Below are 71,864 nucleotides of genomic sequence, written 5' to 3'. Positions count from 1 at the left end.
TTTCAAAGATAGTTTCATTAGGATAAAGAGCATTCATAACTTCTTCATTTAATTGTTGACCCGGTGCAACATCATGGCAAAATTGACTATCGGAGGACGGGTAACAGGTCTGGGTCGGGGAGCCGGGGGAAGAGTAGTAGCTTGGCTACTAGATTCACCAATTTTAGATTTTCCCTTACCCTTACCACCAAAAATATTTTTCAAAGAAAATGCCATATTAATTATAATTGTACTAAATAAAACTAACAAAACTATAATATTAAAACTTAAGAGTTGGAACGAGTTTACCGAATTGACGAACAACTTCTTGAAAATTGAATATCGTTGAAGACTTGAAGACTTGAATACTTCAATTCACCAACTTCACAATTTTTCACGAAATTGCAATAATAAAGTAAGCAATTATAGAAGAAAATTAGAGAGAGATTGATGAATTTGTGAGTAAAAAATGAAAGAATGGGGGGGGGGGGTATTTATAGTTGAGAATTGGGAAAAAGTATAATTATAAAAAGTTTGTGGTTAAAGCAAAGTTTGGGGGCCAAATGGCTATTTTTAAAGTGGCCAACGGATAAATTTTGAAGGCCAACGGCTAGATTTTAAAAATCTGACCGTTGGTCTTTTTTTTTAAAAAAAAATAAAATTTAAAAATTAGCCGTTAAAGCCCGTTAGGCCCGTTGGGCCACCTAGGCCGGTCCCGGGATCACAGGCTAATTGTCTTGAACCGGCCCACCACGGGCTTTTGCACCACTAGAGCCCAGGCCCGGTTGAACCGGCCCGTTTGGCCCGCGGTCCTGGGCCGGTCCCGGGCCAGGCCCGGGCCACAATATAGCCTTATACCAAATAGAACGAGGCTGGGCAAGCGACAAGGCCGGGTAGACTTCAGTGCTCCCGGTACGTCGCCCCCTCTTCGACCCCAGTTGTCCGCTCGGGTACCCCAAGTCTAGACCAAAACCCCAGGATTTAAACCTTGAAAAACATAGCTTCATGCCGGATCCCTAGTAGGAGCGTTTGTTTGCATCATGTGCATTTGACTTAGGGGACTCAACACAGGGGTTGGGTCCGTCTAGGACAGGTGTGCCCAAAATAATAGACCATCCTGATGCATTCTATGTGCTATGTGAACATTTATTTGTTTCGGCTTACATGTTGACCGGCTAAGGAAAGAAAAACAAAAAAAAAATCAAGAGTAAGGTAGGATAGAGAATTCACCTGGTTCTGAAAATCCCGGTATTCGAAAATGCCTCGAAAATCTGCCCAAATTGTTTCAAAAAAAAAGAAAAGGAAAATGTATTTCAAAAAAAATAAAGGGAGTCAATATCATGTTTTTCCAATTATGTCAAAGCGGGCGAACTACGCGGGTCTGATTCTCACCGGATGTGAGATACGTAGACAAACCTCATCGGTTCCGGCCCACCATTTTCAAAAAAATCCAAAAATATTTTTCTTTACTTCCTTCTTTAGAAAAGTCTTTCTTTAAGACCGCAATTTTTTTTTAAAAAAATCCAAAAATATTTTCTTTTAATTTCTTCTCAAAATCCAAAAATATTTTCATTCTTTTTTCAAAAATTGAAAAGAAAATTCAAGATTCAAAAATATTTTCTTTAGAAGTCTTTCTTTCACAATTTTAAAATAAAAGTCCAAATATTCAAAATATTTTCTTCTTTCTTTAGAATTTTTCTTCGAAATTCCAAAGAGGTCAATATTCAAAAAAAAATATCTCTTTTCTTTAGAAGTCTTTCTTTGCAAAAATTTTGAAGAAGAATCATAATCCCAAAAATATTCTCTTTCTTCTTTATAAGTCTTTCTTTCGAAAAAATAAAATGAAAAATTCAAAATCCAAAAAAAAAAGTTAGTTTATTTTCTTTATTCATGATCTTCCCGAACTATGCAAGATCTGATTCATGTTCCCACATGATACGTAGGCAACCCACATCAGGTTCGATCAATCGAAAAAAAAGAAAAAAAGTGAAAAAATGAAAAAAATGATGATAATAATAAGGACCGACTGAGTCCATTCTAACATGTTTTGTTTTGAATTGTGAAGAAAGTTGAGGTGGTCAGTTTGTGGTAAGCCATAAACACAAGATCCAAGGAAAAATGATAACTGACATCGAAGCTGTTACAAGTGCTCAAGAGACTCAGGGTTAGAGGGTTCAACAAGAGTCTACTGTGTTTGAGAAAAATAGAATACTGAAACAGCAAATGACCGAAATGTGTCAAACATGGGCCAGTAGTCAAGGACAGCCTCGTCATGAGTCACAATTTGCTACACAACAAGAGCAGTACCACTCTCTTGAGTACCACTTGTACTCGTTTGATCTTCCTGCAAACATTGAGAAGCCTGCCCGAAAGATGGTACAGAAAGAAATGACCCAAAGAGTGAAAAGCTTAGAACAACGGTTGAAAAACATGCAAGGGTTGGCAGGTCAAAAGAATGTTGTCTTCAAAGATCTATGCATGTTCCCCGATGTCCACTTACCGCCTAGTTTCAAGACTCCCAAATTTGAAAAGTATGATGGATATGGAGACCTCATAGCCCACCTGAAAAGGTATTGCAATCAACTGAGAGGTACGGGAAGAAACGAAAAATTGTTGATGGCTTATTTTGGGGAAAGCCTTACGGGAGTAGAATCCGAATGGTTTTTGGATCAAGACACATCTCGCTGGTATGTCTGGAATGACATGGCACAAGCCTTTGTCAATCAGTTCTAATACAACATCGACATTGCCCCAGACCGCATTTCCCTTTCAAACCTGAAGAAGAAACCAAGTGAAAGTTTCAGGGAATATGCCATTAAATGGAGAGAGCAAGCAGCTCGAGTTAAGCCACCCATGGATGACCACGACCTAATTACTATCTTCCTTCAAGCGCAAGAGCCAGATTACTTTCAAAACATGATGTCCGCAGTTGGCAAATCCTTATCGGAAGCAATCAAAATGGGAGAAATGGTAGAGAATGGTCTTAAGACAGACAAACTTATAAGTCAAGCAGTTTTTAAAGCTGCAACTCAGGCTGTCCAGGTTGAATCTGATAATTTTAGCAACACAATTGAGAGGGTTGAAGAAATCATGATGACATCAGGGTCGAGAAGAGGTCCCAGGAGAACATCTCAAAGGTATGAGCAACCTTCTCAAGTTTTCCATGACTCCCCTGAGCAGTATTATCCACCTCAGAACCCTCAATACTCTGTTGCTCCACCTCAGTATGTTGTCCAGCCACCAAAACACCCCAGAAGGCGAGCACGAGCATCATAAAATCTCCAACAGCCTCCACAAAATTTTCAGGTGCCCTATAACCCATATCCAAGCCAGAGGTATAAAGGGGAACAAAGGTTGAAAGATAATTTTACACCAATAGGAGAGTCCTATGCAAGCTTATTTGAGAAGTTAAAGCATTATGACATGATTGCACCCATTCCTCCGAATCATGTGGACCCACGTGCGAGAAGCTTTGACCCTTCTAAAAGGTGTGAATACCATTCCAATGCCCAGGGGCATAATGTTAAAAGTTGTCGGGATTTGAAAAGATAAATTGAAAGGATGATCCAGGAGAATCTGATTTTGATCCAAGACAGTGACACCCAGAATATCGCGCAGAATCCTTTACCTGCACATGATGATGCACACTTTGTGGGAATAATGCGTGGTGACAGGGAATATGAGAATCCTCTCGGGAATTTGCTAACCGAAGTTAATGATTTTGAAATTGGAGAAGGCTCTACTGATTCTGATGAGCAAATTTGTGGCTAAATGTCAAGCTTAGCAATTGAAAAGTCATTCCCTCCTCACTAGGAAGGAATCTTGGTAGCTTGTTTTGATGTTTTTTCTATTATCTGGGTTATTTCAGGATTGTGATCCAGATTTTATTTGTTTTATTGAGTCAAACCCTTCTATCCCTCCATTCTGTTTGTGTGAGTCTTGTCTTTTTGTTTTGTTGCTATTTTCATTAGTTGGGTTATTTAGGGTTGTAACTCGGATTTTAGGTTGTTTGTCTTGTTGTTTACTCAATGAAATATAGTTTGTCCTTTTGTGTCATTCCATGCTTAGTTCTTTTCCCGCTAGTTTTAATGACATGACAACATGCGGAATTTTGGCTAGATCTTAGGAACTGATTTAATCTGGAATTCGATAACTAAAAAAAATACTTTTGAGAATGAATAAAGAGTTGGAATACTTTGGAACTAAGGTCGAGTAAAATTCACCTTCAAATCATTGTGAAGATCGGGCTTGAGGATGTTTAATCAATTGATGTTTGTTGGAAAGTTTGTCACTAAGGGATGAAAAAATGTCTTGTGACCACGGCACACCAAGAAGACAGACATGTTCGCCAATGCTATGATCGCGAAAAGATGCCATGTTTGACGTTCTTGAGGTTGGGAGACCCTTTTTCTGCTACCGAAACACTTTATATCCTTTGCTATCCCTTTTGAGCCTGTGTTATTTTTCTTTGACTACCCTCTTTTGGAATCAAGTTTAGAGTCAAAAAAAGAGAAAAAAATCCATGTCCCAAGAGTACAAACTGGGGCAATTCTTAGAGAGTTCAAAAAATAAAAGAATTGTCAAAGGTCCATGCCCTCAAAAATAGAAGCTGGGGCAAACAAAAAAAAGAAAAGGAAAAAAAGAGAAGAAAAAAAGAAAAAAGGAAAAGAGAAACAGAAAGAAAGATGAAAAATAATTTAGGTCAGATGTTTGAACTACGTTCAACCTGATTCCTTTAAAAAAAGGGATACATAGGCAGCCTCACGGTTCGGTCCAACCAAATAAGAATTTAGAAAAAAAAAAGAATAAAAAAATCCAGAATAGCTGAAATTGGGGCAAAGATTTTATTTCATTTTTAAAAGAATCGATTCCAAATGTTGTAAGTAAACAACCCCGTCATCTTTAGTCTGTTTTGAGCCTCATGTCGGCCTTTCGTCCAACCCTATCCAAAAATCTTCCAAATAAAGACCTCCCGATATGCCTTCAAGAAAGCCAAGAGAAGCATGCAATGAGCAACGGTTGTCACACGACATATAACGCTGTCAAGTTACTCATAAAAGTAAGAAAAGAAAAAGAAAAAGGAAAAAAAAATGAGAGAGTCTTACTAGTGAAAATCATCACGGGCACAGTAAGGCGACGGTAAGTAGAGATGAATAAATGAGAGAGGCTTGTTGGTGAAAGTTCCTCGGGGCACCATTAGTCGAAAGTGAGTCGTGAAGCTGATGCAAAGGATTGGCACAGATAGGTCCGACTTCAAAGATCATAAGAATGGTAAAAGGGAAGATTGGATTAGTTTGATAGATCAGGCTGTTGAGTCCAAAATGCATGTCATGATCATTAAGGCTAGTTATTGAAAAAAAAAGAAAAAAAGTTCTTCCTTCTGTCCTTCCGACAGGGGCATTTCTTGTTAATATTTGTTTCTTTGCGTCATTGTGTCCTTCACCCTGAGTCAGTCCTTCTCAAAACAAGCAAGAAAAGATTTTAAAATCTACTACCAGCTTTTCAGTTGTACAAAGTAAATTTGGCCAGCACACTCAGTTCTTAATGTCAACATGCCTTGAGGATTCATGCAAAGGCTTCCCCAAAGGACTCTTGTCAGCCTGCTTGGCTTGTGATTCTCTCTTACAGACAAATTGCTCAAAAGCTGGAAGTTATTCAAGATATCAGAAAAGGTCATCTAAGAAAGGATCTTCAGTTGGGATAAGGCTGATTGAGCCAGAAATACAAATGGTACCGGGTGTAAAACAATCAGGGTTAATGCAGAGCAAAAGTCTCTTGAGACTAACTTGAGCTGATTGAGCAAAAGCCAAGCCGCCCAAGACTCAAGGCCACAAACCAACCACCATTTTCAAAACTGATAAATTTTTCTTTGTATGAAACAGGAAAAAAGCAGTGCAAGGAATGTGGTTCAAAAAAAAGAGAAGAAAAAAGAAAAAGAGAAAAAAAAAGAAAAAAAATGAAAATGAAAAGAAGAGAAGAGACGACAAAGGGAAGTTTCTCAAATTTTTGCCTTTTTCTATCTTGCTCATGCGCATAAAATTTTGTCATTTGGTTGTCACATTTTGCCTCCAGGGATAAAAAGTCCTAGTCTGATGGATTTTCCTCCCAATAGAATCTTAATCTGATGAACTTTTTTCCTAGGATAAACGTCTTAGTCTGATGAATTTTTCTCCTAAGATAACAAAAGAGGACCTAGTGTGATGAACTTTCTCCTAGGATCAAAATCTTAGTCTGATGAATCTTTCTCCTAAGATACCAAAAGAAGACCTAGTCTGAGGAACTTTTTCCTAGGATCAAAATCTTAGTCTGATGAATCTTTCTCCTAATATAACAAAAAGAGGACCTAGTCTGATGAACTTTCTCCTAGGATCAAAATCGTAGTCTGATGAATTTTTCTCCTAAGATAGAAAACCTAGTCTGATGAATTCTCTCCTAGGATTAACGTCTTAGTCTGATGAATCTTTCTCCTAAGATAGAAAACCTAGTCTGACGGATTTTCTCCTAGGATATTTTGAAAAAAAAAAGGAAGTCTGGATTTGAAAACGAGGGTCAATTTTTAGTTTTTTTAAGTTATCAACGTTTAGTTTTCTTGAAATCAGGGGCCCCGCCTGGAGAATAGGGTCAGTCTTTACTTTAGTCAAGCTTAGTTTATTATTTTTCGCAAACTCAATCACATTTAAGAGACGTACATCCCAGTCTAGTCTTTAGTTTACTCATCATTGCATCAATAATATAAGTGGTTTACAATATTACTAACAACTCACAAATCTTCCTAGTGCAAACTGGGGCAGAAAATTTCGTTTGTTTTGTTGGTTTTGATTGCAGGTACCCACATGGAAAACAAGGGAACACAAAAAGTTTCAGCAATCAGGCGCTCACTTGGAGAACAAGGAAAAACGGGTCAAGTTTCGAAAGAAGACAGGTCAAGTTCAGCAATCAGGCGCCCACCTATAGAACAAGGGAAGACAACTCAAGTTTCAAGGGAAAGCAGTTTCGAAGGATGACAACTCAAGTTTCAAGGGAAAACAGTTTCGAAGGAAGACAGTTCAAGTTTCAAGGGAAAATGGTTCAAGGTGCAAGGGAAAACAGTGTCAAGTAATAAGAGAAGACGGTTCAAGTTCAGCAATCAGGTGCCCGCCTGAAAAATAAGAGAATTCAATTCAGAATGCAATTCAGGTCAACAACAAAAGAAGCTCGCGTCAAGAATGCGAGTCAGCAGTCCGAGATGATCAACAGAAGTGAGTCACAATCCAAAATAAAAGAAGAAAAAAACAAAAGAAAGACAAGAAGTGAATCCAAATGCAGAAGTTAATGAAAGATGTGAGCTGCTCAAGACATGGCTGAGGTCACAAGCTCTGCATGTCCTGTATTGATTTGAAAAGCTGAATAAGATTGAACCAACACCTGCAGCTAACAAGCATCAAGATTCAGATCTGAGTCCGCATGAAGAACCAACCAAGACTCAAGATCAAGCTTCAGAAGACTCACAGATAGGAATTTTGTAACTCATAGGTGATATGCTTAATTAGTCTTTTTCATTTTTGATTTTGATGTAATAACGTGACTGCGGACCGGAACCTCGATGGCACCTCAATCGGCTCTCCACCTCGGCATACTCCATCACCTCATTCACATCTGAACTACACGTGACCTGATTCTTTTATAGCCAAGGATATGTAGGCAGCTCAGATATCAGGGCTCGGTCACATTCCTTTTTTTTCCTAAGTTTTGATCTCCCTAAATAAGGGACCCTCCTCGAAATTTTACCCATTTTAGCATGTAAATATTTAGTTTAGGCCTAATATCGCTATTTCAGCTAATTTTGACTTTTTTACTTTATTTCGTTACAAAAAAAATGAAATGAAAATTACAAAAAAATTTAGTTTACGTATCTTTCATAAATTTAAATAAAAAAATATACAAAAATAATACTTTATCTTTATTTTTATATAATCTTGAAAACACAAAAATAGTTTTATGTTTTATAGTTTAGTTCAATTAATTAAAATTAGTTTTATATTTTTATATTATAATTTTACATAATTTTAGAAGGATGAATTAGTTTTAGGTTGGTTTTCCCGTCTTTATAAATCTTATAGTCTATTTTTCTAGTCTTTGGCCCAATTCCCTAGCCCATAATTCTTAGGCTCATACCCCTAACTTAATCCCTACCCCTGTATAATAGTACCTACACCTAAAATACACCTACACGGAACACGCCTAAAACACACAATCAGCCGCTAGAGCTCTTTCTTCTTCCCAAAAAACTTGGAAAAATTATAGAACCAAAATACACCCTACCAATTGTCAGAACCTAGAAAGGTGAACACCTAAGAAAAACGCATAGAAACAGCGGAATTTGGCCATTCTCTGGCTGGCTTTTCTTTCTCATAACAGCAGCTCAAGACCTTTCTTCCCCATGTAAAAAGCAGCTCTAAAAGCTTCAGAACCCACATGAAATCCAACCCTTAAGCACCATGAAAACAAGTTAGAAGACAACTTCATTTTTAGCCAAAAACGACCTCAAGAAGCTGTCAAAAACCAGCTGAAAAATTCACCCCGAAATACCTCAAAATCAGTCGGCAACCAAGCCTAAAATCCATCCAAACTCAGCTGAAAAACAGCCTTGCAAGACCAACAAAACCAGCCCGAAAACGTTGCCCTCAAACACCCCAAAACCAGTCCCCTTATCCTTCATCTAAAGCCACCCAAACCAGCTCTCAAACGAGCCCCAAACCAGCTGAAAATCAGCTCCAAACACCTAAAATTTCAGCGCTCAACCACCATCCAAACCCGGTCGAAATAGTAAAGCTTTCAGTCGAGGTCGCGGCGAGTGTTTGATGCTCCGTTCGCGGTCTTCGAGTGAACGGGTCTGTTTGATTCAACTTCATCGCTTTGTTCCTATTGTAAGCCAGTTGGAAGGTCTTTGATAATTTGAAAAGTTAGTTCTTCTTCTCCTTTATTGATCTACTTTTCTTACGCTTTTTTTTCTTACGCTTTTTTTTCTTCTTATTTCTAGGTGTTGTTTTTCTTTTCCATCATATTTTTGTTTGGTTTGTTTGAGAATATGTTAGTTAGACTAATTTTTTATTCTATTCTATGTGTTGCCTTTATTCTATATAATTTTAATGTTTAAAAACTTTCCATGTGTTTAGATCCATCTTAATTCTTAAAGAATAATTTGATAGTTAAGAATAGAGAGGCAGAAGTATTTGGGAACTACGTAGAGTTTCAGAGTCAATATTAGTGAATAAACAAATTGGTCCATTAAGCTGAAATGTTGTTAAGCCCATTTCTATTGAATAAATATTCGTACGTTGGCCCAATTATATTTAATTAAATAAACATTATCACCCTTAACCAAACACCATCACACTCATTGTTCCCTTATAGCCATAGTACGAAATTAGCATAGATATTTTTAATAATAATAATAAACAAAGCGTTATTAATTATGGACACGTTCGCGTGGCATGATTTTGACGTGCCAAAAAAAGAGAGTATACGTACACGTAACTCAATTCTTTAATTACGAATAATTCAAGTGATTTAAAAGCGCTAAAAAGATAAATGCACATAGGTCCTAAAATAAGTAATTAGACAATTAAGCTAAGTATAAATTGCTAAGCGACCGTGCTATAACCACGAAACTCGGGAATGCCTAACACCTTCTCCCGGGTTAACAGAATTCCTTATCTAGAATTTCTGGTTCGCAGACTTCAAAAGGAAAAGTTGAAATTTCCTCGATTTGGGATTTAAAATAAACCAGTGTCTTGGGACACCATAATTTATTCCAAATGGCGACTCTGATACAAATAAATAAATAATCTCATTTCGAATAATGTCACTTAAATTGGAAAAACACCCTTGTACTACCCTCGGGGTGTAAAAAGGAGGTGTGACAGCTCTGGCGACTCCGCTGGGGATAAGAACCCAGAACTTCTGGTTTAGGGTTCAAGAATTCGAGCTTATTAATGTCATTTTTATTTGGCTTTATTGTTGATATTACTGTATTTTGTGGACTTAATGTGCTAATTGTCATTTACCGCTTTGATATTGTTTGAATTGTATATAACTATCTTCTTACGCCACCCCTCTGAGTCTTCTGAAAATGGTGCACACGTTCACGTGGCCTGCTTTTTCTGTTGAAATTATACCAAATAGAACGAGGCTGGGCAAGCGACAAGGCCGGGTAGACTTTAGTGCTCCCGGTACGTCGCCCCCTCTTCGGCCCCAATTGTCCGTTCGGGTACCCCAAGTCTAGACCAAAACCCCAGGATTTAAACCTAGAAAAACAGAGCTTCATGCCGGATCCCTAGTAGGAGCGTTTGTTTGCATCATGTGCATTTGACTCAGGGGACTCAACACAGGGGTTGGGTCCGTCTAGGACAGGTGTGCCCAAAATAACAGACCATCCTGATGCATTCTATGTGCTATGTAAACATTTATTTGTTTCGTCTTGCATGCTGACCGACTAAGGAAAGAAAAACAACATAAAAAACCAAGAGTGAGGTAGGATAGAGAATTCACCTAGTTCTGAAAATCCCGGTATTCGAAAATGCCTCGAAACTCTGCCCAAATTGTTTGAAAAAAAAAAGAAAAGGAAAATGTATTTCAAAAAAATGAAAGGGAGTCAATATCATGTTTTTCCAATTATGTCAAAACGGGCGAACTATGCGGGTCTGATTCTCATCGGATGTGAGATACGTAGGCAAACCTCATCGGTTCCGGCCCACCATTTTCAAAAAAAATCCAAAAATATTTTCCTTTACTTCCTTCTTTAGAAAAGTCTTTCTTTAAAACCCCAATTTTTTTATAAAAAAAATCCAAAAATATTTTCTTTTAATCTCATCTCAAAATCCAAAAATATTTTCATTCTTTTTTCAAAAATTGAAAAGAAAATTCAAGATTCAAAAATATTTTCTTTAGAAGTCTTTCTTTCACAATTTTAAAATAAAAGTCCAAAAATTCAAAAATATTTTCTTCTTTCTTTAGAAGTTTTTCTTCGAAATTCCAAAGAGGTCAATATTCAAAAAAAAAATATCTCTTTTCTTTAGAAGTCTTTCTTTGCAAAATTTTTGAAGAAGAATCAAAATCCCAAAAATATTCTCTTTCTTCTTTATAAGTCTTTCTTTCAAAAAAATAAAATGAAAAATTCAAAATCCAAAAAAAAAAATTAGTTTATTCCTTTATTCATGATCTTCCCGAACTACGCAAGATCTGATTCATGTTCCCACATGATATGTAGGCAACCCACATCAGGTTCGATCAATCGAAAAAAAAAAGAAAAAAAGTGAAAAAATGAAAAATGATGGTAATAATAAGGACCGACTGAGTCCATTCTAACATGTTTTGTTTTGAATTGTAAAGAAAGTTAAGGTGGTCGGTTTGTGGTAAGTCGGAAACACAAGATCCAAGGAAAAATGATAAGTGACATCGAAGCTGTTACAAGTGCTCAAGAGACTCAGGGTCAGAGGGTTCAATAAGAGTCTACTGTGTTTGAGAAAAATAGAATATTGAAACGGTAAATGACCGAAATGTGTCAAGCATGGGCCAGTGTTCAAAGACAGCCTCGTCATGAGTCACAAGTTGCTACACAACAAGAGCAGTACCACTCTCCTGAGTACCACTCGTACTCGTTTGATCTTCCTGCAAATATTGAGAAGCCTGCCCGAAAGATGGTACAAGAAGAAATGACCCAAAGAGTGAAAAACTTAGAACAACGGTTGAAAAACATGCAAGGGTTGGCAGGTCAAAAGTGTGTTGCCTTCAAATATCTATGCATGTTCCCCGATGTCCACTTGCCGCCTGGCTTCAAGACTCCCAAATTTGAAAAGTATGATGGACATGGAGACCTCATAGCCCACCTGAAAAGGTATTGCAATCAACTGAGAGGTGCGGAAAGAAACGAAAAATTGCTGATGTCTTATTTTGGGGAAAGCCTTACGGGAGTAGCATCCGAATGGTTTTTGGATCAAGACACATCTCGCTGGTACGTCTGGAATGACATGGCACAGGCCTTTGTCAATCAATTCCAATACAACATCTACATTGCCCCAGACCGCATTTTCCTTTCAAACCTAAAGAAGAAACCAAGTGAAAGTTTCAGGGAATATGCCATTAAATGGATAGAGCAAGCAGCTCGAATTAAGCCACCCATGGATGACCACGAGCTAATCATTGTCTTCCTTCAAGCGCAAGAGCCAGATTACTTTCAAAACATGATGTCCGCAGTTGGCAAATCCTTCTCGGAAGCAATCAAAATGGGAGAAATGGTAGAGAATGGTCTTAAGACAGGCAAAATTATAAGTCAAGCAGTTTTTAAAGCCGCAACTCAGGCTGTCCGGGTTGAATCTGATAATTTTAGCGACACAACTGAGAGGGTTGAAGAAATCATGATGACATCAGGGTCGAGAGAGGTCCCAGGAAAACATCTCGAAGGTATGAGCAGCCTTCTCAAGTTTTCCATGACTCCCCTGAGCAGTATTATCCACCTCAGAACCCTCAATACTCTGTCGCTCCACCTCAGTATGTTGTTGAGCCACCAAAACACCCCAGAAGGCGAGCACGAGCATCACGAAATCTCCAACAGCCTCCACAAAATTTTCAAGTGCCCTATAACCCACATCCCAGCCAGAGGTATAAAGGGGAACAAAGGTTGAAAGATAATTTTACACCAATAGGAGAGTCCTATGCAAGCTTATTTGAGAAGTTAAAGCATTATGACATGATTTCACCTATTCCTCCGAATCATGTGGACCTACGTGCGAGAAGCTTTGACCCTTCTAAAAGGTGTGAATACCATTCCAATGCCCAGGGGCACAATGTTGAAAGTTGTCGGGATTTCAAAAGAGAAATAGAAAGGTTGATCCAGGAGAATCTGATTGTGATCCAAGACAGTGACACCCAGAATATCGCGCAGAATCCTTTACCTGCACATGATGATGCACACTTTGTAGGAATGATGCCTGGTGATAGGGAATATGAGAATCCTTTCGGGAATTTGCTAACTGAATTTAATGATTTTGAAATTGGAGAAGGCTCTGCTGATTCTTATGAGAAAATTTGTGGCTAAATGTCATGCTTAGCAATTGAAAAGTCATTCCCCCCTCACTAGGAAGGAATTTTGGTAGCTTGTTTTGATGTTTTTTCTATTATCTGGGTTATATCAGGGTTGTGATCCAGATTTTATTTGTTTTATTGAGTCAAACCCTTCTATCCCTCCATTCTGTTTGTGTGAGTCTTGTCTTTTTGTTTTGTTGCTATTTTCATTAGTTGGGTTATTTAGGGTTGTAACTCGGATTTTAGGTTGTTTGTCTTGTTGTTTACTCAATGAAATATAGTTTGTCCTTTTGTGTCATTCCATGCTTAGTTCTTTTCCCGCTAGTTTTAATGACATGACAACATGCGGAATTTTGGCTAGATCTTAGGAACTGATTTAATCTGGAATTCGATAACTAAAAAAATACTTTTGAGGATGAATAAAGAGTTGGAATACTTTGGAACTAAGGTCGAGTAAAATTCACCTTCAAATCATTGTGAAGATCGGGCTTGAGGATGTTTAATCAATTGATGTTTGTTGGAAAGTTTGTCACTAAGGGGTGAAAAGATGTCTTGTGACCACGGCACACTAAGAAGACAGACATGTTTGTCAATGTTGTGATCGCGAAAAGATGTCATGCTTGACGTTCTTGAGGTTGGGAGGCCCTTTTTCTGCTACCCAAACACTTTATATCCTTTGCTACCCCTTTTGAGTCTGTGTTATTTTTCTTTGACTACCCTTTTTTGGAATCAAGTTTAGAGTCAAAAAAAAGAGAAAAAATCCATGTCCCAAGAGTACAAACTGGGGCAATTCTTAGAAAGTTCAAAAAAATAAAAGAATTGTCAAAGGTCCATGCCCTCAAAAATAGAAGCTGGGGCAAACAAAAAAAAATAAAAGGAAAAAAAAGAGAAGAAAAAAAGAAAAAAGGAAAAGATAAAAAGAAAGAAAGATGAAAAATAGTTTAGGTCAGATGTTTGAACTACGTTCGACCTGATTCCTTTAAAAAAAGGAATACGTAGGCAGCCTCACAGTTCGGTCAAACCAAATAAGAATTTAGAAAAAAAAATTAAAAAAAATCTCAAATAGCTGAAATTGGGGCAAAGATTTTATTTCATTTTTAAAAGAGTCGATTCCAAAAGTTGTAAGTATACAACCCCGTCATCTTTAGTCTGTTTTGAGCCTTATGTCGGCCTTTCGTCCAACCCTATCCAAAAACCTTGCAAATAAAGACCTCTGATATGCCTTCAAGAATACCAAGAGAAGCATTCAATGAGCAACGGTTGTCACACGACGTATAACACTGTCAAGTTTACTCACAAAAAGCAAAAGAAAAAGGAAAAGAAAAATAAGAGAGTCTTACTAGTGAAAACCCTCACGGGCACAGTAAGGCGACGGTAAGTAGAGATGAATAAATGAGAGAGGCTTGTTGGTGAAAGTTCCTCGGGGCACCATTAGTCAAAAGTGAGTCGTGAAGCTGATGCAAAGGATTGGCACGGATAGGTCCGACTTCAAAGATCATAAGAATGGTAAAAGGGAAGATTGGATTAGTTTGATAGATCAGGCTGTTGAGTCCAAAATGCATGTCATGATCATTAAGGCTAGTTATTGAAAAAAAAAAGAAAAAAAGTTCTTCCTTCTGTCCTTCCGACAAGGGCATTTCTTGTTAATATTTGTTTCTTTGCGTCATTGTGTCCTTCACCCTGAGTCAGTCCTTCTCAAAACAAGCAAGAAAAGATTTTAAAATCTACTACCAGCTTTTCAGTTGTACAAAGTAAATTTGGCCAGCACACTCAGTTCTTAATGTCAACATGCCTTGAGGATTCATGCAAAGGCTTCCCCAAAGGACTCTTGTCAGCCTGCTTGGCTTGTGATTCTCTCTTACAGACAAATTGCTCAAAAGCTGGAAGTTATTCAAGATATCAGAAAAGGTCATCTAAGAAAGGATCTTCAGTTGGGATAAGGCTGATTGAGCCAGAAATACAAATGGTACCGGGTGTAAAACAATCAGGGTTAATGCAGAGCAAAAGTTTCTTGAGACTAACTTGAGCTGATTGAGCAAAAGCCAAGCCGCCCAAGACTCAAGGCCACAAACCAACCACCATTTTCAAAACTGATAAATTTTTCTTTGTATGAAACAGGAAAAAAGCAGTGCAAGGAATGTGGTTCAAAAAAAAAGAGAAGAAAAAAGAAGGGAAAAGAAAAGAGAAAAAGAAAGAAAAAGGGGAAAAAAAGAAAAAAATGAAAATGAAAGGAAGAGAAGAGCCGACAAAGGGAAGTTTCTCAAATTTTTGCCTTTTTCTATCTTGCTCATGCGCATAAAATTTTGTCATTTGGTCGTCACATTTTGCCTCATGGGATAAAAAGTCCTAGTCTGATAGATTTTCCTCCCAATAAAATCTTAGTCTGATGAACTTTTCTCCTAGGATAAATGTCTTAGTCTGATGAATTTTTCTCCTAAGATAACAAAAGAGGACCTAGTCTGATGAACTTTCTCCTAGGATCAAAATCTTAGTCTAATGAATCTTTCTCCTAAGATAACAAAAGAGGACCTAGTCTGAGGAACTTTCTCCTAGGATCAAAATCTTAGTCCGATGAATCTTTCTCCTAAGATAACAAAAAGAAGACCTAGTCTGATGAACTTTCTCCTAGGATCAAAATCGTAGTCTGATGAATTTTTCTCCTAAGATAGAAAACCTAGTCTGATGAATTCTCTCCTAGGATTAACGTCTTAGTGTGATGAATCTTTCTCCTAAGATAGAAAACCTAGTCTGACGAATTTTCTCCTAGGATATTTTGAAAAAAAAAGGAAGTCTGGATTTGAAAAAAAGGGTTAATTTTTAGTTTTCTTAAGTTATCAACGTTTAGTTTTCTTGAAATCAGGGGCCCCGCCTGGAGAATAGGGTCAGTCTTTACTTTAGTCAAGCTTAGTTTATTATTTTTCGAAGCTCAATCACATTTAGGAGACGTACATCCCAGTCTAGTCTTTAGTTTACTCATCATTGTATCAATAATATAAGTGGTTTACAATATTGCTAACAACTCACAAATCTTCCTAGTGCAAACTGGGGCAGCAAATTTCGTTTGTTTTGTTGGTTTTGATTGCAGATATCCACATGGAAAACAAGGGAACATAGAAAGTTTCAGCAATCAGGCACCCACCTAGAGAACAAGGAAAAACGGTTCAAGTTTCGAAGGAAGACAGGTCAAGTTCAGCAATCAGGCGCCCACCTATAGAACAAGGGAAGACAACTCAAGTTTCAAGGGAAAGCAGTTTCGAAGGAAGACAACTCAAGTTTCAAGGGAAAACAGTTTCGAAGGAAAACAATTCAAGTTTCAAGGGAAAATAGTTCAAGGTGCAAGGGAAAACAGTGTCAAGTAACAAGAGAAGACGGTTCAAGTTCAGCAATCAGGCGCCCGCCTGGAAAATAAGAGAATTCAATTCAGAATGCAATTCAGGTCAGCAACAAAAGAAGCTCGCGTCAAGAATGCGAGTCAGCAGTCCAAGATGATCAACAGAAGTGAGTCACAATCCAAAATAAAAGAAGAAAAAAACAAAAGTAAGACAAGAAGTGAATCCAAATGCAAAAGTTAATGAAAGATGTGAGATGCTCAAGACATGACTGAGGTCACAAGCTCTGCATGTCCCGTCTTGATTTGAAAACTGAAGAAGATTGAACCAACACCTGCAACTAACAAGCATCAAGATTCAGATCAGAGTCCGCATGAAGAACCAACCAAGACTCAAGATCAAGCTTCAAAAGACTCACAATTAGGAATCTTGTAACTCATAGCTGATATGCTCAGTTAGTCTATTTCATTTTTGATTTTGATGTAATAACGGGACTACGGACCGGAACCTCGACGGCACCTCAATCGGCTCTCCACCTCTGTATACTCTACACCTCATTCACTTCTGAACTACACGTGACCTGATTCCTTTATAGCCAAGGATATGTAGGCAGCTCAGATACCACGGCTCGGTCACATTCTTTTTTTTCCCTTAGTTTTGATCTCCCTAAATAAGAGTCGGGTCAAAAAACCTGTCTAGTCGTTCTTTTTCCGAAAACGCTTCACATTTCCAGTCAAAGAGGGGCAGTTGTAGACATGTGATTTTTGACCGTCCCCGAACTTTCACCCATTTTAGCATGTAAATATTTAGTTTAAGCCTAATATCGCTATTTCAGCTAATTTTGACTTTTTTACTTTATTTCGTCACAAAAAAAATGAAATGAAAATTACAAAAAAATTTAGTTTACGTATCTTTCATAAATTTAAATAAAAAAATATACAAAAATAGTACCTTATCTTTAGTTTTATATAATCTTGAAAACACAAAAATAGTTTTATGTTTTATAGTTTAGTTCAATTAATTAAAATTAGTTTTCTATTTTTATATTATAATTGTACATAATTTTAGAAGAATAAATTAGTTTTAGATTGGTTTATCCCGTCTTTATAAGTCTTATAGTCCATTTTTCTAGTCTTTGGCCTAATTTCCTAGCCTATAATTCCTAGGCCCATACCCCTAACCTAATCCCAACCCCTATATAATAGTACCTACGCCTAAAATACACCTACACGAAACACGCCTAATACACACAATCAACCACTAGAGCTCTATCTTCTTCCCAAAAAACTTGGAAAAATTATAGAACCAAAATACACCCTGCCAATTGTCAGAACCCAGAAAGGAGAACACCTAAGAAAAACACACAGGAACAACGGAATTTGGCCTTTCTATGGCTGGCTTTTCTTTCTCATAACAGCAGCTCAAGACCTTTCTTCCCCATGTAAAAAGTAGCTCTAAAAGCTTTAGAACCCACATGAAATCCAGCCCTTAAGCACCATGAAAACAAGTTAGAAGACAACTTCATTTTTAGCCAAAAACGACCTTAAGAAGCTGTCAAAAACCAGCTGAAAAATCCACCCCGAAACAGCCCCGAAATACCTCAAAATCAGCCGGCAACCAAGCCTAAAATCCATCCAAACTCAGCTGAAAACAGCCCTGCAAGACCAACAAAAGCAGCACGAAAACGTTGCCCTCAAACACCCCAAAACCAGTCCCCTTCTCCTTCATCTAAAGCCACCCAAACCAGCCCTCAAACGAGCCACAAACCAGCTGAAAATCAGCTCCAAACAGCCAGCCAAACACCTGAAATTTTAGCGCTCAACCACCATCCAAACTCGATCGAAATAGTAAAGCTTTCAGTCGAGGTCACGGCGAGTTTTCGATGCTCCGTTCGAGGTCTCCGAGTGAACAGGTCTGTTTGATTCAATTTCATCGCTTTGTTCCTCTTGTAAGCCAGTTGGAAGGTCTTTGATAATTTGAAAAGTTAGTTCTTCTTCTCCTTTATTGATCTACTTTTCTTACGTTTTTTTTTCTTCCTATTTCTAGGTGTTGTTTTTCTTTTCTGTCATATTTTTGTTTGGTTTGTTTGAGAATATGTTAGTTAGACTAATTTTTTATTCTATTTTATATGTTGCCTTTATTCTATATAATTTTAATGTTTAAAAACTCTCCATGTGTTTAGATCCATCTTAATTCTCAAAGAATAATTTGATAGTTAAGAATAGAGAGGCAAAAGGATTTGGGAACTACGTGGAGTTTCAGGGTCAAGATTAGTGAATAAACGAATTGGTCCATTAAGCTGAAATGTTGTTAAGCCCATTTCTATTGAATAAATATTCGTACGTTGGCCCAATTATATTTAATTAAATAAACATTATCACCCCTTAACCAAATACCATCGCACTCATTATTCCCTTGTAGCTATCGTACGAAATTAGCATAGATATTTTTAATAATAATAATAATAAACAAAGCGTTATTAATTATGGACACGTTCGCGTGGCATGATTTTGACGCGCCAAAAGAAAAGAGTATACGTACGCGTAACTCAATTCTTTAATTACGAATAATTCAAGTGATTTAAAAGCGCTAAAAATATAAATGCACATAGGTCCTAAAATAAGTAATTAGACAATTAAGCTAAGTATAAATTGCTAAGCGACCGTGCTAGAACCACGAAACTCGGGAATACCTAACACCTTCTCCCGGGTTAACAGAATTCCTTATCTAGAATTTCTGGTTCGCAGACTTCAAAAGGAAAAGTCGAAATTTCCTCGATTTGGGATTTAAAATAAACCGGTGATTTGTGACACCATAATTTATTCCAAGTGGCGACTCTGATAAAAATAAATAAATAATCTCATTTCGAATAATGTCAGTTAAATTGGAAAAACACCCTTGTACTACCCTCGGGGTGTAAAAGGAGGTGTGACAGATATAATGCAGTGGGGTGGTGCCAAGGAAGTTGTTCTTGGTGATTATGGTGTTTTACGGATTCAATACCGTATTTATGTTACGAATGTTGATGGGTTGATAGATTTGATCCTTGAGGAGGCTCACAGTTCACGATATTCCATTCACCCAGGGGTCATAAAGATGTACCGTGACTTGAAACAACACTATTGGGGGCGAAGAACAAAGAAAGATATCGTTGCTTATGTCTCGCGGTGTTTGAATTATCAATAGGTGAAGTATGAGCATTAGAAACCTGGTGGATTGACTCAGAGATTGGAGATACCGGACTGGAAGTGGAAGCACATTACTATGAATTTTCTGGTAGGCTTACCACGAACTATGAGGAAATATGACGTAGTCTAGGTCATTGTGGACCGGTTGACTAAGTCTGTATACTTTATTTCAGTGATGACATCCTATTCTTCAGAGCGTTTGGCTCAGATTTACATCCAGAAGATTATTTGCCTACACGGCGTGCCTATTTCCATCAATACTGACCGAGGCACGTAGCTCACATTGCATTTTGGGGAGCATAGTGTGAGTTGGGCACGCGGGTCGAGCTGAGTATAGTTTTTCATGCTCAGACAGACAAACAATCTGAGCACACTATTCAAATCTTGGAGGACATGTTACATGCTTGTGTTATGGATTTCCGTTATGCGGAGTAGATACCCCCACCCTTTTACCAATCCAGGTACTTTTCTATGTTCGTTCGAGGATGAACGTATCTTTTAGAGGTGGAGAATGTGATGGATCAATAGGTTGTTTTGAGTACTAGCACTAATTTTGTATTTCGACACCTCTCATAGCTTTATTTAATATTTATTAATTTAGGTGCGTGGTCTGAGCCTCTTTTTAAAAAGCTTTTTATGTGAAATTTTGAAGAAAATATAATTTTTGTCTTAAAATGAGGCTAAAAATGAACATGGTCAACATTATAGGTAAACGACCTCGGATCAGTGTTTTGACAATTTCGGTAGGTTCATATGATATTTTTGGACTTGTACACACGTTTGATTAGGGTCTTGAGTGACCCGAACGCGTTTCGGTGCATTATGTGTGAAATTGTTTGATTTTTTTAAAGTTTTGATGATCGATTCTTGTTATTTGATATTATTTTGATGAATTAAGGTAGCGATAAAGTTTGTATAATATTATTACACTTCTGTGCATTTTCGTTTTGGAGCCCAAGGGGCTCGAGAGAGTTTCGGGTGAGTATTAGATGAGTTTGGTTGGTTTTAGGATTGCTGGTGCAAACTGCTAGTACTACAGGTCTGCAAATCTTGCATTTACGAACTCGCTTTAACTGTAAAATGATCACATTTTTGATACATAGCTGGTGGGCTAGTGCTTCGCTTTTGCAAATATCTGATCGTATCTGCGGTGTAACGACTCGACCGGTCATTTTGAGCATTTGCTCTTCGCTCGCCAGTTCTCGGGTACGACTAGCCCCGTATGATGTATTGCGACTGATGTAACTCATCGGTTTTGGTTATCAGGGTAATCGAAATGGATTTGAAAGAATAGTTCTCAATTTGAAGCTTTAAATTTGAAAGGTTTGACCAAGCTTTGACTTTTTAATATTCGATCTCGGATTTGAACTTTTATAATTTAGGTAGCTTTGTTAGGTGATTTTGGATTTAAGAGCGTGTTCGAAATGTATTTTGGAGGTCCGTGGTAGATTTAGGCTTGAATTGGCGAAATTAGGAATTCGGCATTTTCCGGTCGGCAGTGGAAATTTTAATATCAGGGTCAGAATGGAATTCCGAAAGTGGTGGTAGGTCCGTTGTGTCATTTATGATGTGTGTGCAAAATTTTAAGTCATTCGGATGAGGTTTGGTAGACTTTTTGATCGAATACGGAATTTGGAAGTTTTGGAATCCTTAGGCTTGAATCCGAGGGTGTTTTGATGATTCGATGTTGTTTTGAGTGTCCGAAGATTGGTATAAGTTCGAATGGTGATATGTGACTTGTTTGTATTTTTGGTTAAGGTCCCGAGGGCCTCAGGATAATTTCAGATAGTTTTCGGAAAGGTTGAACTTGAGAAATTTCAGCTGATGTTGTTACTTCTATCATATCCGCACCTGCAGATTGAGGACCACAGGTGCGAGCTCCGCAGGAGCGGAAGAGAAGTACAGGTGCATGGAGGACTGCAGGTGCGCTTATGGGATCGCAGGTGCAAAAGTGCTGGACAAAATGTATAAAAATGCCCCTTCGCGATTTTCAGTCATTTGTTCATCATTTTTGTGTGATTTTGGAGCTCCAAGCAGTGATTTCAAGAGGGAATCAAGTGTTGATAGAGAGGTAAGCTACTTGGGCTTTGTATCTTGTGTTTATGGTCATTATTTCATTGTTTAATCATGAAAATTAGTGGGAAAAGTTAGAGAAAGAGTTAGAAAATTAGGGCTTGAAATTGGAGAGTTAAATTGGGGATTTAAGGGGCCATTTGAGGTCCGATTTTGATGATCTCGGTATGTATAGACTCGTAGAAGGGTGAAGATTCTATTGATGTGATTTTTATCGGATTCCGAGATGTGGACAATTTCAGGATTTTTGATGTAATTTGATTATTTTCGCGTGGGGTTTGTCCCCTTAGCGTATATTGATATTATGATTCTGATTTTGGATAGATTCGAGGCGAGTTGTGGCCGAGTTGAGCGGCAAGGGCATTGCGGAGTTGATTTTCATCCGGTTCAAGGTAAGTAATGATTGTAAATGTTGTCCTAAGGGTATGAAACCCCAGATTTCACATCGTTATGCTACTTCGAGGTGACACACACGCTAGATGACAAGTGTGGGGTTGTGCACCGTTGGAAATTGTGACTTGGTCCGTCCCGTACGACTGTTAAGTCGCGTATGTGATTAAAAACTGTTTGATATCATTGTGTTTTGGAAGGTATAGCTATGTTTTGGGCGGAATGCCATATTTGGGACTCGTGCCAACTGTTTTGGACCCTTATGGGGCTTCTTAACTACTATTCCTTACTGTTTTGACTTAATACTTGTGCTCAATCATGCTGTATTTTACTGATTCCCTAACTCAGCCTTATTTACTCAATTTTGATACTATAAATGATATTTTGAGCTGAACGCCCTGTTTTACTGATAGTGCGAGTGGCTTGTGAGGTTGATGGCTGAGAGAGGCCGAAGGCCTGATTGTGAGGTTAATGACAGAGATAGACCGAGGGTCTGATTGTAAGGTTAATGATTGAGAGAGACCGAGGGCCTGGTTGTGATATATTTATGGATCGGGCTGCATGTCGCGGCAATATATATATATATATATATGTGTGTGTGTGTGTGTGTGTGTGTGTGTGTGTATGTGGATCGGGCTACACGCCACAACGATATATGGATCGGGCTGCACGCCGCAGCGATATAGCGCTTGGGCTGTAGGAGCCCCTCCGTGGTCTACACACCCCCAGTGAGCGCAGTCGACTATATATATGGATCGGGCTGCACGCCGCAGCGATATAGCGCTTGGGCTGTAGGAGCCCCTCCGCGGTCTGCACACCCCCATTGAGTGCAGTCGACTATATATATGGATCGGGTTGCACGCCACAGCAATATATGGATCGGGCTGCATGTCGCAGCGGTTATTATAAGGTACCTGTTGAGCGTGAGTGTTGAGTGTGAGTGCTGATTGATGAGAGTTGAGTCATGAGTGCCTGAGAGGCTTGCCCGAGGGGTTATATATACATACATACGAGTGATACTTTGCTTGAGGGGCTTGTTTTGTGAAATTACTGTTTTCACTCCTCCTTAAAGTGAGTCTCTATTGAATATGCTAATTAAATTACTGATTTCACTCATCTTTATGTTGAGCCTATATTGAAAATGTTAAACAAATGTTTGAAACAACTTTCGTTTAAACTAGTGTTTTTACGAGATGTTCGGAATTTAATCACCGATTGGGTTTTGGTTATTTCCACTGAGATTTTTAAGTTATGAGATGTTTATGAATTCCTGTTTGCCGGGGAACCGTAAACGAACTATGTTTTGCCCGAGGGGCCGATTATGATTTGCATCACTTTCACTATAAATTACATTGAACCTCTACTGAAATGGCTAGAAAGACATTTTCCAAAGGATTTTATAGAAATTGGAATTTGACAAGATGATTTGATTTATATCCTGTTTTGGAAACATACTGTACCCATTGTGGTGCTATGGCGTGGTTTACGTGATTTCTTACCACTCAGTCTTTATTTACTTTTATTACTTACTGAGTTGGCGTACTCAAATTACTCTCTGCACCTTATGTGTAGATTCAAGTATTTCTGAGCTCGGTGGCAGGTTCATCAGAGTTACCAAGGTAGCTGCCTGGCGATCGCAGCCCTACTTTTCTCCCTCCTTATTCTTCCTTAATGTATTCTTGTGATTTTCCCGGCCATATTGCTCTTGATATTGTTAGACAGTTGTAGTAGATGCTCATGACTAGTGACACCCCGATGTCGGGCTTGTGTATTTATTCTGCACTGTTCATTTAGACTTACATCATGAGATTATTGATTAATAAATGGTATAAAAATGACTTATATTGAATAGTGGTTGATTCGAGAATTATGTCGGCTGACCTAGTTTTACGATAGGCGTCATCACGACCGGGTCGGTTTTTGGATCGTGACATGCAGACACTGGTGTTTGCATTTGCGCCCTTGAGTCGCTTTTGTGACTTGGAGCTAGGGGCTGGCAGCTTTGCAAATGGGAAGCTTAGCTCTCATTTGCGATGAGGGGACTCCTCGCATTTGCGATGCTTGGTGGTCTAATGCACTGATCGCATTTACGATTAATGTATCACATTTGAGGGCATCGGATTTGCGAACAAGTGTTCACAAATGCGACACCTACAACTAGGTAAAAGAGGGGGAAAATGGGACTTGGCTCATTTAACACCATTTCTCAACCCCGGACACTCTAGAGGCGATTTCTGAAGAACTATTTCTTCCCAAATTCATCGGTAAGCAACTCTAAATTCATTTTTCATCAATTTCCCGCTACTTTTCATGAGTTTTTAAATCAAAATTTTGCATTTTATGTTAGAAATTAGGATTTTGTAAAATTGAGATTTAGACCTCAAATTAAGGCCTAATTTCGAAACAAATCGTATAACCGGGCTCGGGGGTGAATGGGTAATCAGATTTTGGTCCGAATCTCGGATTTCGACCAAGCAGGCCCGGGATTGACTTTTTAAAAAATGATCAAAATTGAACCCTTCTCATTCGTGGGTAGTTTCTAAAGTTTATTTTGAATTGTTTGATCGATAATTGGCTAGATTCGGTTGGTTTGGAGGCTTGTTCGAAAGGAAAGGTCGTGGTTGATTGATTGAATTGGTTGCAGAGTGAGGTAAGTATCATGTTTAACTTTGACTTGAGAGAATTATGACTTGTTGGTCTATTTACTACGTGAATTACGTATAGAGATGATGTATATGCAAGGTGACAAGTATATATACGTCGTCATGGGTTAAAGCATGTGGGAGGAAATTGATTTATTGTACCATGTTACTTTTTTTACCATGCCTTCTGTGCTTTAGTTAGATTGTAGTTCTTTGATTGTTCGTGTTCGTGCTTATTGATTAATTTGAAGTTATTGGGATGTCAGAAGTTGAATTTACTTATCATAACACCACGATTGGAGTTGAAATTTGCTTCCCACCTTGCATTGATACTTTGGATTATTGTTGTTGTTTGGTAAGGAAGAGCGAAAAGCACGAAGGGTGTTTTCGTGCCTTATTTTACATATTGTTATCATTGATTGAGTTATTGTGAGGATTAAAGCATGAAGGGTGATGCCATGCACTTGATTGCCTTAATATCATTATCATATCATGTGAGGAAGAGAGTAAAAGCACGAAGGGTGATACCGTGTTTATTTCATTTATCATATCATATGGTGAGGATGAGAGTAAAAGTATGAAGGGTGATGCCATGCCATTTGATGATCATTGCTTTTACTTGGTTTCCGAATTTGTAAATTTACTTGGCTACATCGTTGTTTATTCGGAAAAGAGGATACTTGGTGATTTTGTATGTACTGTTCTGGTCTTACTCCCTTTCTATATGTTCCCTTACCGTTATTATTTTAAATGTTTTACTTGTTATTTATGTTGCTTTATGTATATATCTACACAGAATTTTAGTAGGTGTCTTATCATAGCCTCGTCACTACCTCGTTGAGATTAGGCTCGGCACTTACGGAATACATTAGGTCGATTGTACTCATACTACACTTCTTCACTTCTTATGCAGATTTTGGTATTGGTCCCAGCAGTGTCTAGCAGTGTTTTTGCTCGGATCATATCTATATCTAGAGACTTGAGGTAGACCTGCACGACGATTGTAGTCCCTGAAGTTTCCTTCCTTTTCTAGCTTTAATGTTTATATTTTTTCGAACAGTTGTATTTTATTTCGACATTGGTCGTAGCACTTATAGTATGCTCGTGTACTTGTGACACTAGATTCCGTGGCTAGTCAGCGTTTTTGAGTTATTATATTTATTTTGAAAATTTTCAGCTTTAATTCTTATTATATTGCTTTCAAATTGGTTTATAAATGATTGGTTGTGTACTAATTTTGGCTTGCCTAGCAATTGGATGTTAGGCGCCATCACGGTCCCGCGATTGGGATTTCGGATCGTGATACATTCATGTTGTTGGATATCAAATATTGTTTTTTCCTTTAAATTACTTGAGCCGAGAGTCTATTAGAAATAACCTCTCTACCTCGCCAGGTAGGGGTAAGGTCTGCGTACACACTACCCCCCAGGCTCCACTTGTGTGAATTATACTGGATATGTTGTAGTTGTTATTGTCTTTTAAATTACTAAGCTTTAATATCTAGAATATTAATTCAATCATGAGTATTTTTAACATTAATTTGGTTATGAGTATCTACAACTAATGAATACCCTAGAAATGAAAAGGGAAAATTTCACATAAGAACAACTGGACTCCCTACTTTTCAATTTTATAGCCCATATTTTAATTTACAACTAACTAGCCCAAAAATAATAAGCTAATACTCAACATTCAACTCCAATAGGTTCGCGAAATTACTATTTAATTTTTAAAAAACATTGCTCAAGTTTTTAAGTTAACTTTCGAATCATTAACTGTGATTCAAATATTAGTTCAACAAATCAAATCCACTTGGGTAGTGAAAATTAGATTTTTAATAAACTTAAATATGTGGGTTTAAATTCCAAATTTGATTTCGTGAGAATTTTGGAGTGGGTATTATTTAAACTTGTTAGAAATAGTATAAGGAGGTTGTATATAAAATTTGAAGTCATCTAATGAAGATTTGGACTGGTTTTGAACAAGAATTGCAGCTGAAAATCGTGGAAGAAGTTCATCTACAGACATTTGTATAGAGGTGTATAAAAGTGTATAAGATGTGTTTATACACTCATATACACTATTATACAAAATATTGCAGTGAAAATAATTGTAACATTAGGTCCTATGGAGAAGCCATGCGATGCTTCGTCTTCTTCATTGCATCTTTTCTGAAATTTAACTCAAATCTACTCTAAATCACTTCAAATTTAAATCTTGAACTCCTTTTGATATTTGCAATCAATTGGAACAACACTTAATCCAAACAACTAACAAACTCAAAAAATCATATTTTCCAAAGCAAAGCTTTGAATGACCTTCAATGGTGGACTTCTACTTTTCAATTTTCTTACACTGTAACCAGGTGACACAGGGGAAGAAGCAGAAAATATTCTGCCCCTTAAAGCATAGGTAGAAGATGTGAGAAGAAGAGAGAGTGAAAACAATATGTACAATATGGATTAGATAGGGTAAAACTTTAAAATATAGGCCATTTTTTATTATGGTGTAAAGTTATGTATATTTTCTTTTAATTCTTTCTAATGAAAAAGATGAGATTCAGTATTTGAACTTCAAATAAAATATTAAAATAGTGAATTAAAGATGTACTAGTGCAATACTGGTTTTCTGATTTTTACTCAATAATATTAAACATTCACAAACTTCTTTTTCCTAGTGAAACGGTAAACAGAAAGTTAACTTTTCTTTTTCTTTTCCTCTTTTTACCTTGTTTGCTTTCCCAGCCAGTCAAGATCTAACAGTCGAGCCCATCATTTATTATTTTATAACAGTGTTGCTTCGTCTTCTTTGTCGTCATATGATAGTGTATTATGTAGTTTATTATAAAAATAATAATTTTATACCAAATTTATTTATGTTTAGGACTATGGTTTGTAATAATATAATCAATATCATTGATGAGGGTACTATTAGGCATTTGTGATAATTTTTAGAACTTGTGATTATAAATCATGTTTCATGGTTTTTTTTTTAAAAAAATATATATATTTTAAAAACTAATGTCAAATTCACCCAAATAAAAATTTTTAAAATGAATTTGGAAATGTATGGTCGCTGTAGCTAAAATACCCGGCGGCTCAAGGGAACCGGTCAAGGCGGTTAAAAATCCTCATAATAATGTAATACAAAAATCAAGACTTCCAACAAAAACTAATTTCCGGAAAAAATAAATAAAACAGAAAGCGTAGTAAGTGTATATCACAAATAGTGATGACCAGTTGATTGGCAGAGAAGCAAAGAAATGCTCCGCTGCTTCATAGCTGACTGTCATACCCAAATATCCTTTTCCATTTCCCCTTGATCTTTCATGTATTAAACCCCCCAGAAGTTAGAGAGAAATGGAGGCAAGTGCAGGAATGGTTGCTGGATCACACAAGAGGAATGAATTGGTTCGAATTCGCCATGACTCTGATAGTGGGGTATGCTTTTGGAAACTACCCTTTTGATATTTTCAGTTAAAAGCATGTTTCTTTATTCTCTTTTTAGTCTAATGTGGCGTTTAGATCTAATGTGTAAATGTGTAATAGTGGGAGTTAGGATCTTTCCTTCTGCTTTTTCAGTTCCTGATATTCTAATAAATTTCAATTGAATGTGGTGTTCAGATCTAATGTGTGAGTGTGTAGCAGTGAGATATTGTAAAAGGTTGGGATCGTTGAGCTGAATTGGGATAGAGAAGTTGATCATCTTGAATTTTAAGTGTTCAGATTAGTTTTCTTTTTGATGAAGTAACAGTGAAGCATTGTTGGTGTTGGGCCAGTGTTCAGATTTGTTTTCTTGAGAATCTAAATTCGCAAATTTGCTTGAATTTGGTTACACATTGAGTCTTGGTTCAAGTGTAGACTGAGCTATAGGTCAATATCAGGATTTTATGTGATTCAGTTGGAGATTGATGTATTTTCGAGTTTAGTAGTTGTTTAATAGGGTATTTTCATAGTTGAGCTTGATCTGATTTTGTTGCAATTTTGATCATTTAAGGTGTACTAAATGTGTCCCGACATTGCTAGGATAGATCTCATTGGTTTTCACCTTTTTGCTGTCAATTTTTATATGTTTCAACATAATTTTCTCTGGAAAAAAAAGGCAAACTTTGGAGAAAGATAGGCATGCTTTATCCTTAGTTTTAGGTTACTTGATACAACACTGATCACCAAATGGTTGAATCTGATTAATACTTGATTGCGAATACTGTCCTTCCAAAATCAGCCTCTGAATTCAATTAATGTACAATTGAAACTTCAGTAGGTTTGTGGGCACTTATTGTTCAATTCATTGCATTCCTGTTTGTTCTAATTGATTGTTGTGAATGCAGCCGAAACCCATTAAGCCTCTGAACAGTCAGATTTGCCAAATTTGTGGCGATACTGTCGGATTGAATGCCATTGGTGATGTCTTTGTTGCTTGTAATGAGTGCGCATTTCCTGTTTGCCGGTCTTGTTACGAGTATGAACGCAAAGATGGAAATCAATCATGTCCCCAGTGCAAGACAAGATACAAGAGACATAAGGGTGAGATTTCCTGAATAAGTTGTCTAAGATTCTTTTCCTGCTTCATTTGAGTTATTATTTCTGTATCTAAGATGAACATTAGCTAATTGGTTGTGCAAATATTAGGGTGTCCACGAGTGGATGGAGATGATGATGAAGATGATGTTGATGACATCGACAATGAGTTCAATTATGCGCAAGGCAATAGCAAGGCCAGACGCCAGTGGCAGGGAGAAGATGTTTCGTTGTCTTCATCCTCCAGACACGACCCTCAGCACCCAATCCCTCTTCTCACAAATGGGCAGTCTGTAAGTGACAAAATTTGCTTATCTCGTCCTTCATGATTGTACATTATGTTACTATACTTCAAATATGTCTTAATATGGTAAATGACGCTACAACTCTTGAAGCTATCAAGGTCACTGTTCAGTTACACCTTTTAGTTTTGATGAAGTAATGTTGCTTCACTTGCTCTGGTGGCTAGGTTGCATTTCCCTCCTAATATTATGTACTGAAGTTAAATAAGGCTCTCAAAAAATATTAGTCCTGTGCATGGTAGCTTCTATCAGAATCTCAAAAAATATTGTTTTCAGATTCTGCTTTTGAATCTATGCCTAATTTTTTATCTTCATCATCCACCATACATCAGGGGCTTGTACATTACTTGTATCATTGTTCTGTTGGCTCATGAATTTTGTTTTTTAAAAATGGCCCGTGAACAATTTTTTTTTCCTTCTTCGTTTTTCTATGATAAATAACAAGGTTTTATTGATACAGCAATAGAGAGTGCTGATACGTATAAAGTGCGGTTATTAAAAATAACAGAGTATCCTATAGATCCTGTAGAGTGTGAAGGAACTCCAAAGGGCCATCCATGTTGTACATCTTTCATTTTTGTCGAAAAGGCTAACTAAATACAAAGATCTATACTCAAATAATTTATCTGCAACTGCTTTGCTGTGAAATATCTGCTGAAGCAAACACTAGAAGCTTCGTTTATTTCCTTTTGATTATGGTAGGAACCAAAAATGTACAACTATCCTTATTTTTTAGCTTGGTCTTTCTTTAATACTTGTGCATTTTTTTTATGAAGTTTGTATGATTATTTCTTTGAAGTTATCAGGAATTAATACTTTAAAAAACTGTTACTGCAAAGGAATGAAAAGGACTAGTTGTTCTGACTCTGTTAAATTATTCTCCCTCATGTAAAGATTGTGTCCCGTGAAAGCCACTTTTTGTTTTACACTTCTCTTACTAAATGAAGGAAATGCCTTTGGATTTCCTTCAAAGGAAATGCCTTTTATGTCTGTAATTCCTTTATTTGAAACTTCAAAATCTTATTGGACTAGGGAAATGCCTTTTTATGTCATAATCTTTTCTTTGTTTTGTTTTATGAGTTTATTGAACTTCTCAAAACGTAATTGATCTTAGGTATTTTGTGAGATGCCACACCAGACACACGATCTGTGGGCAAGTGTGTTGTAAATTTCTTTCTTTGTTTTCTTTTATTTATGAATTTATTCGATTTATTGAACTTAACGTTAAAAATTTATTGAACTTAAGAGAACATATCTGATGATGTTAGGTATCTGGTGAGATTCCGAGTGCCACACCAGACACACAATCTGTAAGAAGTATGTCAGGACCCCTGGGTCCAGGAGACAAGCAAGCATCGTTGCCTTATGTTGATCCTAGATTGCCAGGTACAACTTGTTTCAATGTCTCCATTTGATGAAATCCTATCATTCTTTTTTCTTCTGAAACTATTACATGTTTTTCCAGTTCCTGTAAGGATCGTGGACCCCTCAAAGGATTTGAACTCTTATGGGCTCGGAAGTGTTGATTGGAAGGAGAGGGTAGAAGGTTGGAAAATAAAACAGGAGAAGAATATGACTCACATGAACCATAGATACACAGAAGGGAAGGGGGGAGACATTGAAGGGACAGGATCAAATGGAGAAGAATTGCAAATGTGAGTATCTTATCTAATAACTTAATAATGAGAGAAAAGTGTTTTAAATTTAGCTTTTCCCCAGAAAGATTTAAATTATTGTTTTTTTGGAGTATCCATTAATTATGCAACTTTGTTGCTCTCTCTATCAATTTCTTGCATGCACTTATTAGTTTGGAAAGAGAAAGATAACAGTTTTACACTTTTCCTTTTAATTCACCCAAAGCAACTTCTTATTGATTAGTGAATTTCTCATGGGCATCTAAGCAGTGTTATCAAAGGCGAAAAGCGCAAAAAAAGCTCTAAGGTCTATTGGGGCTTTAACCGCAAAGTGCAAATAAAGCGTGGGCTTTAATGAAAAAAGGCACAACTGGAGAAAAAGTAAAAATATGTATACGTAGTCCAAGACCAATAACTATAAGCAACAACAACAACGGCCCAGTATAATCCCACAAGTGGGGTCTGGGGAGGGTAATATGTACGCAGACCTTACCCCTACCCCAAGGGGCAGAAGGCTGTTTCCAGGAGACCCTCGGCTCAAGAAAGCAACAAGAGACGATAAAGACCAATAACTATAAGCATGAATAACAAATATATGGACAAAAAAAATTTGTCCATAAAGTGAAATATCAATTGGTCAGTATCACCTTTTCGGGATTAGACTCATTGACAAGGAAAAGTATGTCTTAGAGCCTTGACACAACACTGAAGCATCCACAAAGCGAGGCGAAGCGCTCAATATGTTTTGAGCGTCGCTTTAGGGCTTAAGCGCACTTTAAGCGCGCCTTTAACAACACTGCATCTAAGCTTATTATCCTGTTGTTTCACCATTGTAAAATATTTGCTGGCAAGAAGTAAGATAATCAAATATGTGACGATTTGCTGGTTACACCTTGGACAGGGCTGATGATGCTCGTCAACCTCTTAGTCGTGTGGTGCCAATTCCTTCATCCCACCTTACGCCATACCGTGTTGTAATCATACTGCGGTTAATTATCTTGGGCTTTTTCATGCAATACCGTCTAACTCATCCAGTGAACGATGCCTATCCTTTGTGGCTAGTCTCGGTCATCTGTGAAGTTTGGTTTGCGTTATCCTGGCTTCTGGATCAGTTTCCAAAATGGTCACCCATCAATCGTGAGACATACCTTGACAGGCTGGCTTTGAGGTAAAATTCTCTTGTGGTGAAAATTGTATCAGCATGAGGTTGCCGATCCTTATCTAGATTTCATTTACATCTAATATGTTCTTTCTTGTTTTGTCAGATATGATAGAGAAGGAGAACCTTCACAGTTAGTACCTATTGATGTTTTCGTTAGTACAGTGGATCCCATGAAAGAACCTCCTCTGATTACTGCGAATACCGTGTTGTCCATCCTTGCTGTGGATTACCCGGTCGACAAGGTCTCATGTTATGTTTCAGATGATGGTTCAGCAATGCTAACTTTTGAAGCACTTTCTGAGACTGCAGAGTTTGCAAGGAAATGGGTTCCGTTCTGCAAGAAGTTCAATATTGAGCCTCGGGCCCCTGAGTTTTATTTCGCTCAAAAGATAGATTATTTAAAGGACAAGATTCAGCCTTCTTTTGTGAAAGAGCGCAGGGCAATGAAGGTAGGGAATGAGATTTAAGTATTTGGTAATTTAGTAATTAGTGTGTACTTTCACATTTGCTTGAGCCCAACGTTCTAGATTTATATTTTACACTATGGTTTTTGTGGTTGTAAGAAGCTGGAGTCCAAGGTGCTGTAGAGAAATTATTTTATTGATTATTTGAATATTGATTACAAGCAAACCTTCAAGTCTGAAAATCTTGACTTTGCAGAGAGAATATGAAGAGTTCAAAATTCGGATCAATGCACTTGTTGCGAAAGCACAAAAAATGCCTGAAGAAGGCTGGACAATGCAAGATGGAACCCCTTGGCCTGGAAATAACTCTAGGGATCATCCAGGAATGATCCAGGTACTGTTTGACATTTCGGATTTATTGAAGCTCATGCTCCTTCCTTCGTTGTCCTAATTGATTGAAGCTCATGCACCTTCCTTCGTTGTCCTAATTGATTGAAGCTCATGCTCCTTGCAGGTCTTTTTGGGTCACAGTGGAGGCCTTGATATAGATGGTAATGAACTTCCTCGTCTGGTTTATGTTTCTCGTGAGAAGCGCCCAGGTTTTCAACACCACAAGAAAGCCGGAGCTATGAATGCTTTGGTAATCAACTTATGAGAATTATTTACAAACTTTATTTAGCAAACTATTTGGTTCACAGCTTGAATATAATAATCTACATGGTTTCTAGAGGAGTAATACGTCATATCGCATAGTGTGATCATGTTGCAATCCTTATAACAATTTAGTTTAGAGTTTGAAGGTTTTTCACTCATGCACCATTTTGTTTTTCTTCAGATCAGAGTTTCTGCTGTTCTTACCAATGGAGCATATATTTTGAATGTTGATTGTGATCACTACTTCAACAACAGCAAAGCACTTAAAGAAGCTATGTGTTTCTTCATGGATCCTGCTTATGGAAGGAAGACATGCTATGTTCAGTTCCCTCAACGGTTTGATGGCATTGACTTGCATGATCGATATGCTAACCGGAATATTGTCTTCTTTGATGTAGGTCTCTTTTACATGTTCACTATGTTGTTCTTACTTGTTATGGTTGCCAGAATGCTCACTTTATGATGTCCTTTCGTAGATCAACTTGAAAGGGTTGGATGGTCTTCAGGGTCCAATGTATGTGGGAACTGGATGTTGTTTTAACAGGCAAGCATTATATGGGTATGATCCTGTATTAAGTGAGGCTGATTTGGAGCCGAACATCATTGTGAAGAGCTGTTGTGGCTCACGGAAGAAGGGAAGGAATGGAAACAAGAAGTACATTGATAAGAAGAGGGCAGCAAAAAGAACAGAATCTACTATCCCAATTTTCAACATGGAAGACATAGAAGAGGGTGTGGAAGGTATGTCATTACAACTTGTCCAATCACTTGGAAATCTTTTTCCTTACTCGAATCCTACTCAATTAAATGTATGTGACATGGTTCTGAAGCTTCTAACTACTTAACCATACCCAAAGAAAAAGGGAAATGGGGAAACATTTAAGATTTTAACCTCTTTTCTTGTATCCTAAAGTTCTTTTCCACAATGTATAGCACTGTTTACGGGGTATCAAATTTGACCTTTCTATGAAGGGGAGCCTTGGAGCAACGGTAAAGTTGTCTCCGTGTGACTATAGGTCACGGTCTCTAGCCGTGGAAGTAGCCACTAATACTTGCATTAGGGGTAGGTTGTCTATATCACACCCTCTGGGGTGGGGCCATTCCCCCGACCCTGCGTGAATGTGGCATGCTTTGTGCACCGGGCTACCTTTTCATGATGTCCTCCATTCGTTGCTTTACTATCCAAATCTCTAATTCTTGTCAGCTCTGTTGTTTGTGGTTAAGTTGGCCAATATTCCAACTCCAGTCCTCAATTTGTTGTACCTATCTCTTAGCTCATGCTGCTAAATGCATGAATAAATTCATCGTGACGCTTTTTGTTGATATTGCATTTCATCTCAGGATACGATGATGAAAAATCACTGTTAATGTCACAGAAGAGCTTAGAAAAACGTTTTGGTTCATCTCCGGTATTTGTTGCTGCTACCTTTATGGAATATGGAGGCATTCCTCCTTCTACCAATCCTGCAACTCTTTTGAAAGAAGCAATCCATGTTATTAGCTGTGGGTACGAGGACAAGACTGAATGGGGCAAAGAGGTACCTCGATTTATTTGCTTTATTTTAATATGATATGCTCAAATCTATTGATTTTTTTCATTGATTGAGCTTTGATCTTTTCTATTAGATTGGATGGATTTATGGATCTGTTACTGAAGATATTCTTACCGGGTTTAAGATGCATGCGCGAGGATGGATTTCAATCTATTGCATGCCTCCTCGGCCAGCATTTAAAGGGTCTGCACCCATCAATCTTTCTGATCGTTTAAACCAGGTACTTCGGTGGGCCTTAGGATCTGTTGAAATTCTGCTGAGTAGGCATTGCCCTATATGGTATGGCTACAATGGGAAATTGAAGCTACTGGAGAGAATAGCATATATCAACACTATTGTTTATCCCATCACATCACTACCTTTGCTTGCTTATTGCATTCTTCCTGCCATCTGTCTTCTAACTGGGAAATTTATTGTTCCTGAGGTAAGTGAAAAGTTCCACTTTTGCTTTACACTTCTATTTCTTTCTGATAGTTGTATCAAAAATAGCTGAGTGAAGTAATGACTAGTCCTAACATGACAGTTTATATTTCACTAATCCTATTAAAAAGGGCTGAATGTACTAGCTTTGCAAATAGACAAAGTCTATTGACCTAATGATGAGTCAAAAATTAATACAATTATTTCTCTTTCTCGCCGCCTTCTAAGCTTCTCTTGAATTGTGACTAGTGGTGGCAAAATGGTTAAAAGAAAACAGTTATCCACCCATATTATCCATTAAAAAATGAGTCGGATAATGAACTATTGAAAAACGAGTCAAATATGGATAAAGTACCATATTGTCCACTTAGAAAATGGATAACTAATGGGTTTAGCTTTTACATTTGTAAAGCTTCAAATTGGGGGTTCCTCAAGTTTGGGAGACTAGAAATTTTTCCAAAAGTGATAATATTCAAGATACCATGGATATCTATATATCCCCCAATTAACCCGTTTTTTATCCGTATTAAATATGGATAATTTAATACGTTTTTGCATTACCCTTTTTTGACCCGTCCAAATCCAACCCGACCCGCCCAGTTGCCACCCCTAATTGTGACTAATTTAAACGTTTATTTGTCTTCTTAAATTCCGCCGATGTGAGCTTGCTCACATTGCCATTCCCAAGACCAAATATAGGAGGGTTGCGGTAGGTTGTGCAAAGCTCGTCAATTTATGATTTGTTTTCTTAGTGACGATTTCTTCCGAGTTACAGTCATTGTCTGGATTCATTTGGATACCAAATGGAAATGACTTTTAGTTGTAGAGCAAGGTGATTAAGACCTAGGGTCAATCAACTGTAAATTGTGGGCCAGGTGATTAAAATCTTGTCAATCAAACTTGATCTTGTTTCTCTTGAGAGAGAAAGAGAATAAGGTGCCATTGTTCAAGGTCTCTTTTACCCCCCTCTGGTGGAATTTTGCCCCCTCAAGTGATGCGTACACATTTAATTAGTTGTGATCAATCTGGTCCATAGATAATTTAACTTCACCTGGCTTCCTGTCATGCAGTCAGCTTGATCTTTTCTTTCCGTCATTGTATGTTTATTCACATATTTGTCCTTCAAATTCTGTATTAACGCACCTGTTCTATGTACCCCCGGCAGATAAGCAACTATGCTAGCATGTGGTTCATTCTTCTCTTCCTTTCCATTTTTGCAACTGGTATACTGGAGCTTAGGTGGAGTGGTGTGAGCATTGAAGACTGGTGGAGAAATGAACAGTTCTGGGTTATTGGTGGTACATCGGCTCACTTGTTTGCCGTCTTCCAAGGTCTACTAAAAGTGCTTGCAGGGATTGACACAAACTTCACAGTCACGTCAAAGGCATCTGATGAGGATGGAGAATTTGCAGAGCTTTATGTGTTCAAATGGACATCTCTCATCATTCCTCCAACTACAGTCCTTATCTTGAACATGGTAGGAATTGTGGCTGGTGTTTCATATGCCATAAACAGTGGGTATCAGTCTTGGGGACCTCTATTTGGAAGGCTCTTCTTCGCCATTTGGGTCATCGTCCACTTGTACCCTTTCCTCAAAGGTCTTTTGGGACGGCAGAATCGTACACCTACCATCGTTATTGTCTGGTCCGTTCTTCTTGCGTCTATTTTCTCATTGCTTTGGGTGCGCATCGATCCCTTCACATCTGACGCCACACAAAATGCTGCAAAAGGTCAATGTGGCGTCAACTGCTAGTGATGTTTGATGGTCATTTGATTAAGTTAAGCAGCAGTTGTTGCTTTGTATGTAGTTTTAAAGAACTTTGAAGGCACTAAAACACATGCAAGGCCTCATAGTAATGCTGTACCATTGTCCTGTTTGTCAGAAGGAAGTGTGATGGATGGAAGACATGCGACACTTCTGTATTTTTTGCCTTCTGTTAATATATTTTTTATTGTCTCAAATGTTCAGGCGCAAGTGATATAGCTTAGGTGGAGAATTTTAGTATTGATTTTGTTGTCATTGTGCAGTATTGGTTTACGTTGAGGCTGTCACTTTCTTCAAAGGATGATGATATCATAATTTATGAGTACATGAAATCCAATGTCACTTTTATCTCCTTATTTCTGAATTGTATGTGTGTTGCTGCGAATCCAGTGTCATTTCATCTCCATGCTGCAAAAGAAAAGAGGGGAAAGGGGGGTACAGAAAGAGTGCAGGTTGTTATAACGACCCGATAGAATGTTGAGTTCTAGTACTCCGTTTTGTGATTTGAGACCATGAATAGCTTCATTTTATGATTCATAACTTGCGTGCATGGTTGCTTCGATTTCCGGAAACTTTAAATGTATCTTGGAAGAGAAATTTTAATTATAGAGCTTTTAACTTTTTAGAGTTGTGCTCGTTTGAAATTGGATTTATGTGAGCTCATTTGAATTTTTCTTCTATTATGTAATTTCCAACTTTGCTTGGTTCCAGGGATCTCCTTAGACCTTAAATCACTTCTAATACATCTCCGACAGTTAATATCATGTCCAAGTAATATGGTAACAGTCAGTAGTCTCTTTTAGCACAAAATTGTAAGGGGCTTTATAGTTTGGTCCTTTAAATCTATTTTAAAAAATGAACACTTTTGGTCTTTAATAAATATTTAACAAACGCTATTCTTAGATTCCACAGAAAATGTAATTTTTTTAAACATGAACTCGCATTTAGACGTGCAATATCTACTATTTGTGATTTATTTCTAGTGTTAGGTGCAATATTTGAGGTATAATTTTTGCCATTTTTGATCTATTTATATTGTTTGTCTAAAGTTTTGGTGTTGTTATTTATGCGATTTGATGTGACTTTTTGGTGTTTCTTATAAATTTTTTGCACTTTTCATTAAATATAATAGCCCGAGGGCGTGTTTAGTATGAATTTTTCAATGTTTGGTTGGCTAAAATAATTTGAAAAATATTTTTCTCATGAACTTATTTTTCCCATCCTATTCCCCACTAACACCCACCCCACCACCAAGCCCTACCCCCACCCCACGCCACTGTCATGATCCAAACCGCAGGGCTGCGACGGGCACCCGGTGCCTTACTCAATCGAGTACCAACGTAATATCTTTATTATCATACCATCATGGGTAAGTGGGCCAAAAGGGCCTTCATGAGATAACTAGAATAAAACATAAGGGAATACTCGACATAGGACGACCCAACATGATATACAAACTTATACATGTGACATACATGCCTATAAGGCCAACATAATCATTTGTACACTCAAACTATAGGTCGACAAGGCCATACAAGTATCCATATAAATGACCTTTGTCTACAAGCCTCTAAGAGTACATAAACGTCATAAAGGTCGGGATAGGGCCCTGCCATACCAATCATTACATGTCCAAAGCATACCGACCAAATAGGCAACTCTGGAGCAAGTGGAGTATGCCAGCAACTTCCGCTGAGCTGATAGTCTACTAGGAAGATTTTCATCCTGTCTCTGGGGACCTGGGGGCATGAAATGCAGTATCCCCAGGTAAAAGGGATGTTAGTACGAATAACATGCCAAGTATGTAAGGCATGAAAAGTAGTATATAAAGGACATAAAAGAAACATGGAGTAAATGACTTAACCTGTAAATCTGAACAATACTGTGAGTCATGAAATATTTATAATGTCATGCATGTGTATAAATGTCATACCATGCATAGGTATATGCGTACATAACATCATCAAGCCTCTGAAGGCATCCCATCATATCATCTCGGCCTCTGTGGGTGAAATCATTAACGCATACCAGCTTATCAGATGGTGGTGCATATATAATGCCATAACCTTTCCCCATACCTCATATACATATAATATACGTGTATATAATATCATCTGATCATGGGTCAATGTACATATATAAATGAATGCAATGCATAATGAAGTAAGTCAATATGATCCCTCGGAATGTCATAAGATCATTATGCCTTCGGATAAACTTTATCAACATACGTATTTTCTGAGACCCAAGAACAGACGATATAATAATAGGACACATGGGGAATCAAGAACATAAACACCTCTTGTATTTCTATGAATAGAGTCATTTATGAAAGTTACGCGTTTGCTCATTTCATTTTTATCATATGGATCATGCCAAAAGGAAAGAAGGGATAGCCTTAGCATACCTTAACTCCGTTGAGTCCTTAATACCTTTCAAGCAATTCTTCAAACAACTCAACTCAATCTACCATTGTATAAGGAGATTCAAAATCAGTGTTAAGTAAAGGCTAAGTCCGCAACTTAAACTAGTAGCTCGTTTATATAAATTTGGACAGCATCTCCCCGGTAACAAGGGTCTCCTCCAATACCATATACAAACAACAACAAGCAGAGCAATATAATAAGAGCAACATCAACAATAGAGTACAAAATATTTCATTAACAAGTCATCAACATATCATGATGAGCGACAAGCTCAAATTGAATCCCTTTAGCACCCTTCAACCCCATTATCATTTATTCTTGAACTTAGGGGTCGTTTGGTAGGAGGTATTAGAAAAAATAATGCAAGCACTAGCTCTATGCATTATTAATACCTTGTTTGGTATATTTTTTCAACCTGTGTATAACTAATATTTATATTAGTTATACATCATACTTGGTATTATCCTATGTATAAGTAATGCATAGAAAACCATGACATTAGTAATACCAAGGCTATTAATGCATGCATTAGTATGTGATGTTTTAGACTTCAATACCACATAAGAGGGGAGGGGGGTGATTTGTGTGGTACCCAATTTTTGCTTAACTGAACTATAGAAGGACCCGGTTCTTCTATGTGTTCCAACTACTACTATTTGCGGAATAATAAGTAAAGAAAATAAAGAACATAGAGATTTTTACGTGGAAAACACCTGGCTCAAAAGGTGAAAAAACTACTACCTACTACTTAGTAGGATTTTTCCAAGCTTCCACTAAAATCACTGAGCCAAGACAGCATTTACAAAACTCTTTGTAAACCTAAGAATTAACTCTAATCCCGTTGTGGCACACAACCTCAACTGTTGCGACAACTTCAAGTTAACTCTAACTTGAACACTATAGGTACCTAATACAATTGCTTCTATGAAAGCTGAAAGGTACAATGTAAAATCACCTACTATAGTTGAACTAGAATAAAAGATAGACACTTGGAACTGGTTCTTCTATCTTGTTCAAGTAGCTTCAGGATTGCACGCTTGAATCACACATAAATTGCTTGCAAAATCGCCTTGCTCTTTTGCTCTCAATTTAAGTTTAACTTCTGCTTATGTGCATTACCTGTAAAAGAGAACAAAACTGATATTTAATGGGTTAATAATTAGAGATTGACTGGGATACAGATGCTACTCTTCTATCATAGAAGAGTTCAAGTTGATCTCATACTCTAACATTATCCTCTTCCTAAACTGTGTTCTCTTCATGTAAGGAGCCATTCTCTCCTTATCCAATATGCAACCTTTTCGATTAGATAAGGAGATATTACTTCTTGATAAGTCAGATTTATCTCCTTCACGTGCATCTCACATGTTTGAGTTGATCATGACCGTGCTTCACAAGATGGACCTGGTCCATGTCTGAGTTCTTTTGTCAGTCTTCAAAACTTCACCTGCTCTTGGGCCAACAGTATGGTTAAAGACAAAACTGTCCCTAAAGTCCCTTAAAGCTAGAGAATATGGAGGACATTTTTGTAAATAATTATTTTTCTTAAAAATTATGCAATGCATTATAATTTTAGTACACCACACCAAACAATAGATAAGAAATAATATCTGCACAACTAATGCTTGCATTACTAACCCATGCATTACTAATCCACACATTACTAATACATCTTATTTCGCACTATTTTTATACACCCTACCAATCGATCCCTTAGTAATATATCCAGTTTAATAACCAATATTTTTAAAGGATTTTCAACCTTGTACTCAATTTCAAAGTTACCCGAAATAGCCTAACACAAGATAATATCACTGTGGACAACTTTCAAGTGCATTATAGCCATTGCTTTTCTAGTTACCCATTTCCTCAACAAGATTGATATGTAAGCCAACATAATCATACTAACAATATCATAGACAACTTATTTTCGATAATTCCTGGCCATTTAAAGTCCCCATCAAGAACAATAACATCTCAAGCTAATCCAGGTATTATCTTATAGTTTATCATCCTAACAACTTAACCAACCAAGCTTAAACACAATTAGCAGGCTGTTATTCTCACCTTATCTAATAGAACAACTTGAAATTTCAGCCAAATACAGCCCATAATTATCCTCAATGACAACACAACCTCAGAGAGGTGTTGTTCTTCACTAGAACTAACTTTTGATGTTGAAATATGGTGTAATCACTTCAAATCCTTATGGTATCTGTTTAGGGGGTTAGGAGGAGTGCAGGGACAAGTTTGGGTAAAAAAAAAGAAAAATAAAGGTCGTCCAAATTATTTTTAAAGTGAAGTAGGTCGACCACGGCCTAAGTGGGTCCCATTGGGAGCTGTTTGTGCAGTCTTGTGAAAATGCAAATATCTCTCTACTCCGATGTCGTATCGACGAACAATTTAATGGTTTAGAAACTAGACTCATAGATCTTCAATTTGATATGTAGATCATCCTGTAATTCCAAGTATATTAGGAGAAAAGCTCTGCTACATTTGACCTAAGTTTCAGCACATTATAAATGTAACTTGTGATAACCTTTGCCAACTTTTGTTCCACAACTCGCTTGACTTCAAAACATAACACAAGACTATTATACGACTAAAATAACTCATAACATAACCTACTTATCATGTGAAGAACCCTAGTCTCACCCCAAAGTGCATATTATAATATTCCAAACTTATCGACTTTCGATGAAACTTATTTTTCGTTTAGCTTCTAAGCTTTCCAACCCTCTTGGTATTTGTTATTCATGATCTTAAATATTTGTAATCTCCAAGGTAACATGATTAGCTTACTTTATGTACTTTCAAAAATGATCCCATTTCTGATCTTGCATCAATTGTCTTACGACGTACTCTTATGTACGAAATCATGGGCTGTAATACCTACCCACCCCACACCATTACCCCAACCCACCAACCCCCACTATCCCACCCCTACCCCACCCCACCTCATAAATTATATATTTTTCAAAAAAATATCTTCTACTCACTGACTAAGCACTAAAAAATATTTTTTAGAAATAAATTTGCACTCACCAACCAAACATGAGAAAATAAGTAATAAATCTGCTCATTTTCTAGAAAAAATATTTTTCAAGAAAATATTTCATACCAAACACACCCTGAGTCTATTAAATATTTAGCGGGGACAAAAAATGCTCACTTTCAATTGTCTTAAAGAACTAAAACTATCAGGAGTACATCCAAGAGTTTTAAACCCACCCTCATACATAAGTAGGGGTAGCAAACGGGGGCTCGGATATGGGATGGTAAAAAATGGATAATGTAAAAATAGATAAATATTCGACCTGACTCATATTTAATATGGATAAAAACGGGCTAACCGGCGGATAATATGAATATTCATATAATCCATGACTTCTTGAGATGATCATTTTTGAGAAAATTCCTAGTCTCCTAAACTTGAAGAATCCCCCAATTTTAGGCTTTACAAATGTAAAAGTTAAACTCATTAGTTATCCATTTTCTAAGTGGATAATATGGTTCTTATCCATATTTGATCCATTTTCTAAATAGATAATATGGTTCTTATCCGTATTTGATTCATTTTTAAACGGAAAAGGGCCTATACTACCCCTATTATTTACTAAATGGTTTACAAATACCCTCCGTCTACCTATTCGTTCGAAAAAGCACGCGACGTTATTTATATACCTAAAATTACCCCTATAACGACAGCAGATGTGGGCCCCACTTTTAATGCGTTGGCAATATTTTATTAGGCCACGTGGCTTCTAATTTCACTTCATACATATGGGTATAATATACCTATCCCATTTGTTTAACCCGCCCCATTAAATTCTTTCTTTTTTCTTTTCTCATTTTCATTATCTCTCAACACACCTAGTCCCACCCACCAGATCCCCCCTTCTTCTTTTACCTGCCTTGAAAAGAAAATCAATAAAAATGGCAGCCACAACACCACCCAAAAACTTCCAGAAATTTTACTTGTCCTATTGAAACAAAATGCATTTTAATGCATACAGTGAATGTAAGTTGGGTTAGCGAGGTATTGAACAAATTCCAATTCCAGCAAGAAACGCTGACGCCCATCATCGGGATCTTTATATACGCTTTTCTGCCTGCAAATTTCAATTGGTTAATTAAGGAAGATGCAACTGATTTTAACATAAGAACCCAAAGGATAGATACATGAGTACGGTGAGGAGACAGATTTAGCTGATTCATCTGTTTCTGGATTAGGAGTAGAAGCCATTCGCCAAACCCTAACTAACTTAGCCGAATCACAATACTGTCCAACTTACTTCTTGATTTTGAACCAATTAAAGTTCTTTAAAAAATTTAGTCAAAAAACTAGTAGAATAGGAAGAGAAAAAAAGAGAGTACAATCTCACGAACTTCTAAGATGAGTAGCTTGTATGCGCTCTCCTTCCACTTGAGCCTATGTTTAAGAGAATTTGGTAGGCTTCAATTTCTTCCAGCCAGTTTTCTCCAGTGAAACAGTCACAACAACACCCAAAAACGCATCACTATCAAAATCAAACCCTCGACTTTCTTCAAAACAAGATTTGAAAACTCACTTTCTACACCATTGGTGGTTGATTTTTGAGTTAGATTTCAAGGAGCCAAGTCAAGCGAGGTCTTTGGCAAGTTCTTTGGTTTGGGATTTCCGGTCATAATCCTCGTTCAGTCAAGTGCTAAGAAAGAAAGAGAAAAATAGTAAAGAAAAAAAGAAAATAATGAGGCGGGTCAAATAGATGGGGCGGGTCAAACAAATGGGGTGGGTATATTATACCCATATGTATTATACCCATATGTATGAAGTGAAATTAGAAGCCACGTGGCCCAATAAAATATTGCCAACGCATTAAAAGTGGGGCCCACATCTGCTGCCGTTAAAATGAGGGGTAATTTTAGGTATCTAGATAACGTCGTGTGCTTTTTCAGACGAATAGATGGACGGAAGGTATTTGTAAACCATTTAGTAATAATAGGGGTAGTTTAAGCCCTTTTTCGATTTTTAAAAAGTTCATTATCCAATCCATTTTTAATGGATAATATGAGTGAATAACTATTTTCTTTTAACCATTTTGCCACCACTATACATAAGGGACCACAGTTATATTTTCTTATCTAATCTTGGAACAATTTGATTTTTGCTAAACATTGGAGGGCCAAATTGATTTTCCTAAGAACAATAAGGGTTACACACATGGCAAAAGGAATTACGTAATACGTCGTCGTTTGTTTTGCACTTGTCACAAAACCCTTCGGTAGTAGATTTATTTTTCCAATTTGGAGGAACGGAAGAGAGAGAAGAGAGGAGGTTGGAATTAGGGTTTTTGAAGAAGCAGCAGCAGCAATGGAAGGAATCACAGAGGGAGTGAATAACATGAGCGTTTCTGAGATTCAAAACCAAAAGAAGAATCGAATTCAAGTCTCCAACACCAAAAGATCCCTTTTCTTCTATGTTAACCTCGCCAAGGTTCTTTTTTTTTTTTTTGTTTAAATTTTTTTTAATAGTTGTTTGTTTGCAAAATGGGTATTCCAGATATTCGCTTGTTTCTGATAGAAGAATTAAAGTGTAGATTATTATTTAGTAATTTGGTTCCCTTTAATGTATGCTGGGTTGTGGTTAGTTTTTTTCTAATACTTATTGAGACAATTGATAGGATTTTGTCTAATTTAGGATAGTCTGTAGGCATGTTAAATACCAAATCCTGGGTTTTGAGTCTGACAGTTAGATGTTTTTAATGGGATTGGTTTATTTGCTTTTCTGTTCTTTTTCCATATCCAATTTGAAGACAATGTGCTTGTGGGAGAAAATCGGAAAATATTTAGTCCATTCTCCTCTCTTTTTTTCTCTTCATGTTTTCATGCAAAAAATTATCCATATAGACGATACATATTAGTTGGGAATATGTTTTAACACTAGCACTTTTATTGTACTCCCTCCGTTCCAATTTATGTGAATCTGTTTGACTGGGCACGGTGCTTGAGAAAAAATAAAGTCTTTTGGAATTTGTGGTCCTAAACAGGTCAAAAAGGGTCCCAGAGTATTTGTGTGGTTAAAAAAGCTTCCCATTAATGGTAGAATTGTAAATTTAAGCTAAATTGTTACCAAATTTAGAAAGGGGTCATTCTTTTTGGAACGGACCAAAAGGGAAATAGGTTCACATAAACTGGAACAGAGGGAGTAGGTATTATGCTTTCTAGGAGTTGGTATACTTTTAGATAATATACAGAACTTCTAATACCTTTTATTTATATTTGCATAATATTAGCGTGAGATTAGTTCAAATAAAGTAACGTAGTTAGTGAGGATTGATATAGCCGATCCCTAGTTGTCTGGGATTGAGGTATCCTTGTTGTTTTCATGTTTTCCTGGGCAGAGATGTGTGACAATTCTGGCGAAGAACTACAACTTGTAATCTATAGCAATGTCTCAGATTTTTTATGCTGGAAACTGGATTGTATGTGATTGATGATTAGGTTAATTTGAGGCAAGAAATGCTGTTCTGTATTTGGATAAACATATGCCAGAAAAAGAACACGATGCAAATTTTAGCAGTCTGTTCTGGTTTTTCCACGACCTGAGAAATCAAGAACATAGCTGTGCGAGAGAACTGAGTCACAGAGGGTTTGCTTTACATATTTCCGATCTACCATCGAGGGTTGTGATGGGTACAATTTAAAATAATATTGTTCATAAAGTGGCCTCTTGGGTTTGGCTCATTAATAGAGTGTCTAGTTTGAGGCTCTTTGTGGATGGAGTAGGAGTCTTGACACATGTCACATCTTGTTAAAAGATGTTAGTCGTCTTATTAACTAGTTTTAAAGCAGTGTTGTCAAAGGCGCGCTTAAAGTGCGCTTAAGCCCTAAAGCGAGGCTCAAAACATGTTGAGCGCTTCGCCTCGCTTTGTGGATGCTTCAGTGTTGTGTCAAGGCTCTAAGACATACTTTTCCTTGCCAATGAGTCTAATCCCGAAAAGGTGATACTGAACAATTGATATTTCACTTTATGGACCAAAAAAATTTCAATTTTTTTTGTCCATATATTTGTTATTCATGCTTATAGTTATTGGTCTTGGACTACGTATACATATTTTTACTTTTCGCCGGTTGTGCCTTTTTTTATTAAAGCCTACGCTTTATTTGCACTTTGCGGTAAAAGCCCCAATAGACCTTAGAGCTTTTTTGCGCTTTTCGCCTTTGATAACACTGGTTTTAAAGTATGTTCTGCTCTTTTTGTTGGTATTAATATTGCCTAGTTTCTGAAATATTTTTGATTTTTCCTTCAGAGGTATATGCAGCAGTACAATGAAGTGGAACTCTCTGCTCTTGGAATGGGTAAATCCTACAGTACCTCATTTCCCTATATGTAGCTCTGGTTCTTGCTTGTAATTGGACATCATAGTTTTCTTTTATTTATACATTCATTCATTTTCTTTTTTTTTTGGGGGGGGGGGGGTAGGTAATTCTCCGTAGCTGAATTTTTTAGAGTTCTGTTGGCTACTCTTGCATCTAGCTCATCCAATGAAACTATTCATTTTCATGTTGACTGTTGTCTAACTTTCTGAACTACACTTGTATTATATGATTTTTGCAAGTTCGATAAGTAAATGTCTTAGTATTTTCACCCTTATTGTGTATAAAGCTGACATGGCAAACATTTGAGTCATAACATTACAACCTGGGTTATGGAGGTCAGTGATCATTAGAAGCATACGATTTCTCCTGTGCTGCAATCTGATATCCTAGGAACGATTTTGAAGTTGTAAATTTTGACCGAGAAAGTGTCATGATTTTTGTCTTGGATTGGAGTCGTCGAGTATATTTGGCACGGTTCAGTATCAACTCTTAGTTGGGGAAACCTCATAGTATCTCTAAGAGCAGAGTGCTTGAAAATTATGTTTGAGTTCAAGAAAGAAGATGATTACGATCAGTGAAACAGTTTAACACTTAATGCTTTCTTGTTGTGTGGGGCCATACTTATTTGTTATGTCATACTGTCATTACTTGTTAGGATTGGCTCGTCTTATAGTTCTTAAATGGATTCACAATATTTCCTATCTATGCATGCAGCTATTTCAACAGTGGTGACTGTTGCTGAAATTCTAAAAAATAATGGATTTGCTGTTGAGAAGAGTGAGGCTTCTCCTACTTGATTCCCTCTTTTTTAGTAGGCTTTTTGCATCCAGATCTGAACTTGGACAATGCACTTTCTGCAGAGATCAGGACACTTACTGTGGACATGAGGGATGAGCCAGGAGCACGGCCAATACCGAAAGCAAAGGTATATTTGAGACGCATTATATCTAGGTGTTAACGGATGCATTCTATACTTATTCAATGGTTCTTAAGTACTAAAGCTCATTATGTAAAACTGGTCAATCATTGTTGTGGAAATTTTACTCAATTTCAGAACTCAGATTCTCTCCAAGTACAAAAGAAAAAGAAACTCAGATCTTCTGTATAATGGTAGCATATACCTTGTTAAGTGTTAAAAGACGAGTCTGGTGCTGATAAGCTCATTTAGCTGTGTTTTTTCAGCTGAGATATCATGCCAACTTCGTTCTCAAACTCAAGAATGGTAGGGTATGGGTGGTTACGTTAACTTTCATGCTCACCAACTAGCCTGTGCATACCTGAACAGCTGAGGTATAATGGTAGCATATACCTTGTTAAGTGTTAAAAGACGAGTCTGGTGCTGATAAGCTCATTTAGCTGTGTTTTTTCAGCTGAGATATCATGCCAACTTCGTTCTCAAACTCAAGAATGGTAGGGTATGGGTGGTTACGTTAACTTTCATGCTCACCAACTAGCCTGTGCATACCTGAACAGCTGAGGTATAATGGTAGCATATACCTTGTTAAGTGTTAAAAGACGAGTCTGGTGCTGATAAGCTCATTTAGCTGTGTTTTTTCAGCTGAGATATCATGCCAACTTCGTTCTCAAACTCAAGAATGGTAGGGTATGGGTGGTTACGTTAACTTTCATGCTCACCAACTAGCCTGTGCATACCTGAACCTGACTGAATTGTTATATTTACTCTGCCTGCTTTCATATGTATTTTCGTTGTTTTGCTCATTGGGTTGTGCTTGCTGTGCTAATCCTTTCTGTTGAAAAAAAGTTGGTGATTTCTTCGAGCAGCAGTTGGAATTGAGAGAATATAGCATTTCAGCCAGTTTTCTTGCCACCTTTTCTAAGTTGTTATTCTTTAATTTATTAGACATCTTATATCTATGAAGCTTCATTTTTAATCATATGAAGTTTTCTCCAGCCTTAACCACCTCTTGGTTTTTCACCATCAATGTGGCAAAAGCATTTTCCTTTTAATGTTTCACTAGATATCTTTGGTTTTTCTTTCTGTAGATTGAAGTAGTGATGGGAAAGACAGAGAAGTTTGATGAGTTGATGGCTGCTGAAGCAGAGCAAAACGGCGACAACGAGGAGTAAAGCTGAAGCCCTCGGTTCTTTCGTAATGGTTTTAGTAATCCACGTAACTGCATTCTTGAATTCAGAAGAGATAAGAAGGTTAACTGTTCTTGGTACTTTTGGTCTATGATTGGATCTGTTGAGTTTAGTAGTTTACCCTCTACCGCATTCATAATTTGTAAAAAGAAAAAAATTGAATTTCATTAAATCGTGGATGTGTTAGCAAGCTGTGGCATTACATTTAGTAGCGCAAATTTAACAGAATATCAAGCAATTGATAAGATTTATCCATATGTTGCCAATGGAGTGTATAGATATATATACAAGATGTTCAATATAATGTCTTGACTGATTACTAAAACCAAATTGATAAAAATTTCATAGCAAACCAAAATTGACTTATTGGTGACCGTATGTGCATCTGTTAATACTTAGAACGAACTTCAAGTAATCTGATTAATAATACTAGTACATCTCAATTTAACAATCCAACTAGGAACTCAGTAGTCTTTGCGGAGGATAATGTGTACACAGACCTTATTCATACCTGGTAGGTAGAGAGATTGTTTCTGATAGATCAACACAAGATGAAGATAAAGCAGTAGCACAAGCATTAGCAACAACAAAATAACAAGAAAACAAAGCAAAGGGACCATGGGCATACGTAGGATTTCTTGTAAGCGGTGTCGACTGATATTAGGTTATATAGACGATATTTACACCTTAATTATACCATGCTTTATTGTTGATTTATAGGCGAAATGATAACAAAATGCTCTAATTGGTGTTCTTTTGCTTCGCAGGGACTAATCCAAGTTAGGAAGAATTATGGAGTGTTTTGGAGTCAATAATGTGAAGAAAACGTCCAATCAAGAAGCACCCGAGCGGAAAGAAGCAAAAATGGACTGGGGTGGAATCCACCGCGACCGCGACATGCAACTAATGCGAGGCAGAATGTTTGGCCCTCACCGCAGTCGCGGTGAACTGTGCAATTGCCAAGACTTTTGGAACCAAAGTGTAACTCGGGGAAAACTTATTCCAAACTCTTATAAACTCAAGAAGCTCGCCCAAGAAAGGATTAAGCTTGTTTTTAGAGTACTTTGGAGGCAAGAACAAGTGTGAGAAGATCAACCAAACATTAGAGTTTTTCTATCTCCTTTTATTTTTTGCAATTACACATTATGAACCATTTAGTAGTGTTATCTTGTTTTGTTATGAGTAGCTAATTCCCTAGTCTAGGGTTTTGATGGAACCTATTGAAGGATGAACTTCTTGTTATGTTAATATAGTTTGCCCAGCTTAATCTCTATTTATTCAACTACGTTCTTGTAGTAGTTAATTGATAGGATCCTCAATTAGCTGTGCCCATTTATTGTGCATAACTCGGGAGAAAGTGCATATTTAGGTAATTGTTGAACAACACACTCCCAAAGTATATGAAGGATCAATAACCGAGGGTTTAAAGGCGGGGTTAGGGATAATAAAGCCTTGAGTGCAATCTAAAGTGAGCTGTAATAAACAAAGCCAACTAGCATAACTCGGGAGAGTGCGTCTAGTAAATTGTCGTGATTACTCGGGAGAGATTTACGGTAATAAGAGTGCTCACGATTGATAGAGACGATTAGGTGAATCTATGTGAAACATAACCGGAAGGGATTTCATCAATAGGAGAAATCATAACCTTAGATCCTTCTCTTAATTGTTTACAACTTAATCATAGTCAGTCTTTGTTTACTTAATTGCAGTCATTCATAGTTAGTAGAAATATCCTCAATTGTTATTCATAACGTTTGAGAAGTTGATTACGTAGAATTTAGTGAGTCTAACAAGAGTAATTGATAGGTTAATTCCTTGTGGGTTCGACTCTGAGCGAAATACTCAGATTATATTTGCAACGTCCGCGTGTCCTTTTTTATAAGGCATAGTTGGGCGTGATCAAATTTTGGCACCGTTGCCGGGGAACTAACGGTGTTATCACTTACAATTGAAAGAAATACAAAAATTCTTAGTGTAGTCAGTTTTCTCTATACCCAATCTATACATTAAAATTTTAATGTTTGTTGACTTGGTTGTACAGGTGCATGCCTAGAAACTCATCGAGAACTGGTGAAGTATTTGAAGCATCAGATCCCGAGAAAGTTTTCAAGGCCTTGAATCGGGCCAACCGGAAACACAAACAACAACAAACAACTGAACAATTCGAACCAGACATGGGGGACAACGTAGAAGACCCAACTGCACCATTAGCGCTAGTGGCACCTCTTGTGCTAGAGGCTGCGCTATATGACTGGGCACAACCCACAACAGAGAATTTGGCCACAACGATTTTAGTCCTGCAGATACAGGCTGAATCGTTTCAAATCACGAACAACATGCTGTACTTGTTGCAAAACAAGGGACTATTTTCGGGGTCACAAATCGAAGATCCTCAACAGCACTTGAAGAATTTCCTGTTAATCTGCAAAACCCAAAGGCAACCCAACGTAACTCAAGAAGCAATAAAACTGTTATTGTTTTCATTCTCAGTGACAGGAGCTGCCCAGACTTGGCTAAACTCACTCCCCATTAATTCCATAAAGACTTGGGAGGAGTTAGTCAAGCAATTTGTGAACAAGTTTCATCCACCCAACAAAACTGCTCAACAAATTGATGAAATCTTGAGTTTCAAACAAAGACCAATAGAGACACTGCAAGAAAAATGGGAACGATTCAAAGGGATGTTGGTTATATGTACGCACCACGGTATTCCAGATCAGATGTTGGGGCAGCGGTTTTACATGGGTTTGGATGATGGTGTGAAGGGTAATGTAGATGCTTCAGCTGGTGGAACATTTTTGAGCAAAACATGGAAAGAAAGCTAGAGTCTACTTGACAAGATGACAAAGAATTCGGGGTGGACAACCAGAAAAGCACCTATTACTCCAGTAGTTCACTCATTGCCCTTAGATCCATCCAATACTCTTGCTGAAAACATGGCCACGTTAATGACACAAATGAGTATATTCACCAAAAAGGTGGAAGAGTCAGGGCAGAAGCAGTAGGTACACATTGTAGATACTACCAATAGGGGCTTATGCACATCTTGCATTAGTCAGCCAATTTGTAACCAGTGGAATGCAGAAAATGATCATCATCAGTACCTTGAGGACATGAATTATGTGTCTAATTATAGAGGCCAGAGACAGGGTGGTCAAAATTGGGGCCAACAAAATCAACCGTACAGGCCAGTCCAGCCACAGCTCAACAATGAAAACATGGGAGGTATGAGACCTCACAATAATATGGCGCCTTATCAAAGGCCACAGGGATACAATAATCAAAATCAGCAACAGGGATATCATCCTCCTCAGCAACAACATGGTAGACAACAGAAAGATGGGTTTGCTAGACTCGAGGCAATGATGCAACAGGTTATTGGGTTGAATGCAAAAATCAATGAAAGAGTAGATGCACATGATTCAACTATTAATAATATTGAAGTGCAGATGGGCCAGATTTCAATGTCTTTAAATAATCGTCCTCATGGGACATTACCTGCAGGCACTCAAATAAATCCAATAGATCAAGGCCCGAAGCAGCTGCTGGCAGTAAGTCTACGTAATGGCAGAGACTTAGACTTTGAGCAAGAGAGGGCTCAAGAAATCAGACAGGCTGAGACACTTGTACCAGTGCCCATTGAACTAGATGAGTCAACGAAACTGATCGAGGTGACAGTACAGCCTGCCCAGGAAGAACATAACACACATATTGAGGCCGAGAGAGAAGTTGAGACAGCCCAGGAACCGATAGTTGAGGTGGTAGCTGACAAAGAAAATACCCAAATCATTGGGAAGAAGAGACCCCCCGCACCATTCCCACAGAGGCTGGCCAAGTACCAAAAAAGAGGAATAATACAAGAATTTCTTGGAGATGCTGAAATAAATCCAGGTAAATATTCCATTGATTGATGCTTTGAAGGAGATGCCTAGTTATGCAAAAATGATGAAGGACTTGATGTCCCGAAAGTTCGATTTCCAAGACTTGGCCACAGTGACTCTTACTCAAACTTGTAGTGCGGTGGTAACTAGAGCAATTGCGGAGAAGCTGTCTGACCCAGGGAGTTTTACAATTCCCTGCACTATTGGTAACTTTGCTTTCGCCAAAGCACTTTGTGATTTGGGGGCTAGCATAAATCTTATGCCCCTGGCGATCTACAAGAGGTTGGGGATAGGAAGAGCTAGACCCACTTCGATGTTGTTTCAGCTGGCTGACAGGACCATGAAAAGACCCTCTGGTATCTTGGATGATGTGTTGATTCAGGTAGGGAAATTTGTGTTCCCTGCAGATTTTGTGATTCTAGACTGCAAAGTGGATGAAGAGATTCCCATAATTTTGGGAAGGCCATTCTGGCCACTAGGAGAGCTCTCATTGATTGTGAGACTGGGGAGCTCAAGATGAGATTGAACGATGAAGAGATAACATTCAATGTGCAGAAATCTATGAGGCGACTAAGTGAATTCGCCAATTGTTCTCTTATTGATGTTGTGGATGTAATCGTAGAAGCTGATGATGAGATGCTGACTATTGAGGACCCTTTTGCTGCATGTCTGGTAAATTTAGATGAGGTGAATGGGGAAGAACTGGCAGAATAGGTGTTGGCTTTAGAGGGCAGAGGGTTCTGGGATAGAAATCTTGAATTTGAGCCCCTGCACTTAGAGAACAGAGAAACTCCTCTAGCCAAGCCTTCCATAGAAGAACCACCAAAGCTGGAATTGAAGCCACTACCCGCCCATCTCAGGTATGAGTTCCTCAGACCTAACGCCACATTACCTGTTATTACCTCATCTAGTTTGTTAGATGTGCAGACACAACAACTTTTGCAGGTACTCAAGGAGTATAAGAATGCCATTGGGTGGACCATGGCAGACCTTAAGGGGATTAGCCCAGCCTATTGTATGCATAAAATTCTGCTGGAAGAGGGACACAAACCTTCCAGGGAACACCAAAGAAGGCTGGACCCCAACATGAAGGAAGTAGTGAAGAAAGAAGTGATAAAATGGTTGGATGTAGGAATCATTTTCCCAATCTCTGACAGCAGCTGGGTTAGCCCGGTGCAATGTGTGCCTAAAAAGGGTGGCATGACGGTGGTAAAAAACGATAACAATGAGCTGATCTCTACAAGAGCCGTCACGGGCTGGAGAATTTGCATAGACTACAGGAAGTTAAATCTGGCCACCCGGAAAGACCACTTCCCACTTCCCTTCATTGATCAGATGCTAGATAGATTGATAGGGAGGTCTCACTTCTGTTTCCTGGATGGGTACTCAGGGTACAATCAAATCTTTATTGCACCAGAGGACAGAGAAAAGACCTCCTTCACCTGCCCATATGGCATTTATGCTTTTCGGAGGATGCCCTTTGGCCTATGCAATGCACCCGCCACATTCCAAAGGTGCATGATGGCCATATTCACTGACATGGTAGAAAACATAATAGAGGTATTCATGGATGATTTCTCAGTGGTGGGAAACTCATTCGATGAGTGCCTTATAAACCTGACTCGTGTGCTGAAACGGTGTATTGAGACTAACCTGGTTCGTAATTAGGAGAAGTGCCATTTCATGGTACAAGAGGGCATAGTCTTGGGACACCGGGTGTCAAGTAAAGGAATCGAGGTGGATCGCGCTAAAGTGGACGTAATAGCAAAGCTGCCACCTCCAACTTTGGTCAAGGCAATTAGGAGCTTCCTCGGACATGCCGGTTTCTGTCGGAGATTCATAAGAGACTTCTCAAAAATTGCCAACCTTCTTTGTAAGTTGTTAGAAAAAGATCACCCTTTCTTGTTTTCTGATGATTGCAGGGTAGCATTCGAGGAGTTGAAAAAGAGGCTAGTCACAGCACCCATCATTATTGCCCCCGACTGGGAGCAGCCATTCGAACTCATGTGTGACGCCAGTAACTATGCAGTGGGGGCAGTGCTGGGACAGAGGAAAGACAAGCTAATGCATCCAATCTACTATGCCAGTAGAACGCTGAGTGGAGCCCCGCTGAACTACACTGTGACTGAGAAGGAGATGTTGGCTGTGGTGTTTGCATTCGACAAGTTCAGATCATACCTGATTGGCTCTAAGGTAATTGTATATACTGATCATGTAGCTCTCAGGTACTTGATTAAGAAGAAGGAGTCTAAACCACGCCTAATTCGTTGGGTGCTGTTACTGCAAGAGTTTGACCTCAAAATTCGTGACCGTAAGGGCACAAAAAACGAAGTTGCTGACCATCTATCACGACTTGAGGGAGCTAAAAACTCAGTTAAGGTTGAGGATATTCTAGAAACCTTTCCAGATGAGCAACTGCCCGCTACAAGTCTTGAGGAAGTGCCATGGTATGCAGACTTTGCAAACTACCTAGCAAGCGGTATAGTTCCCTATGACCTTTCATCTGTACAAAAGAAAATTTTTTATCGTGATTGCCGCATGTATTATTGGGATGAACCTTATCTGTTTCGAATATGTGTTGACAATATAATCCGGAGGTGTGTCCCCGAGGTAGAACAATCTTTTGTTTTGCAGGCATGTCACACATCGGAGTATGAAAGGCATTTTTGAGGAGTCAGGACAACAACAAAAGTGCTAGAGGCCGGTTTCTTTTGGCCAACAGTGTTTAAGGATGCACATCAATGGGTGAAGGGCTGTAATGAATGTCAGCGAACTGGGAACGTTTCCCATCGCCATGAGATGCCCATCAACCCAATTCAAGAGGTTGAAGTGTTTGATGTCTGGGGGATCGACTTCATGGGACCCTTCGTTAGCTCCTTTGGAAATAAGTACATACTTGTTGCTGTTGACTACGTGTCCAAATGGGTAGAAGCTGTAGCATTGCCCACGAATGATGCAAGAGTGGTGGTGGGGTTTTTGAAGAAGAACATATTCACCTGTTTTGGTACCCCGAGAGCTATTATCAGTGACGGAGGCACCCACTTTTGTAATCGAGCCTTCGAGAAGTTGCTAGCGAAGTATGATGTGTGCCAAAGGTGGCAACACCTTATCACCCTCAGACCAGTGGATAGGTGGAAGTGTCTAATAGAGAGATAAAGAGTGTACTGACCAAGACTGTAAACGCCACAAGAACTGATTGGGCGAAAAAGTTAGATGATGCACTCTAGACTTGTAAAATTGCATTTAAAACACCAATTGGTATGTCACCATACAAGTTGGTATTCGGGAAGGCCTGCCACTTATCATTGGAACTTGAACATAAAGCTTGGTGGGCACTGAAACAGTTGAACCTGGACATTGAGGCTGCGGGCACAACGAGAATCACTGAATTGCATGAGCTTGACAAGTTCCGATATCTGGCTTTTGAGAGCACAAGGTTATACAAGGAAAGAATAAAGAGGCTACACAACCAGAATATTGTTGAGCGACATTTCAACCCCGGAGACAAGGTATTGCTCTATAACTCCAGATTAAGACTATTCCGGGTAAGCTCAAGTCATGATGGTCTGGTCCATTTTGAGTGACCGAAGTATTCGCTTTAGGGGCTGTAGAGATTGCCTTAGAGAAAGACTCTCACACGTTTAGAGTCAATGGACAAAGATTGAAACTATATGTAGGCATGAATGAACCAAAAGAAGTGACAGAGATCCACCTAACGGAACCTCAGAGGTCGAGCGAATCGTAAATGCGCTTATCTGTGTCGTGCCGTGACGTTAAATCAGGAGCTGCATGGGATGCAACCGACGAATATTGTAGTTTTGTTTTCTTATTATAAAAAAAATGGCACCGCGATCGCGACTAGACCACGGTAGAGGCCAAATATTCTGCCTCGCATTTGCCAGACCCACTGCGACCGCGGTGAGGCAAGAACATTCTGCCTCAATTTTCTTAACCCACCGCGGTCGACCGCAGAACTTCGTTGAGTTATGTCGCCAAGTAATTAAAAATTGCATTTTTTCATTTTCTCTTTTTTTCCTAATTTCTTCCACCCCACCCCCTTTCTTATTTAATAAAAAAACCGCCCAACCCCCCTCACTTTCCCAATTCTCTTCTATATCTAAACCCTACCCAACGTTCCCTCTCCTCTTCTTCTTCTTCAATTCTCTCACATCCTCCATCTCCATTCACCTCACTCTCTCTTCCATCAAGGTATGTCACTCCTCCCCTACCTCTTCTTCTGTATTTTTGTTTAGTTTTTATGTTAGTTGAATGTTTTACTTGTTTGTATTTCTAGTAGATTTTTGTTCTCTTTTTTTTTTATATATTTTGAATTTCGTTTTTGTTGTTGCTTGTTAAGGGGTTATGTGTATAATGTGGCGGAGAGGTGTATGTTTGTGGGTGTTGAACTAATTATTGTGGGGTGTAATGGTGTAGTACAACTTGTGATTTACGGGAAGCATTGATGTATCCATATGGGCTATATGTGTTAGGGAGTGTCTTGCCCACAAGGTGTTTGGGGAATTGCCCCAGTGGAGTTATAAGGGTAATGTGACCATGGTTGTGGTGAAGTTTGAGTAACCACCCATAGTTCAAACATCTCACATCCTAACTGATAAGCGCTTCTCTGTTTGATAGGTAAAATGCACCCATCTAGGAAGAGACGCAACACAGGGCCCTTCGCTAGTGGACCGGGCAGTTCCTCGAGAGCTAGGGGTCAAGCTAGTGCGCCACAGTTTGACATCACTAGGTTTGTCTCCAAACCTGTGGAGGACAGGTACAATGCAAAGGCGTCTAAGAAATTGTTAGCGTAGGTGCACATTGACCGGGTAGCTTTGCAAGTGGAATGCCCGAATATCTTTGCTGAGTTGAGGAGCTGTCAGCTGGACATCTTCTTTGAGGAACCAGAGGAGGCAAATGTACAGATGGTAAGAGAATTTTATGCCAACTGCCCGGAACATGAGGAGGGAGTTGTCACAATACATAATACTCGGGTAAATGTGTCCCTCGAGGCCATCTGCCAGGTGTATCGCCTACCAATATTCACGGGGGAGATGGATGTTTATATTTATTATCACCGCCCGAGGGTCAATTGGACACCAATTCTTGATGTCATATGTGTTCCTGACAGGGAGTTTATATGGATAAAGCGTCTGATAACATTGAACTCCCAGTCTCTTAATTGGGAGGCAAAGTGCTGGCTCACCATTATCAATAGCCGCTTTCTACCCTCCAGCAACACGACTAATGTCAATGGGCCGCGGGCAATAGCTATCTACAATCTCATGACCCACTAGGATTTTGATGTCGCCCGACTCCTCCATGATGAGATGTTTATTCGCTCACCTGAGATACTCAAAGGTTTTTACTTCCCTTCTCTGGTCACCAAGCTGTGCCGTGCTGCTAGAGTCCCTAAAAACCTTAGAGTTGATGGGAAATTGCCATTGAAAGCCCTATTCTAGGCAAGCAAAATCAAAATTGGAAGAGAGCCAGTGGTGAAGGTTGAGGATGATGATGAATTTTATGATGATGCTGAGGAAGCTGCTGTCCTACCACCTATGAGAGTTGATGAGGCGAGCCCATCACAGCCCCGCCGAAGTACCCGCATGACAGCCCTAGAACAAGATATGGATGGTCTCCGTACTTCTGTCGATGACCTGGGCACTAGAGTTGACACGCTGACCACTCAACATGCCAAGTCGGAGAAGAAGATTATGGGATGGCTTCGAGCGCTAGGACGAGCATGTCACCTCGATCCTGGCACCATCTCTGATCAGGATTGATCTTTAGGGAAGTCCCCTTACCTTACTATGCTTTATATTTGTTGACATGGGGACATGCCAAACTTTTAAGTGTGGGGTGGGGGATGGCTGTTGTTGTAAAAAGATTGTATAACTTTGTAGTGTTGCTTTCTTTTTAATTGATTGGTATGGTAGGGTCATGTAGTTAACTTCGACTTGGCCCGAAGACGGACACCTTTCGACAGGTCTCTTGAGGGACATTAGTCGAACAAAAAAAAAGAGAGAATATAAGGACTCTTCCTGATGACGGATATTTGAGACAATTTCTTGAGGGAAGTTAGTCTAGAGAAAATACCAAAAAAGATTTTTTATTTTATTTTTAGGTAGTGTAGTAACCCCCCCTTGGTTTTTCTTTGGGCCATGGTTCTTTTCCAAGGGTTTAACTTGAACCAGGTGTAGGTAGTTTTTGTTTATGTTGTTTTTAGTTTTAGTTAGTATTGATGGGCTACGAGCTGAGATAGAAAGAGAAACCCTTGGCGTTAATACACCCGAACACAATCGACACTAGAGTGTAACGCCTAGTCTCAGTGGTTGACTCTTTCTAAAGTGCCTTAAATTTGTATGTTTGTAACTGACTTGAACACTCAAAAGAGAGTGTCTTGATAAACCAATATGGAGTGAGTCATATGCCATGTGTGTGTGAGCTATACTATATTCTATGCTTTACATTTGATGCCTAGAACTTGCCTTGTGTGTTTGCAAAGCGAAATAGTAGCTTCATTCAGTCTTAGAAGTGATATATTTCTTTGTTAAGCCAGATTTATAAAGTAAACCCACCTAAATGTAATACATCATAGTCACCCCGTTGAGCCTATAAGCCTGTTTCTTTGGCAACCACATTACGAACCTTACCCAATTGTTTGAATAGCCTTCTGTTTGAACCCCTTTTACCTCCCACGAGCACTTGAATGGCCTTGACATATGCAAAAGTTAAAGTGTGGGGTGGTGGTTTGGTCTTTGAGTGGAGCCAATGAAATAGAGGAAAGGTGCAGTTTTGAAGAGTAAAAGAAGAAGCGCCACGAAAAAAAATGTGAATAAATGTAGTAGTTGATAAGTGGTAGCTTGATATAAATGCACCTAAAGGAATTTGATGTTATAAATAAAATGTGGTGGATCGTCTGGTTGACATAAGTATGATTTGGAATGTTAATGTGATTGTATTAAAAGTGCTTAGGGAGGTAAGTCACTATATCCAAATATATCCGACCCATCCCTTAGCCTACATTACAACCAAGTGAAGTCCTAATTGATCTTAGACTGAATAAGCTCGATTAGTAGAGTAGTACACTACGGGCAAGCCTATGGTGCATCTTTGTGGCATGTGAATGTTCTTTTAGAGAGTGAGCGAGTTTTGTCCATCTGAGTTCCTAACTTTTCTTAATAATATTAATTGTGGAACTACTCTCTTGTGTGATGTGAGGGCATGCGATTCACGAAGAAAAGGTAAGTATTGACTTCTGTATAGAGTAGTTTGAGTAAGTGCGAATATTGCATTGTACGAGAGATTCAACTTCTGAGGCAAAGGTTGTTCACTACTAGGTGCAACTTTGGTGAATTGTTCAGGGTGTGATTCATTAAAGGAAAAGCTTAGGGAAGGAACTTTGATAGAGTGTGGTAGATTGCTCGAGGACTAGCGATAATTTAAGTGTGGAGTGTTGATATTAAGCTATATAGATGATATTTACACCTTAATTATACCATGCTTCATTGTTGATTTATAGGCGAAATGATAACAAAATGCTCTAATTGGTATTCTTTTGCTTTGCAGGGACTAATCCAAGTTAGGAAGAACTATGGAGTGTTTTGGAGTCAATAATGTGAAGAAAACGTCCAATCAAGAAGCACCCGAGCGGAAAGAAGCAAAAAGTGGACTGGAGTGGAATCCACCGCCACCGCGGTGGACCGCGGTTGGACCACGACAGGCAACTAATGAGAGGCAGAATGTTTGGCCCTCACCGCGGTCGCGCCGCGGCCGAGCCGCGGCCGCGGTGAACTGTGCAATTGCCCAGACTTTTGGGACCAAAGTGTAACTCGGGGAAAACTTGTTCCAAACCCTTATAAACTCAAGAAGCTCGCCCAAGAAAGGATTAAGCTTGTTTTTAGACTACTTTGGAGGCAAGAACAAGTGTGAAAAGATCAACCAAACATTAGAGTTTTTCTATCTCCTTTTATTTCTTGCAATTACACATTATGAACAATTTAGTAGTATTATCTTGTTTTGTTATGAGTAGCTAATTCCTTAGTCTAGGATTTTGATGGAACCTATTGAAGGATGAACTTCTTGTTATGTTAATATAGTTTGCCCAGCTTAATCTCTATTTGTTCAACTACGTTCTTGTTGTAGTTAATTGATAGGATCTTTAATTAGCTGTGCCTATTTAGCATGCATAACTTGGGAGAGAGTGCATATTTAGGTAATTGTTGAACAACACCACTCCCAAGTATATGAGGGATCAATAACCGAGGGTTTAAAGGTGGGATTAGGGATAATAAAGTCTTGGGTGCAATCTAAAGTGAGCTGTAATAAACAAAGCCCGCTAGCGTAACTCGGGAGAGTGCGTCTAGTAAATTGTCGTGATTACTCGGGAGAGATTTACGGTAATAAGAGTGCTCACGATTGATAGAGACGATTAGGTGAATCTATGTGAAACATAACCGGAAGGGATTCCATTAATAGGGGAAATCATAACCTTAGATCCTTCTCTTAATCGTTTACAACTTAATCATAGTCAGTCTGTGTTTACTTAATTGCAGTCATTCATAGTTAGTAGAAATATCCTCAATTGTTATTCATATCATTTGGGAACTTGATTACGTAAAATTTAGTGAGTCTAACAAGAGTAATTGACAGGTTAATTCCTTGTGGGTTCGACTCTGGGCAAAATACTCAGATTATATTTGTAATGTCCGCGTGTCCTTTTTTATAAGGCATAGTTGGGCGTGATCATCGACATCTAAAAAAATAAATGAATAATCCAATATAATAACATTATATACTACAAAAATATAATTCAGGTCATATTAATAAAGTACACTACTATAACTCTCCTCAACGAGCTTTTATTTACTCTTTTGGAATGAACTCATAATATTCTAATTTAAAATAGTACTTAATACTTCTTTTTGTATGTAAGTACCAAAAATGATTCTTTTGCAAATCAGTCTTGATCAATTTTGTTGCTAAAAAAATGAAAGATGCAAAATAACTTACAATAGAAATAGTTGCAAGCGGAACACAAAATTGTTGTTGGAGTCTCAAATTTAATGAAATTGTTCGACGCCTAGAGCCCTAGACCCAACAAAAAAGTTAAAAAACACAGACTTGTAACTATTTGTTATAAAATAAAGACTGTAAAGTAAAGACAAGTATAGAGAGAAACTGATATATTATTCGAATTCAAACTGATGTACATAATGAACTGAAATCTCTTCTATTTATAGAAGAAAGGAAGCTGCTGTGTAAGCTGCTACTATACCAGATATGGATAATCTTCTACTGAGAGCAATGTTTATCCATAACGGAGTACTGAAAGGATAAGCTTATTATACCCGATATGGATAATCTTCTACCGGGGGTAATGTTTATCCATAACTGGGTACTGAAAGGATAAGCTTATTATACCCGGTATGGATAATCTTCTACCGGGGGTAATGTTTATCCATAACTGGGTACTGAAAGGATAAGCTTATTATACCCGGTATGGATAATCTTCTACCGGGGATAATATTTATCCATAACTGGGTACTGAAAGGATAAGCTTATTATACCCGGTATGGATAATCTTCTACCGGGGGTAATGTTTATCCATAACCGGGTATCGAAGTGATAAGCTTCTTCAGGAAGCTTATTTCCAATAGAGTACTTAAATAGATAAACATATTTACGGTGGAGTCCCATATGGATAAGCTTCTTCAGGAAGCTTATTTACAACGGAGTACTAAATGAACATCCATAATATAATATATTTATAACACTCCCCCTTGGATGTTCATTAAAAGATAATGTGCCTCATTAAAACCTTACTAGGAAAAACCACGTGGGAAAAAATCCTAGTGAAGGTAAAAACCTTATAAGGAAAACCCCATGGGAAAAAACTATAGTAAGGAAAAAAGAGTGCATCGCATATTTTACACCCCCTGATGAAAACCTTGTTTCAAATATTTGAGTCTCCACATTCCAATCTTGTATACCATCTTCTCAAAAGCTGAAGTTGGCAAATATTTAGTGAATAAATCTGCTGGATTATCACTTGAACGGATTTGTTTCACATCAATATCACCATTTTTCTGAAGGTCGTGTGTGTAGAATAATTTTGGTGAAATGTGCTTCGTTCTATCTCCTTTTATAAAATCCCCCTTTCAATTGGGCTATGCATGCAGCATTGTCTTCGTATAAAATTGTGGGTCTTTTCTCACATTCCAAACCATATTTTTCTCGAATAAAATGAATTATTGATCTCAACCATATGCATTCCCTACTTGCTTCATGAATAACTATTATCTCAGTATGATTTGAAGAAGTAGCAAAATAGATTGCTTTATGGAGCGCCATGATATGACAATACCTCCATATGTAAACACGTACCCGGTGTGAGATCGAGCTTTATGGGGATCAGATAAATAACCTGCATCTGCATAACCAACAAGATCTGCACTATCTTTGTTAGCATAAAACAAACTCATATCAAGAGTTCCCTTTAAATATCGCAATATATGCTTAATTCCGTTCCAATGTCTTCGTGTAGGAGAAGAACTGTATCTTGCTAGTAAATTAATAGAAAATGCTATGTCAGGCCTTGTGGCATTAGCAAGATACATTAGTGCACCAATTGCACTGAGATAGGGTACTTCGGGACTAAGAAGTTCCTCATTCTCTTCTGGAGGTCGAAACAAATCCTTATTCACTTCAAGTGATCGAACAACCACTGGTGTATTCAATGGGTGCGCTTTGTCCATGTAAAAGCATTTTAAGATCCTTTCTGTATATGCATATTGATGGATGAAAATCCCGTATGCTAAATGTTCAATTTGCAGACCAAGACAAAATTTTGTATTTCCAAAATCTTTCATATCAAATTCTTTCTTAAGATATTCAATTGCCTTTTGGAGCTCTTCTGGAGTTCCAACAAGATTTATGTCATCAACATAAACAGCAAGTATAACAAATTCTGATGCCATTTTCTTTATAAAAATACATGGACAAATAACATCATTTATGTAACCTTCTTTCAGCAAATATTCACTAAGGCGATTATACCACATGCGCCCAGATTGCTTTAAACCGTACAAAGATCTTTGTAATCTGATTGAATACATTTCCTGAGATTTTGCTTCAGGCATTTTAAATCCTTCAGGGATTTTCATATAAATTTCATTATCAAGTGAACCGTACAGATAAGTTGTAACTACATCCATTAGATGTATTTCAAGCTTTTCATGTAGTGCTAGACTGATGAGATATATAAATGTTATGGCATCCATAATAGGTGAATATGTTTCATCAAAATCGACTCCAGGTCGTTGTGAGAATCCTTGTGCAACAAGGCGAGCTTTGTATCTTTCAACTTCATTTTTATCATTCCTTTTTCGCATAAAAATCCATTTATGACCAACTGGTTTTACACTAGCAGGTGTTTGGACTACTGGTCCAAAGACCTCTCTTTTAGCAAGTGACTTCAATTCCGATTGAATTGCCTCTTGCCATTTTGGCTATCAGATCTTTGTCGACATTCTTCAACAGATCGGGGTTTAAGATCCTCACTATCTTGCATAATATTAAGTGCAACATTATATGCAAAAATATTATCTACCACTATTTGATATCGATTTAAATTAATCGCATCACCGGTAGAACTTATTAAAAGTTCCTCACTCACTTGAGCTTCAGGTTCATTGATTTCTTCCAGAATCTCAGAACTAATTAGATCTTAGGTCTCTTCAGGAGATCCCTTCATAGTATCTTTTTGATAATTTGTCAATTTTCTTTTTCGAGGATTTCGATCCTTAGAACCCAAAGGCCAACCACGCTTTAGGCGTGCTTTAGGTTCACTAGCTCTCATGCTAGTAGATGGTCCTACTGGGACATCAATTCGGATAGGTACATTCTCTGTAGGGATATATGATATAGTCATCCTTTTCAAATTAGTAAATGCGTCTGGCATTTGATTTGCTATATTCTGTAAATGGATGATCTTCTGGACCTCCTGATTACATATAGGGGTATGTGGATCTTGAGATAATGATGAAACTTTCCACACAATTTCTCTTTTGATTTCCTTTTTCTCTCCCCCTAATTGTGGGAAAATTATTTCATCAAATCGACAATCTACAAATCGAGCAGTAAATAAATCTCCTGTCAATGGTTCAAGATAGCGAATAATAGAGGGTGATTCAAACCAAACATATATTCCTATTATTCTCTGTGGTCCCATGTTACTGCGCTGTGGTGGTGCTACTGGCACATATACAGCACATCCGAAAATTTGTAGATAGACAACATTTGGTTCATGACCAAAAACTAATTGTGACGGAGAATATTTATTATAATATGTCGGTCTGAGACGGATAAGTGATGCTGCATGCAAGATAGCATGGCCCCAAACAGTAGTGGGCAATTTTGTTTTCATAAGTAGTGGTCTTGCTATCAATTGCATGCGTTTAATAAATGACTCTGCAAGGCCATTTTGAGTATGAACATAAGCTACGGGATGTTCAACTTTTATCCCAACTGATAGACAATAATCATCAAAAGCTTGAGATGAGAATTCTCCAGTATTATCAAGGCGAATAGCCTTTATAGGATAATCTGGGAATTGTGCCCCCAATTGAATTATTTGGGCTAATAGCTTTGCAAATGCCAGGTTGCGAGATGATAGTAGGCACACATAAGACCATCTTGAAGATGCATCTATTAGGACCATAAAATATCTAAACAACCCACTTTGTGGGTGAATAAGTCCACATATATCCCCATGTATACGCTCTAAAAAGGCACGAGATTCAATGCCAAGCTTCATTAGTGATGGTCTAGTGATTATTTTGCCTTGATAACAAGCATCACAAGAAAATTCGTCATTTGTAAGAATCTTCAGGTTCTTTAATGGATGCCCACTCAAATTTTCAGTAATTCGTCTCATCATTATTGATCCAAGATGGTCCAAATGGCCATGCCAAAGCACAAAAGTATTTGAATCCGTAAACTTCTAGTTTACGATAGAGTGTGCTTCAACTGTACTAATTTTTGAATAGTATAAGCCAGAAGATAAAGTTGGTAACTTTTCTACAATGCATGTCTGGCTAGAAATATTCTTTGTAATACAAAGATATTCCATGTTCATTTCATCTATTGTCTCAACATGATACCCATTTCGGCGGATATCTATAAAACTCAACAAGTTTCTTCGGGACTTGGAGGACAATAATGCATTGTCTATAATAAATTTTGTTCCTTTAGACAGAAATATAATGGCTCTTCCGAAGCATTCAATCAAACTTATATTACTAGAAATTGTTGAAACATTTGCTTTTTCCTTATACAAATAAGAAAAGTATTTCTGATCCTTGAATACAGCATGAGTTGTTCCACTATCAATAACACAAATATCTTCATGATTTGTCTTTGATCCAAACATAATTTGAGAATTATCCATATTCTTCAAAATGACATAAATAAAATATATTATAGTAAACATCATTATCAAAGTATAACTTTTATTTATGTACAACAATTACATAACCATACTATCTATTACAAACAACAAAAATTAAAATATTTACATTTCTACAGATTTACCACCGATTACATGACTTGTTTCTCCTTCTGGGAATGCAAAGTAATCAGCTACATCCAAATGCATGAAGTCTAAATTATCTTCAGAAATAAAATTTGCTTTAGCATTTTTCTCTGTCTTCTTTAGGGAGGCTTGATAAAGCTCAACCAGGTGCTTTGACGTACGATAGGTATGTGACCAGTGCCCTTTTCCTTCACATCTATAGCATGCATTTTCTACATTTGGTGCTTGCACCACTTCATGCTTTTGTTCCTTCCTTTTCCACTGCTGGTGGCGAGGAGGGTTCTTTGGTACATTATTATTACCATGATTAGAGTTTCTTCCCCAACCACGGCCATGACCACGATTAGGGCCACGACCTCTTCCACGTCTAGCTTGGTGGAAGTTCGTCTCATTCACTTCAGGGAATGGACAAGAACTAGTAGGTCGACTTTCATGGTTTTTCATTAGTAGCTCATTATGTTGCTCGACTATTAGAAGATGTGAGATAAGTTCAGAATACTTTTTAAATCCCATCTCTCGATATTGCTGCTGCAGGAGCATATTCGAGGCGTGAAAAGTGGTGAAAGTTTTCTCCAACATATCATGATCAGTAATATTATCACCACACAATTACAATTGGGAAATAATTCTGAATATAGCAGAATTATACTCACTTATAGATTTAAAATCTTGTAGCCTTAGATGAGTCCAATCATAACGTGCCTTTGGAAGAACGACCATCTTCAGGTGGTCATATCTATCTTTCAAATTATTCCGTAGTATGACTGGATCTTTAACAGTAGATATTCCATTTTCAGGCCCTCATCAAGGTGATGGCGTAGGAATATCAATGCTTTGGCACTGTCTTGGTTTGAAGCCTAATTTTTATCCTTGATGGTGTCTGCCAGACCCATCGCATCAAGATGAATTCCAGCATCAAGCACCCAAGACATATAGCTTTTGCCCGATATATCCAGGGATACAAATTAGAGTTTAGAAAGATTTGACATTATATAGAAAAAGAAAGTTCGTACCTCATATAATTTCAAAGTATTTGCTCGAGATAGTAGAGTCTCGTGCTGATAACGTGTTATAAAATAAAGACTGTAAAGTAAAGACCAGTATAGAGAGAAACTGATATATTATTCGAATTCAAACTGATGTACATAATGAACTGAAATCTCTTCTATTTATAGAAGAAAAGAAACTGATGTGTAAGCTGCTACTATACCAGATATGGATAATCTTCTACTGAAAGTAATGTTTATCCATAACGGAGTACTGAAAAGGTAAGCGCATTGTACCAGGTATAGATAATCTTCTAATGGGGGTAATTTTTATCCATAACGGAGTACTGAAAGGATAAGCTCATTGTACCTGATATGGATAATCTTCTACCGGGGGTAATATTTATCCATAACGGAGTATCAAAAGGATAAGTTTATTATACCCGATATGGATAATCTTCTACCGGGGGTAATGTTTATCCATAACCGGGTACCGAAGTGATAAGCTTCTTCAGGAGGCTTATTTTCAATAGAGTACTAAATAGATAAATATATTTACGGCGGAGTCCCATATGGATAAGCTTCTTCAGGAAGCTTATTTACAACAGAGTACAAAATGAACATCCATAATATAATATATTTATAACACTATTGAGCTTCGAACCCACGATACTTCACAATAATTTTAGGCGCTTAACCATGAGAGCTGAGACTTTCTATGTGACGAGCAGTGTCATCTTAACATATTTAATAGTAGTTATTTCATTTTTGTATACTAAACAAATATATATAGCAAATATTTTCGACGAAGCGGTGTCAGCTCCGCCCCGGAAAGGGACAACACTTAAAACTAGAAATCTAACAATATTATAGTTCTAGACTAACACTAATACTACTGGTATGTAAAAGAAACACTCTCAACTAATCAAATATATATAGCAAAAGTTTTCGATAAAGCGGTGTTAGCTCCGCCACGAAAAGGGACAACACTTATAACTAGAAATCTAACAATATTATAGCACTAGACTAACACTAATACTACTGGTATGTAAAAGAAACACTCTCAACTACCTATTAGTTTTTTACCTTAATTTTCGACCTCCACGCCTTCTTTTGAAGGGTCATATCCTCAGTAAGTTGAAGCAACACCATATCTTTCCTAATCACTTCTCCAATACTTCTTTGGCCTACCTCTGCCTCTCCTCAAACCCACCAAGGTCAACCTCTCGCACCTCCTTGCTGGGGCATCTGTGCTCCTCCTTTTCACATGCCCAAACTATCTAAGCCTCGCTTCACGCATCTTGTCCTCCACTAGAACCACTCCTAGTCATGCCCAAATATTTTCATTCCTAATCTTATCTATCCCAGTATGCAAACACATCTATCTCAATATCCTTATTTCTACTACTTTCATTTTCTAGACATGGGAGTTTTTGACTGGCCAACACTCTGTCCCATACAACCTAATCGATCTAAAAACCACTTTGTTGGACTTACCTTTAAGTTTAGATGGCACGTTCTTATCACATAACACACTGGATATGAGTCTCTATTTCACCCACCCTGCTCCAATACGATAGGTAACATCCCCTTTAATATCCCCATTACCTTGGATAAAGTCACGACCCAAAATTCACCAAGGATCGTGATGGCGTCGGACACTGCTGTCGGGCAAGCCAACCGAATTACTTGATTAAGTTCTCATTTTAACAATTTTTGAAAACTAAGATTTTTCCTTCAATGTTACTAGTAAAAGATAATCTTTACAATGTAAATAAAAGAATACTTAGAAGTAAATACAAGATACCTAATAATCATCCCAGAACCCGGTGTCACAAGTGCATGAGCATCTACTAAGAAGGAAATAAAATACAACAACCGTTCGGAATACAATATTGGACAGGAAATAAAAACATATAACTGAAAGAGACTCTGCTGGCTGCGGGTCGCCTCGAGAAGTGCAACTCACCTAAGTCTCTGTATCAACCATGCTACTATGCCCAGTAGGCCACTAGAGATACATATGCCTGTGCAACAAAAATGCACAGAAGTGTAGTATGAGTACGAAAACAACGTGTACTCAATGAGTATCCCGTCTAATCTCGAAGAAGTAGAGACGAGAGGTCAACTTTGACACTTACTAGTGGTCCAATAACATTATATCGATAATATAGTAAATCTGGGATTTTTAATAACATGATTATAATTCAATGGAATGAAGCAAGTAAGCAATTCTTTCTTTTATTGAAAATTTCCAAATTTCTCTTCATCATTTAAACATAATTTCATAAGCCGAGGAGAAGGCAACAACGACTTCAATGAGTTTCAAGGCAACCAATACAAGCATTCTCAAATCATGCCGAGGTCGTACGACCTGATCCAACAATATTTAAACTATGCACTGCCGAGGGTCGAATGACGCGACCATAGATGCATCTATTTAATCTGCCGAGGCGTTCGACCCGCTCCAAAAATAAACACATACAGACTGACAACCAAGAAGTCCACACGGAGAAATTTTCCAAAGAAAGCCAATCCTCTTTTAACCCTTTAAGAAAAATGAAGTTTAATCAGTTTAGAAATTCATTTACTAATTCAATGTGATTTAAGCAATTCAAGCTGTCAATAAGTTCACAAATAATCCAAGTATAACATGCTCTTGGGTCCTAAACTACCCCGGACAATAAAATAATAGTAGCTACGCACAGACTCTCGTCACCTCGTGCGTACGTAGCCCCTACAAATAGGAGTACATAACCAATTAACTCACCTATGGGGACAATTCCCTCTTACAAGGTTAGAAAGGAGACTCACCTCGCTCCGAAGATCCATAACCGACATTCCACGCTCTTTCGAAGACTCAAATTGATGCACAACTCTCCAAAACTAGTCAATAATTATGCAAATCCATTAATATACGCTCAATTAATCATTACAATCCAATTTATAACAATTCCTAACCCCGATCGAAAAGTTGACAAAATTGCCCTCGGGCCCACATGCCCGGATTCCGAAATTTTTTGAAGATTAAGCTTACCCATAATTCCACGAACTCAAATATATAATTACTCTCAATTCCATACCCAAAATCGTGGTCAAATTCCAAGAATATAAATTTCTAGGTCTTTCTACCAAAACCCCAAATTTCTACCAATTTACATGCTAAAATCCATACATAATCAATGTATTTAACTCAAGATAGGTGGGGTTAGCTTACCTTATTATTGATGAAGAAATTCCCCTCTTGAAGCTCTCCAAAATCGCCCCAACAAGAGTAAAAATGGAGGAAAATAGCCAAAACCAAGATTTTAAAGACACTCACTGCCTCAGCAGTTTCCGCACCTGCGGTCCCTCGACCGCTTCTGTGGTTCCACAGGTGCGGCCCCACTACCGCATCTGCAATCCTTCCTAGGCTGCCCTTTTTCCGCTTCTGCATCTTCTCCACCGCAGGTGCGGTCCCGCATCTTCGAAAAAATGACCGCATCTACGATCCCTTCACTTCTAGTCCAAAACCGCATCTGCGGCTCTTTTGGCCGCTTCTGCGGCTCCACACCTGCGGCCCAATTCTCGTAGGTGCGGTTATGACAGCAACCAACAAGTTCAGCCTTCCAAAAATTCCATTTTCGATCCGTTAACCAACCGGAGTCCATCCGAGGCCCTCGAGACCCCCACCAATCATACCAACCAGTCCCAAAACACATTACGGACTTGCTCGAGGCCTCAAATCATATCAAACAATGGTAAAATCATGAATCGACCTCCAATCCAAGCTTTATGAACTTTAGAATTTCAAACTTCAAATCGATGTTTAAACCTACCAAATCACGTCCGATTGACCCCAAATTTTGCACACAAGTCATATTTGATACTACGGACCTACTCCAACTTTCAGAATCGAAATCCGACCCCGATATCAAAAAGTCCACTTCCGGTCAAACTTCTCAAAAACCTTCAAATTTCTGTCTTTAGCCAAATGACTTCAAAATGGCCTATGGACCTCCGAATTCACTTCCGATCGCGCTCCCAACTCCAGAATCATCATACGGAGCTATTCCCAGACTTGGAATCCCAAATGGACATCGATAACACTGAAATGTGCTTCGACCCAAACTTATAAAATTTCTTCCAAAATGCTAACTTCCACAATAGGCGTCAAAACGTTCCCGAGTTATCCAAAACCTGACCCGGACATACGCCCAAGTCCGAAATCATCATATGAACCTGCTGAACCTTCGAATCCTGATTCCGAGGACCTTTACTCACAAATTTGATCTTAGCTAATTCTTTCAATTCAAGGCTTCTAAAATGAGAATTTTCTTTCCAAAACAACTCTGAACTTCCCGAAGTCCAATTCCGATGATGCGTACAAGTCATATACCTGAAGTGAAGCTGTTCATGGCCTCAAACCACCGAAGAACAGGCTAAATCTCAAAATGAC

At 38.1% G+C, this 71,864-nt stretch overlaps 4 protein-coding genes and 1 long non-coding RNA gene across 8 annotated transcripts; 4 read left to right on the top strand and 1 right to left on the bottom strand.

The window, feature by feature from the left end:
* The first annotated feature begins 17,488 nt into the window (after window positions 1-17,488).
* On the top strand, window positions 17,489-25,846 carry LOC104233999 (uncharacterized). Of its 4 annotated transcripts, none has more exons than XR_011405562.1 (4): window positions 17,504-18,282; window positions 21,416-21,629; window positions 21,956-22,023; window positions 23,594-23,869. It is a non-coding gene; the product is annotated as an uncharacterized lncRNA (long non-coding RNA). The 4 variants fall into 4 exon arrangements; XR_712841.2 differs by lacking the exons at window positions 21,416-21,629; window positions 21,956-22,023 and adding exons at window positions 24,601-24,671; window positions 25,577-25,846 and having other exon boundaries at window positions 17,505-18,353; window positions 23,594-23,640; XR_712842.2 differs by lacking the exons at window positions 21,416-21,629; window positions 21,956-22,023; window positions 23,594-23,869 and adding an exon at window positions 25,577-25,846 and having other exon boundaries at window positions 17,489-18,353.
* Window positions 25,847-27,856: 2,010 nt separating this feature from the next.
* LOC104233998 (cellulose synthase A catalytic subunit 1 [UDP-forming]) lies at window positions 27,857-37,433 on the top strand. Its single transcript, XM_009787479.2, has 14 exons — window positions 27,857-28,103; window positions 28,994-29,189; window positions 29,295-29,476; window positions 30,754-30,871; window positions 30,951-31,140; window positions 32,021-32,287; window positions 32,385-32,730; window positions 32,942-33,079; window positions 33,200-33,325; window positions 33,521-33,733; window positions 33,816-34,080; window positions 34,681-34,877; window positions 34,966-35,316; window positions 36,478-37,433. Exons 1-14 carry the CDS (start codon window positions 28,023-28,025, stop codon window positions 37,063-37,065), a joined length of 3,258 nt encoding a protein of 1,085 aa, XP_009785781.1. The 5' UTR covers window positions 27,857-28,022; the 3' UTR covers window positions 37,066-37,433.
* A 7,314-nt stretch (window positions 37,434-44,747) lies between these two features.
* On the top strand, window positions 44,748-49,223 carry LOC104233997 (uncharacterized protein At2g34160-like). The gene is made up of 5 exons (XM_009787478.2): window positions 44,748-44,979; window positions 46,796-46,844; window positions 47,580-47,642; window positions 47,726-47,790; window positions 48,870-49,223. Exons 1-5 carry the CDS (start codon window positions 44,857-44,859, stop codon window positions 48,951-48,953), a joined length of 384 nt encoding a protein of 127 aa, XP_009785780.1. The 5' UTR covers window positions 44,748-44,856; the 3' UTR covers window positions 48,954-49,223.
* Window positions 49,224-51,808: 2,585 nt separating this feature from the next.
* On the top strand, window positions 51,809-53,369 carry LOC138886080 (uncharacterized). Its single transcript, XM_070167109.1, has 3 exons — window positions 51,809-51,946; window positions 52,043-52,726; window positions 52,860-53,369. The coding sequence occupies exons 1-3, from the start codon at window positions 51,809-51,811 to the stop codon at window positions 53,367-53,369; spliced, it is 1,332 nt and encodes a 443-aa protein (XP_070023210.1).
* A 9,775-nt stretch (window positions 53,370-63,144) lies between these two features.
* On the bottom strand, window positions 63,145-63,603 carry LOC138886079 (secreted RxLR effector protein 161-like). Its single transcript, XM_070167108.1, has one exon. It carries the CDS (start codon window positions 63,601-63,603, stop codon window positions 63,145-63,147), a length of 459 nt encoding a protein of 152 aa, XP_070023209.1.
* Window positions 63,604-71,864: the final 8,261 nt, after the last annotated feature.

Source organism: Nicotiana sylvestris, chromosome 2 (genome assembly GCF_000393655.2).
Source record: "Nicotiana sylvestris chromosome 2, ASM39365v2, whole genome shotgun sequence".
In the NCBI taxonomy this organism is placed as follows: domain Eukaryota; kingdom Viridiplantae; phylum Streptophyta; class Magnoliopsida; order Solanales; family Solanaceae; genus Nicotiana; species Nicotiana sylvestris.
Note: the sequence above shows the minus strand (reverse complement) of the source record. Positions and strands in the feature narration are given on the sequence as shown.

Excerpts from the sequence above, each read along its gene's own strand:
- LOC104233998 (XM_009787479.2), top strand. The coding sequence starts at position 28,023 with ATGGAGGCAAGTGCAGGAATGGTTGCTGGATCACACAAGAGGAATGAA. Across the intron at positions 33,734-33,815 it reads GGAATATTGTCTTCTTTGAT|ATCAACTTGAAAGGGTTGGA; the intron begins GTAGGTCTCTTT and ends GTCCTTTCGTAG. Across the intron at positions 34,081-34,680 it reads CATAGAAGAGGGTGTGGAAG|GATACGATGATGAAAAATCA; the intron begins GTATGTCATTAC and ends ATTTCATCTCAG.
- LOC104233997 (XM_009787478.2), top strand. The coding sequence starts at position 44,857 with ATGGAAGGAATCACAGAGGGAGTGAATAACATGAGCGTTTCTGAGATT. Across the intron at positions 46,845-47,579 it reads ACTCTCTGCTCTTGGAATGG|CTATTTCAACAGTGGTGACT; the intron begins GTAAATCCTACA and ends CTATGCATGCAG. Across the intron at positions 47,643-47,725 it reads TGGATTTGCTGTTGAGAAGA|AGATCAGGACACTTACTGTG; the intron begins GTGAGGCTTCTC and ends CACTTTCTGCAG.
- LOC138886080 (XM_070167109.1), top strand. The coding sequence starts at position 51,809 with ATGACAAAGAATTCGGGGTGGACAACCAGAAAAGCACCTATTACTCCA. Across the intron at positions 51,947-52,042 it reads TGAGTATATTCACCAAAAAG|TGGAATGCAGAAAATGATCA; the intron begins GTGGAAGAGTCA and ends ATTTGTAACCAG. Across the intron at positions 52,727-52,859 it reads CCCAGGAACCGATAGTTGAG|GTAAATATTCCATTGATTGA; the intron begins GTGGTAGCTGAC and ends AAATAAATCCAG.
- LOC138886079 (XM_070167108.1), bottom strand. The coding sequence starts at position 63,603 with ATGGACAAAGCGCACCCATTGAATACACCAGTGGTTGTTCGATCACTT.